A 72,089-nucleotide genomic window follows, 5' to 3' on the forward strand; every position below is an offset into this window, starting at 1 on the left:
AGCCACAAACGGAGGAGCAGCCGCAACAACAACAACAACCACTTCCAGATGAACCATTGGAGCCTCTCGAACAGAGCATTCTAGACATTTTGGACGAAGAATAGCAAGGGTCGGTTGTGGATTCGACGTACAAGGTACTGTCCCACGGGCGTGCCATGTGTTACCGGCCGGGAAAGGAGTCCGGAGTGGGAAACGGAGAGCTAATTAAGTAGTAGGAATGGGGTTGTAATTAAGCTATGAGTGTGGACGGACGGACCGGAAACGGTATGCCGTTCCGGATCCGGACCGATCCCGAACAGGTGCGGAGGGCACCGTTTTGTAATACAGACCGGAAACCTATTTAAAGGCCCGGATACAATGTAATAGTTAGCGGTTAATTAATGAAAGCTTAAGCGTTGTTATATCTCTGTGTTAATTGCCGTTCTGTCTTAATTGTTATATCTTACGCGTGTTATGAAGACGATCCTAATAAGTAACTTGATAAAGTCGGATTAAGCGTTGAAGTCTAATCCGGTTGCCGTAACACCCTTTGGTGAAGTGTCTCCCATAGACACCCTGTGTTAGGCCATTGTTTGGCCCGAAGAGTTAATACTTTCGGATAGAGATACACCTCGATTCTCTCTGTATTGAATGCGTGCTGCCTAGGATTTCACCTCAGCCGACTTGTACCTACCTACTTACCATACACCGAAAAGTGTGCTTGCGTGTAAGGGCCGGTTTCCGCCTAGGGACGGTTTTCTTCACGACACCGTATAGGCTCTTCTTCAATCGACACACTAGGTGCTCCTTCCCTTTCTTCTCAAATCCTTCCGGTTGATGCATATAAATCTCTTCTTCGAGGTCACCATGGAGGAATGCCATTTGCACATCCAGTTGCTCTACCTCGAGGTTCATGCTTGCCGCTATGCCCAATACCGTATGGATGGATGTCATCTTTACTACCGGGGCAAAGATCTCATCGAAGTCCACTCCTTTCTTCTATTGCAAGCCCTTCACCACGATTCGGGCCTTATACCTTGGTGGATTTCCGACATCTCCCAGTTTCAGGTTGTACACCCACTTGTTCCGGAGTTCTCTCTTCATTTTCAGCAACTCCGTCAGTTCATATGTGTGGTTCTCATACATGGAATCCATCTCGTTCTGCATGGCACTCAACCACTTGCGATTGTGGGTGTCTCTCTTTGCTTATTCGAAGCTTTCTAGCTCCCCCTCATCAGTTAGCAACACATGCTCTGCATCTGGAAATCTCTGGGGGGCTCTTCTCTCTCAGAGAGGTTATCTCTGTCCTTGGTTTCTAACTACCGGTTCCTCCGTTTGTTCCGAATCCGAATCCAATTCGGGATCTTGTCCGGTTCCGGTGTCTTCTTCTTCTTCTTTGGTCGGTTTGGTTTCCTGTCCGTATCCGGCCGGTTCGTCGAGTCTCATCCGGTTATCGGCCAACATCCGGTTTCCAATCGATTAGGTTCTTGTGTCCTTAAACCGTTTTTCATTGGATGATCCGGAGTTTATCATCTTCTTCTCTGACTCCCAGTCGGCAATGGTCCTGTCTTCCATGAAGACTATGTCCCGACTCTGGAACACCTTCTTGTCGACCAAATCCCACACCCGGTAACCAAACTCATCATTGTCGTATCCAAGGAATATGCATGGCCTGGACTTTGGATCCAGCTTTGCTCTCTTGTCCTTTGCAATATGCACATATGTGAGACACCCAAACACCTTCAGATGCCGGTAAGATACATCTTTACCGGTCCACACTTTCTGAGGTGAGTCTCCTTCCAAGGGTGCTGAGGGTAATCTATTTATCACATAGGTTGTCGTCGTCCGCGCCTCAGCCCAAAACGTCTTGGGTAACTTTGCATGTGCCAGCATGCTCCGGACTCTCTCCATTATGGTCTGGTTCATCCTTTCGGCCAGCCCATTTAGTTCCGGCGTCTTCGGCACAATAAACTCAAGCCTGATTCCCTTCGACCAGCAGTATTCCTTGAACTGCCCCCGGTATTCTCCTCCATTATTTGCTCAAACCGCCTTCAGCTTTCGGCCAGTTTCTTTTTCCACTCTCGTGTGGAGCTCCTTGAAGACAGATAGCACTTGATCCTTCGTCTTCAATGGTGAGACCCACAGCTTCCGGTTGTGGTCGTCTATGAACGTCACGAATTAATGCGATCCGGCATGTGACTTCATGTTCACTTGACACACATCGGTATGCACCAACTCCAATGGTGCATTCCGTCTCATCGGTGGTATTGACCGAAAGGAGGTTCCGTTTTGCTTGTTGGCCAAGCAATTGGTGCACTTCTCAAGTTGCACTTCCTTCACCGGAATGAGGTTGTCTTAGGCAAGCGTGTTCATCCCTTTCTCACTCATGTGACACGGTCTTTTGTGCCACAGCTCACCGATAGTGTCGGATGCTACGTTCACTTCTTCTCGGCATATCTGGGCATTCATCAAGTACAGTGTGTTGACCTTCTAGGCTCGAGCCACTATTAGGCTCCCTTTGCAGAACTTCATAACATTGTTCCAGATGCTACCCGTGTAGCCTTCATCATCTAGCCGATCAGCTGATATCAAGTTCAATCGAACCTCCGGAACGTGTCGGACATCCTTCAGTAGCAATTTTCATCTTGTTGATGTTGTCAACAACACATCTCCTATGCCGATAATTCGTCATGTACCTTCATTCCCCATCCGACACAACCATGATCACCGGTTGTGTAGGATGAGAAGCAATTCCGATCCAGTGTTAGGTGGAACAACGCTCCGGAATTGACAACCCACGTTGTCTCGTCACCAACAAGGTTTAACTCATTCTCTTCGGTAATGAGAATCAGTTCTTCTTTACTTGTCGTGATTGCCGACGTTCCCTTCCGATCCAAGCCTCTCCAGTCCGAACTCTTCTTTGAATCGGTAGTGCCGGTTTCTTTCTCCTTCCGGAAATGCCGGTAGTTCTTCTGGAAGTGTCCCGACTTCCCGCAATAGAAGCATTGGGCCCTCCCCTTGACTTCGACCTCGGCCCCGACTTGTCCCGGTTTTGGGGACTCCGATACCAGCCTCTTCCCCGGTTGTGGTCATCTTTCGTGACCAAGGCCTTCGGGTCGGTTCTGGACTCCCGGTCCTTCCGGCGAGCTTCTTCATCTAGCAAGCTTGATTTTACCCTTGCTAGGGACAACTATTTTCCTTCCAGCCCAGCGTTGCCCAACGTGACAACTAGCGTCTCCCAACTATCCAGGAGGGAACCGAGCAGGATTAATGCAAGTACCTCATTGGCAACAGGTACTTCCAACAAGGTTGCTTGATGTATTAGCCCTTGGAAGGCATTCATGTGCTCCGCCATAATGGAGTCGTCCTGGTACCGGAACCTCACTAGCTTCCGGAATACCGAAACCTGATTAACGCCATTCTTGTTCTGGAACATGATGTCGATCTTCTCCTGGAGTTCATGATCCTTTCTCTCTTCATTGAAGTTGTTCTATAGGCTCATGTCGATGAAGCACCATATGTATGTCGTCGTCTTCATGTGCATCACCTCCCACATCGTGGCATCGATCTTATCCAGTCTCTTGTCCCCGAACTGGACCGGCAACCAAAGATCTTTAACCACCAGCATGTCCCTCATCTTCGACTTCCACACTGAGTAGTTCGAGCCAGTGAGCTTGAACATGCCCCCGAACGATTCTTCCATTTCTAGTGTTGTTCACTCTGATACCAATTTGAGAAAAATAGCACGGAATATCGCTCGTCCACAACCAAGTCTTGAATCACAGAAATGGGGATGAAGAGAGAGTAGATAGAAATGACACAGGATGTTTACGTGGAAAACCCTAATAGGGAAAAACCATGGGAGCCCATGGACTCCAACTATCACTATATGAGAGGAAATACAAAGTGGAGGCATAGAGCCAATGATCTCGTGCTCGCGATCTTCGCTAGACGGCGGTTACAACAGATAGTGATCGTAGCTACTCTCTCCCTCTCTCTCTCTCTATACAACAATATGACAAAAATAACAACATACCAAAGTGATTGCCCTAAGTCATATTTATACTTATATGAACTTAGGGCTATTTACAAATATAGCTTCAATAGGCTTACTCAAAACATATCTACAAATATGTCTTCTCTTCCGATTCTCATCGGGTCTCCTCCGGTTTCCGGATCTCTTCCAGTTCTCACCGGGTCCTCTTCATTCATCATCGGATCCCATCCGAAGGGACCGATTTCCCAAAATTCTCCCCCTTCACTCCGGCATGGGATGTCTCATCAGCCTGATCTGCTTTCGGCACGTGTTCAGCTTGTCGGTTGTCAACACCTTGGTCAGCATATCTGACCTACTCTCCTCCGTGTGGATCTTTGTCACCACGAACTCTTAATCTTCTACTCTCTCTTGGATCCTGTGGTACCTCCGCTGGATATGTTTCGTCCGGGAATGGTAGGCCGTGTTCTTTGCAAGGTGGATGACGCTTTGACTATCGCAATAGAGCCAGTATTCCTCTTGTTGGATTCCTACCTCTCCGATGAAGTCCTTTATCCAGATTATCTGTTTGCCGGCATCTACAGTTTCCATGTACCCCACCTCCGTTGTTGACAATGCAACCATCTTCTATAGCCTCCACTGCCACGAAACAGCTCCCCCTGCATAAGTCATGACATATCCGAATGTAGACCGGTTGGTATCCGCATCAGCCGACATATCTGAATCCGTCAATCCGTCAAGTTCGGGATTACCGGAGCCGAACCGGAGGCACATACTCGAGGTACCTTTCAAATACCTGAGTATCCACTAGACCGCGTTCCAATGCTCTCTTCCGAGATTGCTCATGAACCATCTCACCACTCCGACTGCATATCCGATATCCAGTCGGGTACATACCATCACGTACATCAAGCTTCTGACGGCAAAGGCATATGGTATATTCATCATATCCGTCTTCTCCACCTTTGTCCTCGGGCTCTGCTTCCCGGATAGCTTGCAGTTTGCCGGAAGTGTCGATCCGACCAGTTTTGCCTCCGACATATTGAACCGTTGAAGCACCTTTGTCACGTACTTCTCCTTTGACAACCACAACAACTTCTTTGACCGATCCCGGATGATGTGCATTCACAATATCTGTATATATAAAGGGTGAGAGACCATTGTAATAGCGAGCGTATTTTGAGAGTGCCGTTTTAATATAGTTTATCTTCTATGATCTTGGTGTCCTGTCCATTGGCCTATTGGTGTCTTGTTTTCGTGTCTCGTTCTCTGTACAAGACTGTGTTTCAATTAATACAAGGTAAGTACACGTTGGGTACTATGCCCTAAGGAGACTAGGTTGTAGCCGTCTCCACCTTACGCCCTACTGATCACGCACTACGCATCTCTATTCCCTTGTAAGCTACCTCGAAGGACTGAGGTTAGCTTCTGTTCCTAACCGGTAACACCACCGGGGTCTCAGACAGGGGAGAGGTGGTTGACAGAAGGTCGATTTCTCTGGGGCCAGTTACACCGATTGAGGCACCAATCGCGACGATTTTGGATGCAAGCCGGAAGAAACTGAACTAGACAAATGTGGTTGTGACTGTATGGGTCCGAATGCGTTCCAAAAGCAGCCGCATTAAAGAGAGGAAGAGCACACGCATGCACGCCGGCTCTTCTCACCCTCTTATATGCAAGACGACAAGTCTCCGAACCGAAAGAGGTGACACGCCGCTATCATGTGGTTTTTCACACACGATATGAAAACTAGTAAAATAAATATTTACGATTAGCTTAATATATAGATATGGAAAGATAGATGTGTTCAAGAGCTTTATAGCGTATTTTACTATGCATAAAACGGATAAACAAGTATCAAGTTATGTGAGTGTGAAGTTTGAAGAAAACAAAAGAAAAGACAAAACTGTGAGATATCCCACATATATGGGACAACATTGGAACCCAGAATATATAAGGGAAACCAAAACATATTCGTTCCATCAATGTGTGGAGCATAGAATGTTCAAGGTGACTTGGGCTACATTATGTGGTGTGCACGCTTCGGGCGTACGCGCGTGTGCATGGCTGCGTGGACGTTTACGGATGTACGCGCGCATGGACGTCTTTGGATGTACGCGCGCATGGACGTCTTCGGATGTACGCGCGTGTGCAAGTTTCGGGCGCACGCATATGTGCAGATGAGCGCGCCGATGCGTGTGTGCGCACGCACACATGCATGGATGTGTTACACTACGGTGTGGTCGAACCTTTTGTGCGCAGATGCGTACACGGTGCGGGTTGGACGCGCATGCACGTGGATGCGTACACTACTACGCGGTTGGGACTTTTGCGCGCGGACGTGTCTACGGTTTGGTTACGACACACGTACGGATTGCGCACGGGCTAAACTTTATGGATGATTGTGTCATTTGGCCGAATTATACGGACAATCGCATGCAACCAAAAGCCAAGGCCATGCAACTAAAAGTAAAAGGCATGCATCTAAAAATGGAAGCATGCAACTAAAAGCAGAGGCCATGCAACTAAAAATAGAGGCCATCCAACTAAAAGTGGGCATGCAAAGTAACATTGGGGAGGAGGATCAATGAGGAGCTCGATATATGTCCCATTTTTCCCCTCCTAGTTTTATTTTTTCCCCTTCTTTCTTCTTCCCTCTCGGATTCGAGAAACAAATTATCTCACATATTGATATCAAACTCCTAGCTTTGTTTACTCGACATTTCTGGTAAAAAATTATCTCTCGTATTCATATCGGACCACTCCTTGCATGGTTGTTGGCTCCTTTCTTTGGAAAATTAATCTCTCATTTCCATACCCAACCAACCTATTGTAACACGATTCTAAAATTATAAAGAATTGATTTTCTTTTGCAATAAACTAATGATTTGTCTCTCCCACTTGTCTTATGCTTAAAACTTGCTTTTGTTGTACATGTTTCTCTAAATCCTTCTAGTCTAGAACCCCGGTGGTTCCGTCTCACGATCCGCACATAGTGACGGATTTTCACGACATAATTAATTGGGGAACCCGACGTGAAAGAGGCGGTAGGAAGGATATCAAGTGAACAATGGCTTCAACAAGCGGAACTCAAGGAGAGGAATTAACGAAAGGTATGGTGTCCGTAGTGGAATACATGTTGAAAGTGAGAGATCGAGAAGCTTTAATCGAGAAAGCTGTTGATCGTACGGTCGAGATAGCTGGACGATTTGGTGGCAAGAACATCACGGATTTTCCTGCTACCTATCGGAACGAGATGCAACAAAGGGATGTCAACGATCTCAAACAAATTTCTAGCTTCAAACGTGTGGTGGAACCACGGATCCGCGAGCGCATTATGGAGATCCAAAGCGAGCATGCAACTTGGGCGGAGTTCGAAAAGGCGCTTCTCGCTAAATACATGCTTGAAGACGCATCTTGGATGACTCGACATACGCTAATGTCTTGGATCGAGAAGAAAGGGAAGAATATGTGTGCGTATGGAGTATATGCCGAATTTGACTAGAAGTATAACCGACTTCCGAGTGTTAATCAACGAGTTCTCGATGGAGATAAAGTCCTACTATTCCTGAAGGCAGTGGATGCAAAAGATCGGCGTGAATTGGGTAACTTTTTGGAGGATGAAACACAACCAAATGGCTTGGTAGCGGACTGGGCGGCGGTGAAGAAGGCTTGTAGCCGTCTTGATAAGCGTCGACAATGGCAAGACGAAACTGATATGGAGAATCCACAATCGTGGAGGAGGAAGGCACCTATGATGATTGAGTCTAACAAGCCGATCAACAATTTCACCAAGAAAGCGATGGAGGAATGTATAATCGAAGAGCTCTCCAAGAAGTTTGAAGCGGTATCCCTGGCCAACTTAGTTCGACGCGGGCCGAAGGGAAAAGAAGCGTATAGATGTGTGTGGTGCGACAATTTCGAACACTCGCGAAGGGAGTGCACTGACTTGCAAGACGCGATTTGCAAGAATGTCGTCTATTTGGACGGCAACATGATCCACTCGAGTGAGACCCGAAAGCCACTACGAGTGAACTTCGGAAGAGGCGGGCTGAAAAAGATCATGGAAGAGGAAGATGAAAGGCACGTGGAAGCCATGCACTACGCCGCATCGGCGGGAATACGAGTCGGAAGAGAGAATCTAAAGACGACCAAGCCGGGAGTTGGGTTTTGGCCAACGGTATTCGAGTGTGAAAAGAAAGGAAAAGTAGATTTGGAGGATCTCAAACATGTTGGTCGGAATGTGCGACGAGTAACTGGATGGTTGGATCCAGTCGACGATAACACAAGCTTTGCGGAGGTCGTGTGTGACAACTATGAGGCTCTTGTCAAAGAGAAGAGGAAAAGAACCAGTGAAGAAGATGGCACCTCAAAGCGTCACAATAGAAGGAATGCAAGGAAAGAAGGACAAGCCCAACCTAAGCCACGAAAAGAGATAGGAGAAACAAGCATGAAGCCCGGTGGATCGAGCCAACCTTCTCGGATGGAAGTCGATGAATCTGTGAAGAAAGGAAAGGAATGAGTGGCGCCGACTTACAAGCTAAGGTCGGACATAGAACAAACAACAAACTTGCGGAAGGTCCTTGAGGAGAAGGTTTTAGACAGTCATGTCGACCTTACTTTGAGAGAGCTACTTGGGATCACTAAGAAGGAGTTCCACGATACTATCGTGGACTTGATTAAGCAGAAGCGGCAACAATCGGATCAAGAAGAGGTGAAAACAAGTGCCATAACCATGGCAAGATCCGAAGAGGAGGAGGAAGAATAAGTGATGGCGGACAACCATTACTCTCGGCCTCATTGGGCAAGAGAGACAACGGAGACGCCGGTGAAGATCGGAGAGAAGAAGGAGACCGTGGTAGCCTTGATTGACCATGGTTCGAAGATCAACCTCATGTCGACCGAATTCTACAAGAAAGGAAGATGGCCGATAAACACAAACCACGGATGGAAGATACGATCGGCAACGAAGGCCACAGAAGACTTGTACGGATCTTGCCCCAATGTTAAAGTCACAATCGGAGATGTGGAGATGGATCAACACTTCTTTGTGCAAGACTCGGCTTCACATCCCGTCATCCTAGGACAACCATATATCAGGTCGTCCTGGATGGAGACTAAGGTGATCGATAATGGAGCAGCCTTCACACGAGTCAAGAGCCTTGACAATCAAAGATCTGTTCAATTCCTTACGGTGCGGGCTAATCACGAAAGGAACCAAGATAGCCTTGGAGGCGAATCCTCAGATTTGTAGAGCGGACTATTGAAGCGTGGGGCACAAATAGTCCGAGCAATCATAAGTCCCCACAAGGAAGCGAAATAAGTGGATCGCAAGGAGAAGCAACATGTGTGACACCTAGTGGCGCATGTAAACTAACACTACTCAACAAGAAGGACAAGCGTCAGATACAAGACTTCGAGAAGATGTTGAAAGAAGAAAGCATAATCGAAGAAGAAGAATTTGTGTCTCATATTCTAGAGGAAGCCTCATTTAACGACACCATCGGTGAAATCGAGGAAGTTGTGGAATTGAGCTACCCTCACGATCAAAATGTGATTTCGGTTAACTCCGTCAACATGTACGCTATCATCGATGAATATCATCGAGGCATCTTGATGGAGGAAGCTGAAGTCAACACAAAATATAAAACGGTGGATAAGAAGATCAAGCCAGTTGCGGTTCCGCTACCGGAAGATAGCTGGCAGAAGATGAAAGAAGTTGCCAATGATCCGAGCTTAAGGGATCCAAAGGCAATAGGTCATGTCTTCACCAAAGAGACGAAAGGAAAGCTACAAGTTGGAAGGGAAGATTTCCTTCTCCCTAAAGAGGAGGGAATGTTCCGCGGAATGCTTGAGAGACATGGGAAAGCCTTTGCCTTCTCTCCACAAGAGATCGGATGTGCCGACCCGAAGATGATAGAGCCGATGGTGATTTTTACGGTGCCGCATGTACCTTGGAACCTCAAGCCGATATCGGTTCCAAGAGCTCACATTCCAAAGTTGATTGAGCTTCCAAAGGAAAAGGTTAGGATGGGAATTCTTGAGCCATCCAATGCTCCCTACTCTAATAGATGGCTTACGGTGCCGAAGAAGAACGGGTCCTTATGCTTTATACAAGATCTCCAACCCGTCAACAAGGTGACGATCAGAAATGCTGGAATTGGTCCAAGCGTGGATGAATTTGCCGAACCCTTCGCAGGAAGATCGATCTATTCCATTGGTGATCTCTACTCAGGTTATGATCAGTTTCAATTGGCCATCGATAGTAGAGATATAATGACAATGAGGACGCCGATCGGGTTGGTAAGGATGTGCACCTTACCCCAAGTTGCGACAAATTCCGTAGCCCACATGGTGAATGCCATGAACAAAGTGTTGAGGGATTGTATCCCTGATATCACAATGCCCTTCTTAGACGACATTCCAATCAAAGGATGCTTGGTGGAAGAAAAAGATGAATCGAAAGATGATGATGGTTGCCGAAGATTCGTCATCGATCATATAAAGGATAGTGAGAAGATGTTGCAAAAGCTTGAGGATGCGAATCTCACGTTTTCGGGAGAGAAGTCTGCATTCGGTCAACCAGAAATATTGGTAGTAGGACACTTATGTGGGTCTTATGGACGGAAGCCATCTCCATCCAAGGTGAACGATATTCCAGAGATGAAAGAAGAATGTGTGTCTCAAACGGAGGTGCGAAGATTCTTGGGAGCATGTGCATTCTATCACATATGGATTCCACATTATGCCCATGTCGCTGAACCATTGTATGGACTATTAAAGAAAAGGAAGAAGTTCGAATGGAAAGATTAGCATACCTACGTGATTCAAAAGCTAAAGAAACTATTATTGGAAGCTCCAACACTGCACAAAGCTGACTACACCGATGGTACCCCGATATATGTGACGGTGGATACGAGCCCAACCGGAATTGGATGGGTGATAAACCAAGAAGACAAAGAAAAGAATCGGTATGCAATCCGATTCGGTGCGAAGGTGTTAACCGAAAGACAAAGGAAGTATGCTCAAGTAAAGAGAGAGCTATGGGGAATAGTATCTGCGGTTAAAACCGACCGTGACTACCTTATAGGAACAGAGGTCATAATCGAAACCGACTGTCTACCTATTCTCGGAATGATATCCGGTTGTGCTACACTGGATATTGCTATGCTGCGATGGATTGCCTATATCAAGTCCCTCAACCTCGAGATTCGGCATATAAATGGGAAGCATAATGTGGTGGCCGATATGTTGTCAAGGGCGAGGTATCAGGGTGAAGAAGATTTGCACTCCGACGAAGAGGATGTTGGCCTAAACTTCTTTACGGTTTCTTGTGCTCGGGTGCAAGTAGTGTTCAAAGTAGAAGATTATGAGGGTGAATTCACCGAAATTGGCAAATACTTAAGCTCTCTTACAAAAGATGAATCATGGTCAAAGGAAGACTTCTACCGAATTAGGAAGAAGGCCTACAAGTTCTTCCTCAAAGAAGGACATCTATGGAAGTTTCCGAAGAAGAAGAATGAAACTCCACTTCAAGTGGTGTGCAAGAAACAGGATCAACAAACACTAATTGTTGAATTTCATGATAGTGTGTGGGCAAGTCATTGTGGTGACAGGAACTACACGCTCTGATGAACAATGCTCAGCCACAACCGAGCTTAGAATCAAACACAGAAAACGAGAAATCAAAAACACGACACAAAGGAGAGAAGAGTACACAAGATGTTTAACGTGGAAAACCCTAAGAGGGAAAAACCACGGGAGTCCACAGACTCCAAACTATCACTATATCACAATGATTACAACAGTGAGCTCACGGAGGCAACGACCTCATGCTCACGATCTTCGCCACAGGCGGCTGTTACAACAGAGGCAACGACCTCTTCCTCTCTCTCTCTCACTGTACACTGTTACGCGCTCTCTAGTCTTGCACTAACAAGAATGACAACAACAACATCTAAGTTTGTCCTAAGTCATATTTATACTAATATGACTTTTCGGCTATTTACAAATATAGCCCCCATGGACTCTCAGAAAACATATTTACGAATATGTCCCTTCATCCGGTGAGCACTTCTCACCGAGCCTTCATCATCCGGCTCTTGTCGGGTACTCCTCATCCGGTTCTCACAGGGTCTTCCGTAGTTGGGTACTCCTCATCCGGTTCACACCGGGTCTTCCGTAGCCAGGTACTTGTCATCCGGTTCTCACCGGGTCTTCCGTTGTCGGGTACTTGTCATCCGGTTCTCACCGGGTCTTCCGTAGCCGGGTACTCCTCATCTGGTTCACACCGGTTCTTCCGTAGCTGGGTACTTGTCATCCGGTTCTCACCGGGTCTTCCGTAGCCGGGTAGGCCACATTTGGGTAGCCGAGTTTACTCATCAGTACAGTTCTTCTCACTTCCCATCCGGAGGGACCTGTTTCCTAACAAACTCCCCCTTCACTCCGGCATGGGATGTCTTACTAGTAAGATCTGCTTCCGGCATGCATCCAGCTTGTCGGGTATCAGTACTTTGGTCAGCATATCTAACCCATTCTCGGCCGTGTGGATCTTCGTCAGCGCAAACTCCTAGTCATCTACTCTTTCCCGGATCCAGTGATACCTTCGCTGGATATGCTTCGTTCGGGAATGGTAGGCCGCATTCTTAGCAAGGTGGATGGCACTTTGACTGTTGCAATAGAGCCGGTATTCATCTTGCCGGATACCGAGCTCTCCGATGAAATCCTTCATCCATAATATTTCCTTGCCGGCTTCCACAACCGCCATGTACTCCGCTTCCGTGGTTGACAACGCAACTATCTTCTGCAGCCTCGACTGCCACGAAATAGCTCCCCCTGCATATGTCATTACATACCCGGATGTAGACCGGCTGGTATCCACATCAGCCGACATGTCCAAATCGGTAAAACCGTCAAGTTGAGGTTTGCCGGAACCGAATCGGAGACACATATCCGAAGTGCCCTTCAAGTACTAGAGTATCCATTTGACCGCGTTCTAGTGCTCCTTGTCGGGATTGCTCATAATCCGGCTCACCACTCCGACTGCGTAGCCTATATCCGGTCGGGTACACACCATTGCGTACATCAAGCTCCTGACGGTAGAGGCATATGGAACCTTCATCATATCAGCCTTCTCTACTTTCGTCTTCGGGCTTTGCTTACCGGATAACCTGCAGTTTGCCGGAAGTGTCGATCCGACAGGTTTTGCTTCTAACATGTTGAACCGCTGAAGCACCTTTGTCATGTATTTCTCCTGACAACCATAGTTGCTTCGTTGGCCGGTTCCGGATGATATGCATCCCCAACATCTGTCTTGCCGAACCCAAGTCTTCTTCAGCAGCATCCGTATCCTCCCTTGGTTCCATCCGATGATCAACATGTCGTCCACGTACAGAAGGAGTATCAGGAAGTCGCCTCCTTCGAACCTCTTCACAAACACACAGTGATCAGCCTATGTCTTGTGGTACCCTTGATCGGTCATGAAGGAGTCGAACTTCCGGTACCATTGTCGGGGAGCCTGCTTCAGTCTGTACAGGCTCTTCTTCAACCGGCAAACCAGGCGCTCCTTCCCTTTCTCCAAGAATCCTTCTTATTGCTACATGTAGATCTCCTCTTCGAGGTCACCGTGAAGGAATGTCGTCTTCACGTCCAACTGCTCTACCTTGAGGTCCATGCTTGCCGCTATACTCAGCACTGTCCGGATGGAGGTCATCTTTACTACCGGGGAAAATATCTCGTCAAAGTCCACGCCCTTCTTTTGCTGGAACCCCTTCACCACGATCCTGGCTTTGTATCTCGGGGGTTTCCCGGCATCTCCCGGTTTCAACTTGTACATCCACTTGTTTCGGAGTGCTTGTTTTCGTTTCGGCAACTCCACCAATTCGTATGTATGGTTCTCATGCAGGGAATCCATCTCATCCTGCATGGCACTTAACCATTTGCGGCTGTGGGTGTCATCCTCCGCTTCTTCGAAGCTTTCTGGCTCCCCCTCATCGGTTAGCAGCACATGCTCTGCATCAGGAAATCTTCGGGGGGGCCTTCTCTCTCTAAGAGGATATCTCCGTCTTTGGGCTTCGGTAACCGGCCCCTCCATTCGCTCTTCATCCGAATCCGATTCGGGGTCTTGGCCGGTTCCAGTTTCAGCTTCCTCTACTTCTTCTTCTGCCAGTTCGGTATCTTCACTGTAACCGACTGGTTCCTCGAGTGCTAACTGGTCTCTTGCCGGTTGGGTCTGCTCATCGTAGAATCGATCCTTACCGGTCGATTCGGAGTTCATTATCTTCTTCTCCGACTCCCAGTCGGCGAGCTTCTTGTCCTCCATGAAGATAATATCTCGACTCCGGAATACCTTCTTGTCGGCCAAGTCCCACACTCTGTAGCCGAACTCATCGTTGCCGTAACCAAGGAATATGCATGGCCGGGTCTTTGGATCCAACTTTCCTCTCCGGTCCTTAGCAAAATGCACATACGCAAGCCACCCAAATACTTTCAGATGTCGGTAGGACACTTCCTTACCGGTCCAGACTCTCTGTGGTGTGTCTCCGTCCAAGGGTACTAAGGGTGATCTGTTTATCACATATGTCACCGTCGACAGTGCCTCAGCCCAAAACTTCTTGGGTAGTTTTGCATGCGCCAGCATACTCCGGACCCTCTCCATTATGGTCCGGTTCATCCTCTCGGCCAGCCCGTTCGGTTCCGGCGTCTTCGGCACGGTAAATTCGAGCCGGATTCCCTTCCAGCAATAGTACTCCTCGAACTGCCCCCGGTATTCACCTCCATTATCTGCTCGAACCGCCTTCAGCTTCCGGCCGGTTTCTCTTTCCACTCTTGCGGGGAGCTCTTTGAAGATGGATAGCACCTAATCCTTCGTCTTCAACGGTGTGGCCCACAGCTTCCGGCTGTGGTCATCTATGAACGTCACGAAGTACTGCGATCCTGCATGTGACTTCGTGTCCACTTGACACACATCAGTATGCACCAACTCCAGTGGTGCATTACGTCTCATCGGTGGCCTTGGTCGGAAGGAGGTCCGGTTTTGCTTACCGGCCAGACAATCAATGCACTTCTCCAAGTGCACGTTCTTCACTGGAATGAGGTTGTCTTCTGCAAGCCTCTTCATCCCCTTCTCACTCATGTGACACAGCTCACCGGTAGTGTCGGATGCCACGTTCACTTCTTCCGGGCATAACCGGGCATTCATCAGGTACAGCGTGTTGACCTTCCGGCCCCGAGCCAGAATCAAGCTTCCTTTGCTGAACTTCATAACACCGTTCCAGATGCTACCCGTGTAGCCTTCATCATCTAGCCGACCGGCTGATATCAGGTTCAGACAAACCTCCGGAACGTGTCGAACATCCTTCAACAGCAACTTGCATCCGGTTGGTGTTGTCAACCACACGTCTCCTATGCCGAAAATTCGGCATGTACCTTCATTCCCCATTCACACACAGTCGTGATCACCGGTTGAGTAGGATGAGAAGCATTTCCGGTCTGGGGTAACGTGGAACGACGCTTCGGAGTCGACCACCCAGGTCATCTCGTCGCCGGCAAGGTTTAGCTCACCCTCCTCGGTGATGAGCATCAACTCTTCTTCACTTGCCGCGATTGTCGCCGTTCCCTTCTAGTCTTTACCATTCCGGTCCGGTGTCCGCTTCGAATCGGTACCGTCGGTTTCCTTGTCTTTCCGGAAATGCCCACAGTTCTTCTGGAAGTGTCCCGGCTTGCCGCAATAGAAGCAAGTAGGCCTCCCCCTTGACTTTGACCGTGTCCCCGACTTTTCCCGGTTCTAGGGACTATGGTTTCTTTGTCTTCCGCGTTCCGATTCGGTAAGGAGCGCTTTGGAGTCGGAGCTCGTATCCTTATCTTTCCGACGCGCCTCCTCATCTAGCAACCTCGACTTCACTCTTGCTAGGGATAACCGTTTCCCTTCCGGCCCGGCATTGCCCACAGTGAAAACCAATGTCTCCCAGCTATCCGGGAGGGAACCGAGCAGGAGTAGCGCTAGTACCTCATCGGCGAGAGGTACTTCCAATGATGTTGCCTGGTGTATCATCCCTTGGAAGGCATTCATGTGCTCCACCATGCTGGATCCATCTTGGTACCGGAGTCTTACTAGCTTCCGGAATACCGAAACCTGGTTAACAACATTTTTGTTCTGAAACATAATGCCGATCTTCTCCTAGAGCTCATGAGTCTTGCTCTCTTCATTGAAGCTGTTGTATAGACTCATGTCGATGAAGCACCGTATGTACGCCATTGTCTTCATGCGCATCACCTCCCATATCGTGGCGTCGATTTTGTCCGATCTCTTGTCCCCGAACTGAACCGGCAACCAAAGGTCTTTAACCATGAGCATGTCCCTCATCTTCGACTTCCACACCGAATAGTTGGAGCCGGTGAGCTTGAACATGCCTCCCAACGATTCGTCCATTTTCTGTGTCATTTTGCTCTGATACCACTTTGACAGGAACTACACGCTCCGATGAACAATGTTCGGCCACAACCGAGCTTAGAATCAAAAACAGAAAACGAGAAATAAAAAACACGACACAAAGGAGAGAAGAGTACACAGGATGTTTAACGTGGAAAACCCTGAGAGGGAAAAACCATGGGAGTCCACAGACTCCAAACTATCACTATATCACAATGATTACAACAGTGAGCTCACGGAGGCAACGACCTCGTGCTCACGATCTTCGCCACAAGCGGCGGTTACAACAGAGGCAACGACCTCTTCCTCTCTCTCTCTCATTGTACACTGTTCAGTTAGGGTTTTCTTCTTGGGTTTTCCTTTAGGGTTTTCTTATAGTCGCTCGGTGCGGCCATGGCGGCCACCATTGTAAAGCGTTTATGTTTTCTTAATAGAACTTCTTGTTGAGTATCTTGACTCCATCTTCTTCATCTTCTTCTATCATAATGTCATATTCGTTCTCTTCTCCTCTTGAGCTATGAGCTAATCTTCCATTCGTTGTCTTAACCTTTCCCCTCTTCTCCCTAGTCCAAGACCCCTGTGGTCCCGCCCCTTCCACACGCACGCGCGTAACAACGCGACATCTTTGGTGAACCCGACGTGAAGGGCGGCAAGGGAGCATGGAGATTGAAGAATACTTCGACTTCGAGGAGATGATGGCAAAGATCATGATGGATGCGTGACGGAAAAAGGCGAGGCGAGATGCGGCTCAACAAGCCGTCGAGAGGGTGGTCGATCGAGTTGGCCGATTCAACGGGGACGATGTCCCGGGGTTCTTGGATGTGTACGATGCCGAGATGGCGAAAGGGGGCGTAGACGAGGCGATGCGGCTAGAGTATTTTCCTCGAGTGGCGGCCGTATCGGTGCACAAGGAGGTCAAGGAGCTACGAGAAGCTCATGAGTCGAGGGTGTCCTTTGAGGGAGCCCTATTGGAGGCGTACGGGTACACGGAACCGGAAGGAAGAGGTTGACATGAGTTCGATCGGTGGGTAAGCCGGCAACATGATGCGAGGCGGTCGGCCACAACACAATGCGCGAGCGGCGGAGAATAGAGAGCGGTGAGTGGGTACGCACTACCACCGGAAGAGAGCTCAACGCAAAACGGTTCGGAGGAGCTCGACCTAGAGGTGCTAATACGGGAGGCATGCGAGCTTGTGAAGGCGAAAATTGAGGAAAATAATAAGCAAAATAAAATAAAATAAAATAAAATATATTAATATGTAGTTCTTATGAAATCGGTTTCCTTCATGAGAAGGAAACCGTAAGCCTATTGGTGGTGGTCTTATAAAGCCACCACCAACGTTGTATTCATTAAAGGGGCATTATAATAATAATAAAATGCTTTCTCTGTTTCCCTCATCTCTCTCTCTCTCTCTCTCTCTCTCTCTCTCTCTCTCTCTCTCTCTCTCTCTCTATTTCTTTCTATCTCTCTTTCTCTTCTTTCCCAACATGGTATCAGAGCCAAACGACCTAATAGCCTTATAGCCAATGCCTTTCTAAAAACTACAAAACACGTGCCCTATAAATTATATTCATAGTGTTCAAGATCGTCAAATAACGAACGACAATTTTGTGTTTGCCGTGCGCTGATCCGGACAGCCCTCTGCAATAATGGCGCAATCTATGTCGTCGTCGTAACTCAACATGCGAAAATTCACGATCGAGAAATTATCGGACACAAATTATCGAATTTGGAAGGCAAGATTAGAATTACTTTTTAAATATAATAAAGTATGGGACATAATTTCAGGATCGTCAACAAAACCTGAAAAAGGCGAAGAACTTGAAGAATATGAAGAAAAAGATTTGTGTGCAAGAATGGAAATTCTAATGCACGTAAGTGATGGCACCGGAGAAACATTGCAAAAAATGGAGACGGCTCATGAAATGTGGAAGCACTTACAAACTATCTACGAGCCGAAAAATGATGCCCAGCAAGCGCATACACTTCAAGCACTTGTTAATTACAAAATGAATGACGAACAACCGGTTGGTGAATTTCTATTAATATGGCAAAAGAAATTAGATGATATGTTAACTTCAGGATTAGAAATCCATGATAAATTACAAAAGATTCTCCTCCTTGGTGCTCTTCCTCACTCGTGGTCCACTTTTAGAACCACCCAAAACTCTATAAATTGTCCAACGCTAATCGATCTTCTTGCAAACATTAGACAGGAGGAAACAATGCGTTCACAAAGGTCTTCAAATTCAACTCCAAGTATGGCAATGGTAGCATACAAGAACAAAAGGTTCACCCAAAGAGGAGAAAGCTCGAAGCCGTGGATAAAGAAAGATCAAAACACTAAACAAGGAGAAATGCGGTTCAACAATACCTATTGTAAAATATGCAAACGTACAAATCATGCAACCAAAGATTGTCGCGCAAAGTCAAATGTCAAGAGTTATCAACCATGGAAGCGTGTACAAGCCCATCTTGTTGAAGAAGAGATGGATGATGAAAAAGTCATAGGAGATGGATATCAAAATGGCGACAAGTATGACGACGTCCTTCAAGCATTCATTGCTGAATCACTTTCCGCGACGATTCCAAACCCAAGTAATGTAAATGACATATGGTATCTCGACACTGGTGCTACTAACCACTTAACTAATAGAAAAGATTGGTTATGTAACTATAAGGATGTTGAACCTCCTATCATTGTAAGATTTGGAAATAATGGGACTAAAGAAGCTATTGGCAAGGGTGATATTACGTTTGAAGTCACAGGAGGAAGACATTTCACAATCAATGAAGTTCTCTATGTCCCGGGCATTACCAAACACTTGCTATCGGTTAGTCAAGCAACGACAAATGGTACTATCATTGAATTTCATCCTAACCATGCTATTATTAAACATAAAGCCTCAAATGGAGAACTTATTAGAACATGTTGTAAACGAGAAGGAGGCTTATATCCCATAAAATGTATTCCTACATCTCTTATTTTAGAAGCACATCATACTACCCCAATACAATCCTCCATATCTTTAACCAATCTTCATTCTCCTTCTTCTCTTTGGCATTTTCGTCTAGGTCATATGCATTTCAATGCTCTTAAAACACTACAATGTAATAATCTTGTCCATGGTTTGCCAAAAGAACCTTTCAAGCCCATCTCTTTGTGTGAAAGTTGTATCCTTGGGAAAATGCCCCAACAGCCATTCCCAAAGCATAGATCTAGAGCCACTACCCCTCTTGCATTAGTACATAGTGATCTATGTGGACCTTTTCCAACCCCTTCTCTTAGTGGAGCCAAATATTTCATTAGCTTTATAGATGACTTTAGTCGATTTACAATCTTGCATTTTCTCTAGTACAAAAGTCAAGCTTATCAAGCATTCAAAGAATACAAGGCTCGAGTCGAAGTGCAAACATCATCAAAGATTAAAAGTCTTCAAACCGATGGTGGTGGTGAGTATATGTCTCATGAATTTCAAAGTTTATATCTAAATGAAGGCATACATCATAGAATATCAACACCACACACACCACAACAAAATGGTGTATACGAAAGGAAGAATAGATCACTTCTCAATATGGCTCGAAGTATGTTACAATTTGCTCACTTATCACCTCAATTTTGGGAGGAAGCGGTTGGCACCGCGTGCTATATTCAAAATCGAGGATTTCATAGATCCTTGGGGCTCCAAACCCCTTATGAACTATGGCATGGTCACAAACCTAACTTAAGTAACCTTCGTTTTTTGGTTGTGATGCTTATGCTTTTGTGCCAAATGTTCAAAGAAATAAGCTAGATCCAAGGGCTACAAAATCAACTTTCATCGGATATGGAGAAGCTTCAGGATACAAGGCGTACAAGCTCTACGATCCACAAAAACGAAGAATATTCTTTAGTCGTAATGTGATATTCCAAGAAAATGGGCCTTCTACAAAGGTTTCTTCTTCACCCTCTTCTAATCTACCTCCCTTATTACCTACCCCTAACTACTTACAACCATCTTCCTCAACCATCTCTAATATTAATAGCTCTCATATTGAAGGAGCCAACATTGGCTCATCCTCTACTTCCACAATTTGTGTTGCTCTTCCATCTATTCATAAGGCAAAGATCAATCCTACTCAACCAACTAATTCTTCTTCTCATCTTCCCTCATTCCAATCTCTAGATGATTCTCTTCCTCATACTCCTTTAAATATACATTGTTTAACTCCCTCTAATAATACAAATAATGTTATCTTCTCCACTCCCTCTCCTAATCCTTCATTCCAAGTGTCATCACCAACTTCTCCACCAAACTCTCCACCTCCAAAGTATAGATCTCTAAGTAATATTTATGAACAACTTGATCAAATGGAAGCACATTTCGTGGACTTGGACCATGAAGCTTATATTCAAGAAGAAGATATTCCAACCCTTAGTGATGACACAAATCTATCGGCCAAAGATGCACTTTCCGGATCGGATTCTATCAAATGGAGAAAAGCTATGGAAGAAGAAATGAAGGCTTTACTTAAAAATGGTACGTGGACCCTCGTTGAGCCTCCAAAAGATTGACAAATAATTGGTTCTAAATGGGTCTTACGCATAAAGCGAGATAGTAATGGCAATCCAATTCGCTTCAAGGCTCGTGTAGTTGCTCGAGGATTTGCGCAAGTACCAGGTATTGATTTTCAAGATACATTTAGTCCAACGCTAAAAATATGTGGTTTTCGAATGCTCATTGCTCTTGCCGCACAACATGATCTAGAATTGCATCACTTGGATGTACAAACGGCTTTTCTTCATGGAGATTTAGATGAAGAACTTTATCTACAACAACCACAATTTTTTGAAGATCCAAGTCATCCGACACATGTTTGTCGACTTCATAAATCTATTTACGGCCTTAAGCAATCTCCACGCATATGGTATCACAAACTACACTCTTTTCTTATAAAAGTTGGATATCATCGTCTAAACAATGAGCCAAATATCTATGTTAGAAAAGCCAAATCCAATTTTGTTATCATAGGTGTCTATGTTGATGATTTGCCTTTGATCTCTAACTCTAAATCTTATTTAGCTATTGCAAAGAAGGAACTTGCATATGTTTTTCCTATTACCGATTTAGGCCCTATGACCCATTTTCTAAGCATCAAAATATCTCAAAGTAGAACAAATCATACTATCTCATTATCACAATCAAATTATATTAATTCTATCCTCCAAAAATTTGATATGCTCCATAGTAAGCCTATTAAAACTCCTCTTACCTCTCCATGTAAACTATCAAATGATGATTCTCCCAAAAATGAACGAGAAATTTCCGAAATGAAGGATGTACCCTATAAGCAAATCCTTGGGTGTATAAGATATCTAGTAAGTTGTACACGTCTCGATATTTTCTTTGCCGCCGGTTTTCTTTCTCGTTTCATGTCTAATCCAGGACCAAAGCATTGGATCGCGCTCAAAAGATTACTACGATACTTGAAGCACACTCAACATTATGCGTTGACTTACTCCGCCACACAATCCGAGTCAACCACACTTGTGCAAGGATGGACAAATCCCTCTAGCCAACTAATTGGTTGGTCAGACTCGGACTGGGGGGAGATGTAGACGATCGCAAGTCAACAGGTGGATATGTTTACACACTAGCTGGTGGTGCAATTTCGTGGAAGTCAAAGAAACAAACTACCGTAGCATTGTCATCCACCGAAGCTGAATATGTTGCCGCGGCTTTAGCGGCTAAAGAAGGCATATGGATTAAAGCTATGCTCGATGAATTTAAGTTATTTGCTATTCCACCAGTGACTTTGTTTTGTGATAATCAATCTTGCATCAAGTTAGCCAACAATCCAAAGATGAGCGACAATATTCGTCATGTGGATTTGAAGCATCACTTTCTTCGTGATCTCATTGAAACGAAGAAGATAGAGTTAAAGTTTGCTCCCACTCATCAAATGTGGGCTGATTTTCTAACGAAGCCTCTTCAACATTCTAAGAACATTATTTGTTGCAAGCAAGTTGGATTAATTGATGTAATCGAAGATAAAGATGAAAACCTACACTTCTAGAAAAAATTTCTTAGGGGGGAGTGAGGAAAATAATAAGCAAAATAAAATAAAATATATTAATATGTAGTTCTTATGAAATCGGTTTCCTTCATGAGAAGGAAACCGTAAGCCTATTGGTGGTGGTCTTATAAAGCCACCACCAACGTTGTATTCATTAAAGGGGCATTATAATAATAATAAAACGCTTTCTCTGTTTTCCTCATCTCTCTCTCTCTCTCTCTCTCTCTCTCTCTCTCTCTCTCTCTCTCTATTTCTTTCTATCTCTCTTTCTCTTCTTTCCCAACAAAAATCGGAGCCGAAGAAGGGCTTGTTATGGAGACGGGCCGGAGGCGATCGGAGGATGCGGAGGAAGAAGCCTCCCTAGACGTAGAAGACGGGGCCTATACAGAGGCCGGGAGAGCGTACGACGGCGACATAGGAGAGGGTGCGGAGCAAGCGACCCTCTTGTCTTGCGGCGAATGGACGGCCATGGAGGCCGGTAACTACAAATTCGGGACATGGCGGCCCGAAACATCGAGGGAGGAGGAGACAAGCGGCGGTGCCGCGACCTTACACACACTGGCCCTAGAGGCACCGGCGGTCGGCCCGATTGCCGGCGTGAGACCTAGAGCGACGGGCGGTGGCGGCAGCAAGGCGGGCAACCGAGACAACAGTATGGAGACTGTGGAAGAGGAGGCGGCAAGCATAATTGATGCTTGCATATACGGAGGCGGGGTAGCCACGGACGACCATGTCCGAATGGAGGTGGCTACGGGCATAGCATCGACGAGCGGCAGCGTTGCTACCTTACACGCACCAGTTCAAGAGACCCCGGCGGCCGGCCCGAGTGCCCGCGTGAGACTTAGGGTAATGAACGGTGGCGGCGAAGCGGACGACCACGGCGACGATGTGGGAGAGGGTGCGGAGCGAGCGATCCTCTCGACTTGTGGAAAGAGGACGGCCAAGGATGAGGCCGATATCTACGGAGCAATGGACGCCACTTCGAGAGTGGGCGAAAGTTTCGGGACGCGGTTGCCCAAAACGTTCTACGAGGATTTCGCGAGCATACTCGAGGCTTGCGAAATCGAGGAAGAAGAGGAGACGAGTGGCGGTGCCGCGACCTTCCACACACCGGTCCTAGAGACTCCAGCAACCGGCCCGAGAGCCGGTGTGAGACCTAGAGAGACGGACGGTGGCGGCGGCAAGGCGGGCAACCGAAATGACGAAGAGGAGGTTTGTAGCGGACGGAGGCGAGATCCCTCGACACCGGGGCCGGAGACTTCGGCGGTTGCGCCCGAGCGCGGACATAAGACCGGGGAGATGGGCGGTGGCCATGAGGATGAGAGGCCCGGAGTGGGCACGTGCGAAAAGACCGAAGGAGAGGTCCGGAGCGGCATCAAAGAGCGAGTCGGGAACCGACCCGACCGAAAGATGAGCCGGTCGGTAATCCGACCTGACCGGGAGGCGGAGCGGAAGAAGAGTGAAGCGGGGGCCGGTCAACCAAGCACGAACCAAAGGAAGCCAGCAAGACCGGGATTGTTTGATCAATTCGTAGCCGGTCGGATACGGTTACGGTGGGAGCCGGTGAGAGCGAGAAGGAGGCCTAGTGGGCACGGTGATCACGGCTTGCTAGAAGACCGAGAGTGAGAGGGACCTTCCACACCGATTCTAGAGACTTCGGCGGTTGCGGATCAACGTGAGACCGGAGAGACGGCAAGTGGCGGCGAGGAGTCGGAGGCCGAAGCGGACAAAGTTATTGGAGCGGGTATCCGGTATGAGATGATGGACGAGCGGGTCCAAGATGGCGAGCTCGGGTCGGCACGGGCTACGGTGACAAAGGAAGAAGTGGCCGACGCGGAGGTCGGGTCTACGGCGTATGAAGGGCGTAACACGAAGCATGCACTACGGTCGGTGAAGGGCCCAAGAACAAGCATGCATCCGAGAGAGCGTCAACGAGTGACCGGAAACGGTGGACCAATTGAACCTTTGAGAGGCGAGGACTCGGTGGTGAACCAAGAGTGGGAGGAACCCTCCACACCTACCCGTGAGGCATCGGCGGTCGCGGATCGAAAGGAGAAAGAAGAAGCGGTGGGTGGCGGCGAGGAGTTGGAGACCGACGCGGCGGTCGGGTCTACGGCGGAAGCACAACACGAGATGCATGCAATACGGCCGGTGGAGGGCCAAGACACAAGCATGCATACGGCGGATGGGCGACAACGATTGACCGACGATGACGATCGGATCAAGCCTTCGAGAGGCAAACGCGGGACGAAGGACAGCGTGGCGAAACACCAAGATCGATGACATGGGCCGAGCGCGATCGGCATGAGCGGAGAGCCGTATCTAGGAAAACGGAGGAGATGCGCGGAGAACAACGGGGTACACACCGGAAAGAGAAAGCGCGACGGCTTCCCGGAGGGCATACAAGGCCAAGCGGGCCAAGAGGGCGCAAGTCGAGGCGAGGCGATAACGAGAGCCTTGAGGGACACCGACACGGAGGTCGGGATGACGATACGCTCTACTACGAGAGAGCACGGCGAAAAAGGGGAAAGCGAAAAATGCGTGATGGGGTCATCGAAGGACCGAAGCACGAGCACGCATTCGTAGGGCAACATCGACATACGGGGAAAGCCTACGGAAGGCAAGCGCGGAGCGGAGAGAGTCGGCACGCCGAGGTGTGCGGCATGCAAAGGGCGGAATCCGGCATGCGACCGGGAGCGCATCCGGACGATATACGAGGCAGACAAAGGAAGAGCAACCGGGTCGGCGACGGCATTCGGGAGGACCGAACGGGGAGGAAAGCACGGGCATCGGATACGACGGGTCGGATGTAGTCGGTGGTTCAAGGACCCACGGTGGACGTGGCGGATCGGGTGGAGGCAACGACTCGGCGAACATCGTCGAGTGTGGCGGATCGGATGGCGCCGACGGTTCGAGACCATTCGGCGAGGATGGTGGGCCGGAAGGCGGCGGTGGTTCGTGTGGACGGGGTGGTCTTGCTCGAAGTGGAAGACAAAGCCGGGCGGGCCCACGAGGACGCTAAGGACTCGGTCGGTCGTCGTGGCCGAAAATCTCGTGTTCTCTCCCCTATGTTTTGGCACATACCGGAGGATGTGCGGTTAGGTGGGGGCGGATGTCGTGAAGATTTTCGTCCACAAGCGGAAACCCGAGCAACGAGAGCCAAAGAGCGATGTGCAACGTTGCACACGTACATAATGTATTTGTAATAGTAATAAAGGTATAAAGGTGATGTGGCTGTACGCACATCCACGCGAGAGAGAGAGAGAGAGGTACTATGCGGTACATAGGTACCTAGTTGTTTGTGAGGAGGTGGGAGTTAAGGGGCCATCAATCTCACCATTCCCCAAATCAAGGCAAATATCCCCTTTGAATGAAAGGGGATATTTTAGTCTCACTTTTGTAAACGGTCTTCCCTCCTTGTGCTATAAAAGGAGAGAGAAGGCACCATTGTGGGGGTTGCCTATTTTGAGTGTGCGAGGTATACCACATAGGTCGAGCGTTAGGGTTCGGTTAGGTTTTTCTTCTTGGGTTTTCCTTTAGGGTTTTCTTATAGTCGTTCGGTGCGGCCATGGCGGCCACCATTGTAAAGCGTTTATGTTTTCTTAATAGAACTTCTTGTTGAGTATCTTGACTCCATCTTCTTCATCTTCTTCTATCATAATGTCATATTCGTTCTCTTCTCCTCTTGAGCTATGAGCTAATCTTCCATTTGTTGTCTTAACCTTTCCCCTCTTCTGCCTAGTCCAAGACCCCCGTGGTCCCGCCCCTTCCACACGCACGCGCGTAACAACGCGACAATGCGCTCTCTAGTCTTGCACTAACAAGAATGACAACAACAACATCTAAGTTTTCCCTAAGTCATATTTATACTAATATGACTTTTCGGCTATTTACAAATATAGCCCCGATGGACTCTCAGAAAACATATTTACGAATATGTCCCTTCATCCGGTGAGCACTTCTCACCGTGCCTTCATCATCCGGCTCTTCTCGGGTACTCCTCATCCGGTTCTCACCGGGTCTTCCGTAGCGGGATACTCCTCATCCGGTTCACACCGGGTCTTCCGTAGCCAGGTACTTGTCATCCGGTTCTCACCGGGTCTTCCGTTGTCGGGTACTTGTCATCCGGTTCTCACCGGGTCTTCCGTAGCCGGGTACTCCTCATCCGGTTCACACCGGGTCTTCCGTAGTCGGGTACTTGTCATCCGGTTCTCACCGGGTCTTTCGTAGCCGGGTAGGCCACATTCAGGTAGCCGAGTTTACTCATCAGTATTGTTCTTCTCACTTCCCATCTGGAGGGACCTATTTCCTAACACGTGGTATATGGGCAACATTTGCAAAGCTCAAGGAGAAGTATTGGTGGCCGGGTGTTTACAAAGATGTAGCAAGCTATGTTGAAACATGTGAGCAATGCCAATTATACTTGAATATTCAACATAGGGATGAACTTCATCCAACATATCCATTATCAATGCACTATAAGTGGTTGGTAGACATAGTGGTTATGCCAATGGGATTGGGGAAAATGAAATATCTCATGCTAGCAAGAGAGGATCTCACCAACCAAGTAGAAGGACGGGCGTTAGGGAATAAAACAACTTCGGCGGTTTGTAGGTTTCTCCTTGAAGATGTTATTTGTCGATACGGATGTGTCGGCAAAATAGTGGCCGATAGAGGAGAATTAGATACGAATGAAGCTAAAGAGTTCTTTTCAAGAATAGGCGTCACATTATCGCTCACCATGGCATACAACCTGGACGCAAATGGGAAGGTAGAACGAGGACGTAGTCCAATTGTAAAAGCTCTAGCAAAGGCTTGCGACGGCAAAATGGGAAATTGGCCACGATTACTACCTTATGCATTTTGGGCAGATAGAACTACACATAGCACGATTATGGGATATATGCCCGCCGAACTCATATTAGGACAAAAACCAATAATGCCTATTGAGCAAAGTGTTGCTTTGTGGACGTCTTTGCCATGGCAAGAGGAAATGAGTCGGGAAGACTTGCTAGCCACGAGGATTCAGCAATTAGAACAAAGGCCCGAAGATGTCGAGTTGGCAATAGAACAGTTGCGCCAAGCTCGATTGAAGAACAAGGAGAATTTTGATAGAAAGCATCGTCTTTGACAAAGAAAAATTGAAGAAGGAGATTGGGTTCTTGTCTATGATAGTAGTCTCAATAATCAATATAGCACTACTCGAAAGTTCGCAAAACGATGGTTTGGCCCGTATATGGTCAAGAAAATAGAAAGCAATGCAACCTATTTTTTAGCAGAGTTAGATGGAACTCGACTTGCTTTGCCAATAGCAAGGAAGAGGATCAAGATCTTTAAGAGAAGAGAAGCCTCAAATCTTGAGATCGAAGATCTAGATGATGTATCCTCGAACATCGAGGTTGAAGAAGAGTAATTAAAAAAGAGGAACCTCACCACAATTGGCACATACCGGTGGATGTGCAGGTTTGGTGGGGGTAAATGTCGTATGGTTTTTCACACACGATATGAAAACTAGTAAAATAAATATTTACGATTAGCTTAATATATGGATATGGAAAGATAGATGTGTTCAAGAGCTTCATAGCGTATTTTACTACGCATAAAACGGATAAAAAAGTATCAAGTTATGCGAGTGTGAAGTTTGAAGAAAAGAAAAGAAAAGACAAAATTGTAAGATATCCCACATAGATAGGACAACATTGGAACCCAGAATATATAAGGGAAACCAAAACATATTTATTCTATCAATATGTGGAGAATAGAATGTTCAAGGTGACTTGGGCTACACTATGTGGTGTGCACGCTTTGGGCGTACGCGCGTGTGCATGGTCGCGTGAATGTTTTCAGATGTACGCGCGCATGGATGTCTTCGGATGTACGCGCGTGTGCAAGTTTTGGGCGCATGTGTGGACGTTTCGGACGGACGCGTGTGTGCGCACGGGCGCATGCGTGGATGCGTACACTACGGCACGGTCGAGCCTTTGGGCGTACGCACGTGTGCATGGCCGTGTGGACGTTTTCGGACGTACGCGCGCATGGACATCTTCAGATTTACGCGCGTGTGCAAGTTTCGGGCGCATGTGTGGACATTTCGGACGGATGCGTGTGTGCGCACGTGCACATGCGTGGATGCGTACACTACGGCACGATCGAGCTTTTTGCGCGCGGATGCGTACACGGTGCAGGTTGGACGTGCACGCGCGTGGATGCGTACACTACTACGCGGTTGGGACTTTTGCGTGCGGACGCGTCTACGGTTTGGTTGCAACACACGTACGGATTGCGCACGGGCTAAACTTTATGGATGATTGTGTCATTTGGCCGAATTATACGGACAATCGCATGCAACCAAAAGCCAAGGCCATGCAACTAAAAATAGAGGCCATCCAACTAAAAGTGGGCATGCAAAGTAACATTGGGGAGGAGGATCAACGAGGAGCTCGATATATGTCCCATTTTTTTCCTCCTAGTTTTTTTTTTCCCCCCTTCTTTCTTCTTCCCTCTCGGATTCGAGAAACAAATTATCTCACATATTGATATCAAACTCCTAGCTTTGTTTACTCGACTTTTCTGGTCAAAAATTATCTCTCATATTCATATCGGACCACTCCTTGCATGGTTGTTGGCTCCTTTCTTTGGAAAATTAATCTCTCATTTGCATACCTAACCCATTGTAACACGATTCTAAAATTATAAAGAATCAATTTTCTTTTGCAATAAACTAATGATTTGTCTCTCCCACTTGTCTTATGCTTAAAACTTGCTTTTGTTGTACCTGTTGCTCTAAATCCTTCTAGTCCAGAACCCCCGCGGTTCCGTCTCACGATCCGCACATAGTGACGGATTTTCACGACACCACGACAAAAAATGACTCAACACATACACATCACAAGCGCATCCGGACATGTCGAAATCTAAAGACAACAACATAAAAATATGCACACCGAATTTTTCTCATATATATTTACAAGGGACACATGTTACAATGCCAATTTCAAGCCAGTCTAATACCGAACGGATACAACAGCCGTTTACAAGCAAGCGCCAGTCGGGGAGCACTCCGGCTCGCCTACGCGAGTGTAACCCTTGCACTGAAGACAGGCGTTCCTACTGAAGCACAACAACTGCTTACCACCAAGCTGCCAGTCGGGGAGCACTCGGGCTCGCCTACGTGAGTGGGGTCTTGCACAGGAGACAGAGCTCCGAACGGGAACCCTTAGAGTACAAGAACTCACAACAATGCAACCCTAACAGAAAGGAAACACCGAACCCTAGTATACAAACTAACAAGACTCCACTCAAAAGAGAAAACCAACCCACATGACGACGACGAAGAAGACCTAAAGTGAAATAAGCAAATAAAAAGACGAGAAAACTACCAAACCCTAGATGTAAGTGGTATACCCTCCTAACTCAAAATGGGCAACCCCTCATAACAGCCCCTTCCTCTCCTTTTATAGTCCAAGGAGGGAAGGACGTTACAATGTGGGATAAATATCTCCTTTTTTATTTTATACACCTTTTCGAATGTACATGTGCACACGGTGCACATTGCCGACTTTGCCCATTCCACCTGGTTTTCTCACCGTAGTCAGAAATCTTCACGACAACGTGTCTCCAAAGCGCCTAGTAAATTTGATGATTATGTAATGCTATCAGATGCCGGTTAGCCTTCAAGTTATAATGAAACCATATCTATCCACGATGATGCTAAGTGGAAACAAGCAGTATGGAAAATGAGTTGGATAGTATCCATAAGAATGGAACTTGGGATTTAGTACCTTTGCCAAAAGGTAGGAAAGCACTACCATGTAAATGGGCGTATGAATAGAAATACACATCTGATAGTGTTTGTCCCAAGTATAAAGCTCGCATTGTCGCAAAAGTTTTTAAACAAGAACAAGGAGTTGATTTCGATGAAATCTTCTCTCCAGTAGTCAAGATGACAGGGCGACAGAACCGGTCGAAAATGCCCGACAAGGTGATTTCTGCACTCAATGCAGAAAAGCAGGTCACAACTTTTCTGACTTCTAGTCTATCAAGAGAAAAGAGAGTGGTTGGTGATATGAGTGGAACCTAGGACGATCCGACTCGAACCGTTCTCCCGTCGACCAAATCAATGTTGCCGACTTTTGATTAGGAGAAATCCTCTCTCAAGAGGATTCGATGATCGGATAAGTCCTCTACAGTGTGCAAGATGCACACACATGGTTACTAGACTCTAGTGCCACATTTCACATGACCCCTAATATCAAATTGTTTTCGAACTATTCAGTCGATGCTAATGACACAATCCGACTACACAATGGGCCGGAGTGCAGAATTGCAATAATTGGCGAAGTACCAATCCGATTGTCAAATGCAAATATGATCACCCTACACCAAGTTTGGTATGTACCCGATCTAAAAAGGAGTATGGTCTCCATCGACATGTTAGTTGAAGACAAGTACCAAATGACTCTCAATGGGTCGACATAGATGATCAGCCGAGGAAACCTGAAGATCAGAAGTGGATACAAGTACAACAACTTCTATCAATAATGGCAATCAATCTAGAAGGGGCCGTGAACGTAGCCGAATTGACCTATCCGAACTTATGCCATGGCCGACTTGGTCATATGTCGCAAGCCGGATTGGACCGACTAGTGGCAATCAACTACATTCTAAAACTCCTAGCGAAGACGAACTTCTATGAGCATTGTCGATACGGCAAACAGACCCAAAGTCCACACTCTTTCCATTATGAGATGGTAAGACAACCCCTAGAGCTGATCCATACAGACATATGTGGGCTAATGCCCGAAAAATCACTAGGTGGCTGTTGGTACTTCATCACGTTTGTAGATGACTATACACGGAAGGTCTAGGCTTACTCCATTAGGTCCAAAGACGAAGCACTCCAAGCCTTCACTCGACAATTAGTCGAAGTGGAGAACCGATCAGAATATCGAGTGAAGACACTTTGATCCAACAACGGAGGTGAGTACACCTCTCAAGCCTTCAAACAATACCCATCCAACAAAGGGATCTAACACCAAAAGATTGTTCCATACATACCCATGCAAAATGGAGTGGCAGAACAGATCAATCGAACAATCCTAGAGAAGGTGACGGAAATGCTCCAGCAAGCCGAACTAAAAGCTTAGCTCTTTTGCACAATGGAGACATTTTTTAGAGGGATCTTCTCATCAAATCACCGTATTCAGTGATCACAAAAATATTGCCTACTTCGAGGATGCTCATGTATTAAATCGATGACAAGCTCAGTGGGCCCAATTCTCCACTCATTTTGACTTCAAAATTACATATCGTCCTGGGAAGTAGCAAGGGAAGGCAGATGTATTATCGCGATGCTCATATCTAGCACCTCGTCCCGGTGATCCAACATTCGATAATCAAAAGCACGTAATCTTGGGACCAGCACGACTACAAGCAACATGGATTTTTGACACTCCATTGGATTCCCACCTTATCGATACCATACGTGAAGAATTGAAGACAGATGCTTTCGCTCAAGCCATTCTAGCACAAATTGATCCCTCTCGGCATCCTGTTTACAGTCGCAACGACTAGGTATGGATTATCGACAATTCGAATATCATGATGGATAACTATTCTTTAAGAAACTCTTGTATGTTCCCAATGGTTCTTGCCGCCTTCGAGTAGTCCAAAATTGTCATGACACATATACAGCTAGACATATTGGTAGTACTAAAACGTTGGATTTAGTACAACAATCATTTTGGTGGCCTCATATGCGACGATTTATCGAAGACTATGTTTGGACATGTGATACATGTTATAGAGGAAGGATGCCAAGAAATCATCCATATGGTTTATTGGCACCATTACCAATTCCAAGCAAGCCGTGGCGGTCCATTTCTCTAGATTTTATCACAGATCTTCCGATTTCAAAGGGATTCGATGCGATCTTCACAGTAGGAGATTGATAAACTAAGATGGCACATTTCCTACCTTGTACTAATGAAATCATTAGTGAAGAAACCGCAGAAATTGTTATGTGTGAGGTATTTCGGCACCATGGCCTCCCAACTAGTATCATCAACGACCGTGGACCTCAATTCGTCTCGAACTGCTGGAAGCATCTTTTCAAAATGCTCAAGTTCACTTGTAACCTCTCCTCCGGCTATCACCCTCAAATAGATGGACAAGCGGAACGAACAAATCAAACACTGGAACAATATCTTCGGTGTTTTCTAAGCTATCAACAAGATGATTGGGCGGATATTATCCACTTTGCGGAATTTGCTTATAATAACTCTATCCACTCATCGACTAGGGTTACATCATTTTATGCTTATACGGACTATCATCATTGATGTTGTGTATTAGAAACTCTAGAGTTACCCCCAAATCCTCATGCAGAGGTTCATTTGGAGCGTCTACACAAGAAAGAGGCAGACCTATCTACCCATTTATATTAATCTCAACAAACACAGAAGGATTATTCGGATCTTCATTGGCTTCCATCCTATTTTAACATTGGAGATCGGGTATGGCTATTACGACGACACATCAAGCCTGCTCGACCATGCGATTAATTGGATTATCGACGATTAGGTCCTTTCCGTATTATCGGGAAAAATTAATGATGTCACTTTTCGTCTTGATCTACCTCCACAGCTATGGATACATCCGGCTTTTCATAGTTCTCTCCTTGAACCCTATCAAGACAACACTATTCGGAATTGTATTACACCACCTCCACCCCCAATCCAGCTTGAAGCAAGACCAGAGTAGGAAGTTGTTGCCATCATCAATTCCAAGATTGTTCCCAACAAGCTCTACAACTTGGAACTAGTCGAGAATGTAGCAAATGTTCGAGCTCTTATTCAGGACTTCCATCAACAATATCCCTTCAAACCAAGTCCTCAATCTAAGACGACTTATTCCACTCGTTGTCTTAAAGGGGGAGCGGGGGTAGTGTCATGATATAGCATGGTATGGCTTCAAAAGGATTTGAAACTGTAACTTTGTGTCACATGCGTCGAAGCCCTACCATTAAGCTATACATTGTAATACGAAAAGTATTGTTTTCATTTATTGTTTCACTTAGGAAATCCATGTATATTCTAGATTTCTGTGGAACATTCTAGAAATGTCAAGAACTCCTAAGCACACTATAAAAAGAGGCACATGGCATTATTGAGAACCAATTCAGTTCAATGTCAGTCTTAAGCCTCCTAATTGTTCTTGTATCTTTCTCTTTATAATATATATCTTCTATTGCCATCATCCCTCTCTCTCTCTCTCCAACATAGGAAATCAATGAACCACACAGGATTGAGAGCCGAGCACATCATATATGCTCGACAGTGCCTAGCCCCCTTTCTCACTCTAATCTTCAACCACGCCCTCGCTGAGGGTTTTCCACCACAATGGACCATGAACACAGTGGGCCCTATACATAAAAGAGGGGACCCAATGGACCCAAATACATATAGAACCATTATGATAGGTCATACGCTCGCTAAACTATATGGTGTGGTAATGGAATCGGAGCTCAACGATTATATGGAAACATTAAGTCTTCGAGCACCTGAGCAGGCTGGCTTTAGACAAGCCTTCTCCACTATTGACCATATTTTCACACTTAGGTGCTTAATTGACCGACGAAGGCTCATAAGAAGAAACTATAGTGTTGCTTTGTGGACTTCCGCGAAGCCTTTGACACAGTTCCTAGGGAGAAGTTGTTTGATAGACTTAAGAGTTTGGAGATACCAAATGACATTATTTGGGCCATTTATGCCCTATATGAGCAAGTCTCTGGGTGCATAAGATGCCCATGTGGCCTATCCGATTGTTTCACTAGCACCATTGGTGTAAAACAAGGTTGCCCCCTATCACCGACTATTTTTGGGATCTACATTGATGAGATCATTGATTTTATTGCTCGTAACGGAGGCAAGGGAGTAGCTATTGGGGATATGAAAGTTAGTCTCTTACTCTACGCACACAACATTGTCTTGCTCTCGGAGTCGGAACATGACCTACGAAAGCATCTTAATGCCCTAGATGACTTTTGTACACAACGAGGATTGGTAGTGAATCTAGCGAAAACTAAAGTCCTTATCTTTCATACAACATCCCGAGTTAAGAGTAAATGTCACCTAATCCTCTCTCATAAACTGGTTGAGGTAGTTGGATCATATGTATACTTGGGAGTCACTTTTAGTGCTCGCTCAGGTAAATTCTCACCCAGGCAACCAAAGATAGGCTAACGAGAGGGTATGCATCCCTCTCACTCTTAGAGAGCCAATGCCACCAGGCATACTTTCAAGAGCCACGGACTAAGGGATGACTCTTCGACTCATTAGTGACCCCTTACCTCATGTATGCATCAGTAGTATGGGCTACAGGTCTACCATCTTTCATGTGGACGTAATTAGAGAGACCTTTGGTGACGATGTTATCACGTCAATTCCGAAGCAAATCGATTGTACCACATGACATTATTAGAGAAAAGTTCAGTCTGCCCCCGATGTTAGTAGAAACATTGTTTCAAGTGGTAGTTTTTATTCATCGGATACATAACCAACCACAAGATAGGATATCCCGTCGAGCCTTTGATGCATCCTGATCCCTACATGCGTCTGGAGACACTAGCTCTTGGTATAGCACTGTGGTGAGTTGGTTACTTGCAAACGGCATAGACATTAATAACCTACACCCCCTTAAGTACAACAATGGGACTGATCAAACTCTAATATCTCATGAAGACTATAATAAAGTGATACGCCAAGAAATATGGCAAATTTACACTCGATATAAATGGATCACCCCACGAGAGCCACTCCCATCTAAAATGTTGTACTATAAGGAACACTTCTTGCACTTCTCTCAGTTAGGTTTTATTACACGACCAAGATATCTAGGTACATTCTTATCAAATGCACTAAGGGTGGCCATTGGACAACTTAGGATATCATCTCACCAACTTGAGATTGAGAATGGTCGGGCTAATAGAGTCCCTAGAGAGGAAAGGCTATGTAGGTTGTGCAACATAGAGATAGAGGATGAGTATCACTTCACATGCAAGTGCCCAACTTATGCCGAGATATGAGTGGAATATCAAGACATATTAGGACCCTCTCCCACCATCTCCAAACTATTAGATACCCCGGATGTAAAGAGACTAGGTAGGTATATCTTAGAGCTAAAACAACATAGGGAGAATAAATTACAAAGTGTTAACCATAACCCTTTTACTATTCATCAACTTGTAACTAGTGTAATTTTTCAGGAACAAGGGGAGACGATGAATGTGGATACACTTACGCCGCTCGGCCTCTCTCTTGAGGAAGACGAAATGCAAAGAACATCAAACGCCCTCAGATGTTGGGCTTCAAAACAAGTCGACACGGAATAGAAAGGATTAAGAAGATAAGGGAACGTGAGCTACGTCGACTAGAAGCTATGGTTGGGGTACCTTTTACATTGGGGCCACGGGCCACATCCACATCACAACCATTTGACCTCCCGCTTCTCCTCGAGAGATTTGGATGGAAATGAAATTAGGCCTAGTATAACATCATTTTCATTGTAGAACATGTTTGTTATTTTACTAGAACTATTTAACTTAAAACTCTATTTTTATTTTTATTTTTATTTTTTACTTTCGATGAATGGGTAAATATCCCATTTTTTGTTGTAAACCATTTGTCTCATGGGCCAATTTTGGCCTTAGAAGATGTTAATATATCTTTCTTTCTTCTCTCTCTCTCTCATTCCACACCGTCTTTTCCTCTTTAGTACTCATCCTCCTCTACTTCTAGTACCAATTCCGTCTCCGTGTTTAGTACTATTCCTGACAAGTACATTCAATGAACTTAGCCCAGTAAGACCCGAATTTGCCGAGTTCGATTTCAAGTGTCGATTTTAAGATGGCGATCACATTCTGTGCCGATTATTTAGGTTGATCCTGATTTGGGTGATTGCAATGATGAGAGGGACGGGGCTGACTAGTCCTCCCGATTGTCGTTCAATCAAATAAAGCACGGATTGGGGTAGTTCCTTCGAGTACAAACTACTACAAGTGATTCCGACGAATGAGTGAATAGTGTCGATTGACCTATTCGATTGTCATCTTATGTGATGTAGTATGGTTGAGGCAGAGCCTTCAAAATAAAATCTCAGTCCAAATGTCTACAATCACAGGGGTAAAGTACGCCCAACTGGCTTACTTTAATGGTGATTTAGAGCAATGGAGTGTAGGTTTTGCGGGTGTTTCTCTTCACACAAAAAATGATCTTGTAGAGAGTTGCCAACTGAGATCTTCACGATGTACAGAGGGAGAGTTGCTAATGGAGACTAACTAGAAGGCGGCAATAGAATCGAAAGAAACGCCAAGCTCTAATACTAGATGTTGAGAACGCGACCGTTTAGGTGCGGAACAATCTCTACTTCGTCTAGTGAAAGATCATTAACAGGTACATGTAAAGTAGATTGATGATAACAAGCAACTGAATCACGCAACAAGATTAACACAAATGCAAGCAAAAGAAAAGAAACTAGAAACTATAGGCACAAGATGAACTACCACTTCAAAGTAGGTTACAAAGCCCATTATATACTAATTGGGCTAGGGCAACTACCCTTTGACATATTTACAGAGATGTCCTAAATCTAGTTTGTCTTGGATACAATGTGAATACAGCCATTATAGACCAATATTCAATAGTGAGTATTGGTTGTACCTTTGCTTTATAATAGGTAGTAATGGTTGATTCATCAAAAATTACACTTCTACTGCAGATGAACTTATTTGAAGTTGGATCGTAAAGTTGATAGGCTTTATATCCATGAGCATCACCATATCTTACGAAGATTGTTTTGTATGCCTGAGCATCTAGTTTGTTTCTCTTATTCTTAAATACACATGTGTAGGCCACACAACCAAATCTTCTAAGATCTTTAACATGTGGTTTATGTCCATACCATAATTCACATGTTGTCATTATCCTATTGAACGAAGATAGACTCGATTTTGTAGATAGCATGTTGTACCAACAACTTCTTCCCAAAATTTTGAAGGTAGGTGGCGACTTGGAGCATGCTTCCAACGGTGTTTAGAAGACTTGTATATTTTGATTTTGCTATTCCATTTTGCTATGAAGTATGAGGTGTTGAAATGCAATGGAGAAATCCATGGGCTTGGTATAATTCCTAAATGCACTAGAGCAATATTCATGCCAACCATCGGTTTGTAATTGTTTAATGGATCTTCGTGTTATATTCTCTACTAATTGGATGTAATTTTTGAATGCTTGAATTGCTTGATCTTTGGTTTTTAGAAAGGTTATAAGTGTAAAACGACTATAATAATCAATGAAGGTAATAAAATAATGAGATCTAGTTAAATTGATTTTGTAGGGAAGGCTCCATAAATGTCCCTATGTAGAAGTTTTGTCTAACAAACAAAAGATTCTTTGTGATTCCTGGAACGAAATAGACATTACCAATTTTAAATTGTTTTTCCTTTTTCCGAGCGCTTATTTCATTCTTATTGTTCCCAAAACAGACATTAGTGGGAATTGCTAGTAGAGTGTAATCGGAAAGCCAATATTTTTTTGTTAAATGGTGTGTAGCTCCCATATCAAAATATCATGTATTATTTTATTGAGTTGACATTTGTATTCTTACAAGGAATGCTTCCACAAAGAAGGATCAAATAAGATCATAATATCCCTCTTCTTTATCATCATATACTTCATGATAATTAATAGAGCAATCTTTGTTTCCTTCACTTTCTTGGTAATATTTTAACTCTGTGCTTGAACTTTAGGTTTGTACCGATATTGTAATAGTTTGTTTCTAAAATTTTTGTTGTTGTTGCATTCGCCTCTTGTGCCACTTGGTTTATGAAATTGATGACAAATTATATTTGAGAATCTCATACCTCCTTGCTTTGGTTGTGTACGTTTGAGGGACCTTGAGTTATAGATGGTCATGGACAATAAAATGTTTGCCTCATTGTGTATGCTATCATGGCTGATGTGTTTTTAGAGGCATTAGGTTGACGTACTTGTCTCCTTGCATCTTCTTGTCAGATGTAATTTATGAAGTCGTTGAGGCTTAGATTGTGATTTTCATTTTTAGTAGTGACAATGTGACTCCAAGAATTTGGCAAGGCACCAAGAAGTAACAACCTTTTACGAATCATCACTTATTAACTACTCCATTCGAGATAGTTTGTGTTCGAAAGTTTGTTGATGTTTGCTTGTCTATTGCTAAAATTTAGGGTTGTTGCGGACACTGAGGATAATGCATGGGCCAACGATGGTTGTAATTGGTTGTTGAGATGAACATTAAACAAGGATGATGCAAGACTTTTAAATGGTGATTGTTTATTTATACTCCTTAATTTGGTTAGCATGTAGGAGTATGAGAATAGTATACATAAGAGATTTGTATAGACTTAATAATATGAATATGGCAACGATAAACAGTAAATTCAGATGTGAACCACAAACACTAAAAACCAGATACACACGATTTACGTGGAAACCCTCTCTTGGGGCTCAAGGCCAACAAAATTGTTCACTATAAGGTGAGAGTATATAGCGACCAGATTACAAAGCTCCCTAGCTTGTCCAGGGAGAGTCTCAAGAAACAGAGTGATGTCAGAAACCTAGAGAAGACAAGACTTACAATAGAGCAAGAGAGTATGTATCAGAACGAGAATACCCAGTTTAGAAGCACAGGCACCACAGGTCGTTGTCTAAAACCACTTCTAGGGTTCTCTGTTCTTCTATTTGTGTCTCAGCTTCACACTCTCTCTATCTCTATCTCAGTCAGCAATAGTCTCAACTATCTGCTCTCTCTATATATTCTTCTCTAACGCGCGCAGGTAATGATATACACATAAAACCTAACTACTATATATATATATATATATATGTATGTATATCTATCTATCCATCTATCTATCTATCTATCTATCTATCTATCTATCTATATATATATACCATTCGGCCGGCTCTCATTCGGCTTCTCGGCCGATTTTCGACTAGCCAACCCTTGCTCAGCTTCTCGGCCGATTTTCGGCTTTTCGGCTGTCTCCCCATCAGGAGGAACAAACTTCCATAACACTTACTTAGTGTATTGATTCCATTCAAATGAAACAAAATGCACAATGATGCAACGAGTAGTTGGCAACGTGTTTCTTGTTGTCTTTCCAATGAGACACAATGCCTCTTCATGTTGTCTCTCTTAGATAGAGAGACCATTTACATTATTATCCATTATTGTTCATTTGTCTTTTTTTTTGGGGGGGGGGGGGGTGTTTATTATTTTATTATTCTCAATTTGAAAATGTAATGTCAGCTTCTCTTGGTGTTCTGGCCAGACAAAAGAAAGACAACGGCATGAGTAGACTGGGGGGCAATCACTAGGCTGTTTTGTATGACACAGTCACTTCTAGTGAGCTCTAGTTATCGGGAGCCCGGACGATATCAAATCCATCTTCGGCAAATGACCACCCCGAACTGTCGGCGAAACCTTGGAAGCATTGGAGCATGGGTGCGATGATGCGTCCATCCGCAATGGCATCCACCACCTTCTGGAGATCTCCATCCAGAGAACAACGTCCTTCCTCAATCCCCCCGAGCATCGCAGTGCGCAAATCTGCCCGCACGAAGCGATACAAAGGGAACGTCCTGGACCCTTCGATCATCTCCCCCGACGATCCATCATCGTGGCATTGCATTTGCGGTGCCGGGTCTGTATACCGACCGTGTTGCAAGTCCAAGAACGTCCTTCGTTGATCTCGGAGCTTTTGTCCCAACTCGTCCAACCCCAGCTTCGTTCGGAAGTCTTTGATTTGATTAACGCAGACATTCACCTCAGAATCGCCACTTGTATTCTGGACAGCAAGAACATATTGCAGGAGTATAGTGTCGAGGGTGGCCATGAGAGGGAGGGATGGGTTCGCGACGTCGTGCGCGTAGCTTAACGTGTCGAGCTTCTCCACACTCCGTACGAGCTCCTCCATCAGGGATGCTTCCAGCCCACACTCTTCCGCGGACCTCTTCAATGTGGTAATGACGGTTGCATTGAAGGTGTACTCGAGATGCCGGAGGTCGACAGCTTGGCAAAGCGCGACGATGAAGGAGGCGAGCATCATCTTGAGGATGTGAGTGGCCTCCGACGTTCGCCTCGCCGAGATGAGCCCGAGAGAGTTCACATCTTGATTGTGTTGCTCTGCGCTCTGGCAATGGATGGTGACGGGATTCGCAAGATGGAGGATCTCACTGAGGTACGCGGCCATCCCGATGTCTAGACCCTTCAGCCCAAAGTCGAGCGAGAAATCGGGGCCGAGGGCTAGGTTTCCAGGGAGGCCATTATTGGTCATCTCCAGCATGAGCTCGGTGAAATGGGCGAACAGGAGTTTGGCTATGGCAGCAACAGCGATCCGGACGGAATCCATTGGGAAGCCGATGTACGTGCCTTGGAAATTGGCGCCATGCAGTGCACGATCGTTGCGCGCGTCCACCAGGGGGTTGTCATTGGCACTGTTGAGCTCATTCTGGATATGGATGTGGGCATTCTGGATGGATTCGAGCTGCGGGCCAAGCCAGTGTGGGATGGAGCGAACTGCGTAACGATCCTGCCGGGCACGCGTCAATCCTTGATCGGCAATGATCTGCTGGCCTCGACGGATAAGGGGGCTACCTCGAAGGAACCAGTGGAGAGCGGCAGCTACTTCGATCTGCCCGCGGTGGTGCTTCGCTTCATGGAGCACGGATTCCGTGAAGTCGGGCCGGACATACATCACCTCGCAGAAGAGCGCAGTGCAAAGCTCGGAGAGGAGGAACAGAATGTGGAGGTCCAGCACGACGAGGGAGGCTTCGGCTGTGGCGAAAGCGGTGCCGTTCACCAGAGCCAGCCCTTCCTTGGCGCCAAGCTTGATGGGCTCCCGGATGCCAGCCATGGCAAGAGCTTCTGAGGAGCATACCAAGCGTGTGGCTGTGGAGGAGGAGGAGGTTGCGGTAGGCACGTGCGCCTGGACGGTAGGCCAGCCCACAAGGAGGCCGGCAACGTACACGAGGGGGAGCAAATCGCCGGAGGCAGTAACAGTGCCCCGCAGTGGGCACCGCGGTATTACATTGGCATTCAGCAGCATGGCAAGAGCCTCCAAGACCTGCCATCGTACACCCGACAGCCCACGAATGAGACTGTTGAGGCGTGCGGCCATGGCCGCACGTGTGGTCGCGATGGGCTGCTCGCCGTTGCCTCCGTCCGGAGCCGGCACAAACATGCCGACAATGAGGAACCGCAGAAGCTCGTCCTAGGCGATTGAATGAATTGAATGCACGCGGGCACGAGATGATGGATCGAAATAAACGCAGGGAAAGAATATCAATCAATCGAGAGGCAGCGAGATGATGGCGGATTGTAATTAATTCACACGATATAATACTAAACTTACCTGCAAAATCTCGACTTGAAGGGTTCGCTTGTCGCTACACGCCCCGAACCCCGTGGTTATGCCGTAGATGTCGTCTGCCCGCTGTACGGCCGCCTCCACCCATGCCCTCGCATTGTCCACCCCGACCTTGCAGCTGCTTGCGTCTAATTCTACCTTCACATTGTTGTTCCTTGCTCGGCCGATCCGCGCAACCTTTGCGACCGTGAGATGGGCTCCGTCCAGCACAACCTTCTCACATCTCTCGTACTCTTCGATCATGGCTACAATGAGAGTTACATGGTGATGATGATAATGCTTCACCATCTTCTTCTAATTAGTGAGAAACAGAGATAGGTAGACAGGTAGAGGGAAGACCACTCTTGTGTCCTATGTACTCTCACTCAAGTCTCTCACATTGTACATGGAGTGGCTTATATATATATATTTGTTTATTGGTGCGTGTTCACATTCACAAGATCTAGAGGCCATAAATATAAATATTGAAAACCCTCCTTTTCGATGCATAACGTTTTGGAAATTAGTGCAAGGTAATAATTGTCATATGGAAGACTCAAGCTTTGCCCTTTCAAACTCATATCAACCACTCACTTCCAAAGATAGTTCCCGAATCTTGATCATCCTTGGTGAAATGCGGAAATGCAATATATCAATAGACTTCTACATAACATAACAAATTATTTGGGATCCATATTCCATGGCAAAGACTACTTCATACTGAAACATGTAAAGGCACGTCTCTCTCAAAACTAGTAAAAAATGAAATTAGATACAACGTTATGTGTATCTTTTCAAATCAAGTGCTTTTGTTCCATTATGAGGGTAGGGTATATTAATCATGAAATATGTTGGCATGTAAAGACAAAAGAGAAACAAAATACTAATATATGTTTGAATGAAGATTGTCTTTATGGAAATTACTACGTGGACAAATTGAAATTGGATAACAATTCTGTGTCAACCACCCACCACAATAGAAAAATATAAAACGATAATTCTACTATACATGTTTCTATTGTGGTGGGTGGTTGACACCACAATCGTTATCCAATTTCAATTTGTCCACGTAGTAATTTCCATAAAGACAATGTTGATGGTTTGACAGAAGCACTAAATCAAACCAACTTTCTCATGTCACAACAAATATTAGCATATAACCTATGTATTGGCCTATTGTCAAGACCAATGTTGGGCAAAGTCTCTAACCCCTACCGGAAATTTTCCTGCTTCTTATGAACCTAACCGATAATGTCAACCGGAACATGTTGAATTATTTTTTTGCGCATACCAAGTCAAATAATTTTTTTAGCACAATACCAAATCAAATATATCACAAAAAAATAGCGTTTTCCTTTGCCTTTCCTATTTTTTTTGTGGGTCGTAATGTAGAGTACGTTAGACTAGCATAATCTAGTGATTCCATTTACAACCTATTTGGGGGCACTAATTTGAGTTCTCTATCCCCCGAGTTGATAGAAGACTCACATAACACCAAAAACATAAACTAATTTGGGGGGGGGGGGGGGGGGGAAGGGTGGGTGACACAAGGAAGAAGACGACACAACACAAAAGCCATCACTCTTGTCTCATTGGACAATTACAATATTGTCAAAATCTGTATACATATAATGTAGGATGAATCTTATCGAAGACAACAAAAATGCTATCTTTGCATGCACAAAACATCATTTACAACAATTGCAAATATAATACATACTCTTAGATCGCATTTAGAAACTCATCATTTGTGCTTTGATTGTCATTTCAACTCTTACATGAAATTCTGAACAAGGGTAATGACAAAATCACCAATTACATAATCCAATGGTTATCAAAGCTTTTTGTGATAGCCCTAACATGAATTTCCAGATTTTTTACTGAGAGGTGCACTTTAAGATGCATAAATCTTTGCCCAATACATGTATTTGATCGTTCTAAGAGAGCAAACATGCTTATCCCAACGACTATAGCTCCATGTACAAGAGCAGTGTATGCTATCGATCCCCAATTTTGTTGGCTTTGTATGTTTATTCCCGTTCTTCCATGTTGGAACTCGGTATCACTCTAGGATTCTCGAGGAATACTTTTCTTGGCCACTCCTTGACAGTAGTTTAAATGAAGCATTAGAACCTGAATAGAATTGTGTTCTAATACACTATCCAATGACTTTCTAAATAAAATAAACTTTGATTATTGCCAAAACTTGAGTTATACCACGAAATATATCTGAATGGGGAGCTATCTTGACTTCCAAGCAATTATATATTTTTCTTAGAACTAACCTATCATGATTAAAACCTCAAACCATTAAAATAATCAGCCTCCCTAATTTTAAGATAATTTAGGAAACAAATTGTCAATTTTGGAATCTTCTAGTTTAAAAGCGAAGGATGTTTCTAAACCTAATGTTGGATATTCCAAGTGATCAAGTATGATTCTTTCAACATAGGACTTTGTTACAGAATATCATTGTTTGGAGATGGCCATGTAAAAATAAGTCAATCATATGAATAATATTCATCAACTGTTTAACCTTGAGAAAAACTTAGACCTATGACTGTCATCCTCATCTCCAAAGGTTCCAATGCAATGGTTGAATCCCAAAACCTCCATACCACTATGCTTGACAGATGAGTATTCCCCTCAGCATTGACAACCTACATCATCAGTAACACACAAGAAGTTCTCTTAGTGAGAATACATCTCATGCATTCTTAAGAGTGGGGAGAGCTAGAACTGATTCCGGTTAGAACTTCCCAAAAACCGGAATCTAGCCGGTTCATAATTTTTGAACCAACTATTTATATAGTTTTGGGAAAATATAAAAAATTGAACTCTTTTGATATTTTCCCCCTCTTTCCCTCCTCTTTTCTCTCTTTTCCCTCTTCTGTAACCTATTGCCTGTGTCTCGACTCTCGACTCTCAACATTTCCCTCTTCTGCTCATTCCTCTTTACTCATCGATTGCCTCTATGTTAACTCTAAACCCAACGATTGTGTGTGGAGGCTTCGTACTCTACTCCCTGTTGCGTGTGGCGCTTCAAATTCAGAGTCCAAAGTTCATACTTGATTGTTGAACCGGGCAGAATCAAGAAGTAAGTCATTGATTGAACCTTAAGTCCTCGTCTATAGCATATCAAATGTAGATTCTATCAACAATATTGTTTAGAACATCATTGAAGAGTGAATCTGTTGGCACAAAACTGATAATAATATGTTTCCCCTTTTGATCTTCTCAAGTGGACTCCTAAAAGTTATAGGTTTTTCTAAATGCGAATCTTGCCACCTCTCTGAGTAGCAAAAACAATAGTAGTAAGTTGTTGCGAGAACTATAGGTCAGCTCAGTAATCATCCCAAGTAATAGTAATACACCTCAAGGAAACCTCATGTTAATTTCTACTTTTTATTCCACAAGGTTCGATCCAAAAAGTGTATGCATAATTTGTAGCTTGAATTTGTGGACATATCTACCTTGAAATTTGAATAATAGGGTATGGTCTTAAGTTAAAAGATGTTTTAATGCAAGCGATTGTGCACAACCTTCCACTAGAGTCCACAATTGTTGAGAAGGTATACTTTTATTGGCATTTTCCTTTAAAATATTTGTCTCCAATTATGTATGAAGAGTCTTGACAATGCTCTTGTTCTAGGTTATGACTCCAAATCTAGAGTGTACCACAATTGATATGAGCATTGTAAATTCTTTGCATGTCATGCATGATAAAATTCCTTCATTTAGTTGTCATAGATCGAGGTAAAAAGACCAAATGATTTACGAGTTATGATCACGCTAAAGAAACCAAATCATTCTTGTCTTCGTTGTGTGTTTTGGAGTTTCTCTTGTGGATTGTGGCTGAGGGTTGCATTGTGGCTTGTCTGGATGCCCATGCCATTGTTCCTATGGTATAAAAGATTTGTCATGTTTTAAACTTCATTTTACATCTACCCACCCTTAAGAATACATGAGATGTATTTTGACTAAGAGAACTTCTTGTGTATTACTGATGATTTAGGTTGTCAATGCTGAGGGGAATATTGATCTGTCAAGCATAATGATACAAAGGTTTTAAGATTCAACCATTGCATCGGAACCGTTGGAAGATGAGGATGACAGTCATAGGTCTGAGTTTTTCTCAAGTTTAAACATGTGATGAATGTCTATGCTCTCTCTCTCTCTCTCTCTCTCTCTCTCTCTCTCTCTCTCTCTCTCTCTCTCTCTCTCTTAGTATTTAGCCTCGTCTACTTGTCTGTGGCCTCGTCTACTGATCCGTGATAGTTATCTTGACTGACAAGCAAGTATATATTTCTTTCAGAACTAACCTAACATGATTAAAACCTCAAACCCTTAAAATAATCAGCCTCCCTAATTTTAAGATAATTTAGGAAACATATTGTCAAGCCAAAGGGCATGATAAATAACTTAACCAGCAATGAGCATAATACCTTGGCTCCTGAAAATCTTGCATAAGTTATGGCATTCGTAAGATCATCATCAATAGCGAGGATTACACGGTCACCTTCATCATCTTCATACTGTATGCCAAGATCAATGTGACATAATAAATCACTTAAAACTAATTAACAACCTACATTTTGAAGCAAAACAAATTACCATTATATGTGGTGATTTATTGACATCATTGTAGAAATTATTTTGTCATGCTCTCAATTCTGAAACATTCAACATTCGTGTAACTTCAATTCCAAGTCAAGGGTTGCATTGTGGTTTGTCTAGATGCCCATGCCATTGTTCCTACGATATAAAAGATTTGTCATGTTTTAAACTTCATTTTACATCTACCCACTCTTAAGAACACATGATATGTATTCTCGCTAAGATAACTTCTTGTGTATTATTGATGATGTAGGTTGTCAATGTTGAGGGGAATACTGATCTGTCAAGCATAATGATATAGAGGTTTCGGGATTCAACCATTGCATCGGAACCTTTGGAAGATGAGGATGACAGTCATAGGTCTAAGTTTTTCTCAAGTTTAAACAGCTGATGCATGTCGGTCTGAGTTTTTCTCAAGTTTAAACAGTTGATGCATGTCATTCATATGATTGACTTATTTTTACATGGCCATCTCCAAACGATGATATTCTGTAAAAAAGTCCTATATTGAAAGCATCATACTTGATCACTTGAAATATCCAACATTAGGTTTCGAAACATCTTTCGCCTTTAAACTAGAGGATTCCAAAGGCAACGTTCATCGTTTCAATTGTGGTACTTTCAATTTATAGTTTACATGCTAAATACTAAGAGAGATAGATAGATGAGGCTAAATACTAAGAGAAATAGATAGATTCTATTATCATTTTCGGAGGTCAAATATGACCTACGAGACCAGAAATATTACATTTCATGTGATACGTGTGAAAGTGAGTAGTGACTCTCGATGTTCAAGAACTTTACCAATGAATTTTGCAATCGAGAGTGCACATTGTGGTTGTGAGAGGAGTTCATGCAAGGATTGGGCTCGGCCAAAGAGATGTGGAATGCATGTTCGAATATGATCAAAGGCAGAGCATTGTATCAAAGTGTGATACTCAGACTCGCGAACTTATTTAGAGCAAAGTGTGCATAGCCGACCACTCTCATCACTTGTGCCCCAACACCCTGTCTCACATCGCAATGCATGTGAGCTAAGTCGCATGGAAGCAATGGTTCGAATGGCAGATAATCGTATGGGCTCTAACATGTATCGATGTGTACGATTTCCCCATTCCGCAAAGAATATGATTTTGTAGTTAGGTGCAACATCTGTAGTATAATGTGTGAAACGTTAGCCTCCACATTTGTCCCATGTCATGATACATTGGCATTGCATAAAGGCCTCATTTATAGAGGAATCTAATGATGCATCATGAAGCAAGTGTCTCGTATCCCATCTACCAAACCATTTTTCTATATCTTTCATCCAACCAGAACACAAAATTTTGCTTTTATCCGTCTTTTGGATCTTTTTGCTTGCTCCCACGCAATTCTAGGAAGTCGATGTGAGGGACTTTTTTGAACCTTAAGCATGTATTCAACCACCCTTTCCATGGCCACGATCTCAATGGGAAGCGATCCTGTCTCCAGGAGGAGGAGGGTGTAGGGCGTTTGTTTCTTAACTTGTAGAAACTTTGTAAGAAAATGTTTTTGGACATTTTCAAACTCTTTCCACATAGATTTAGGGATGCCACCACCCCATAGAGAAGAACCGGTGTCACCTAAGTCTCGAAAAGATATTTCTTGAGGACCCAACACTTAATATCTCCAAGATTGCATGTGTTCTCAAATGCATAGTATGCTCGCTTACTCGCCACTAAGCGGCGTGTAGCACAGTCATTCCATCTATGATTTGAAGGAACTTCAAGGCCAGGATATTTGAAGCTTTCCACACAATCAAGTGGCTCATTGTTGTACATAATGCATGGTTTATCTCTTTTTTGGCTCTTCACAACCATAATCTTTGTTTTGGAGCTATTGACACTTAATTTAGTATGCATGCAAAATTTTTCCAATGCCTTCATAAGCTTTTGTGCATCTCCTAAATTATTTGCAAAAAACACTACATCATCTGCATATAGCAAAAGCATAATCACAACACTCCCAATGGCAACTTCTTCAACACAGTCTTCCTTTGCAAACTTGGTAGAGAGAGAGAGAGAGAGAGAGAGAAAATAGACAAGACGGAGACAAGACGAAAGATCAAGTGCCTACGATCAGATGGCGGAAAAGAGTACTTTTCCGGTCAATTCAACGGCTATCTACAACGGATGGGAATTCGGCGCGAATTCAGTTTTAGATACACGCCGGAGCAAAACGGCGTGCCGAGAGGAAGAATCGGTCGATTGTGGAAGCAGTGCGGGCAATGCTAGAAGAAAAGAGCTTGCCCAAGTTCTATTGGGCCGAGGCAGCACGAACCGCGATATACATCCAGAATCGGATCAGAGACAAAGTGTCGGCGCATGAGCTATATTTCAGAAGGAAGTGGAATTTACGACACTTGAGAGTCTTCAGTAGCATTGTGTATATGCATGTGCCGAAGGAGAAACGGAGGAAGTTGGACGCGAAAGCCGAGAAGTGTATCTTGGTCGGCTATTCGGACGAGCAGAAGGGTTATAAGTGTTATAACCCACGCACCAAACAAGCGCGCGTGAGCTGCAACGTTGTGTTTGACGACTCCGCATCCTAGTACTTGCCTCCGACTCCGGACCTCACCTCCAATCCAAGTTTTGACGATGAGGTTAGCGAGGCCGAGATGCCTCCAGATGAGCCTGAAATTGGGACCCACGGAGAGAGTCTGATTTCATTTCGGTTCAGCGGACCAAATGGACGACTGAGTCGGTTCGACCAGTCTAATGAGGAGCCGGCGAGTAGTGGAGACTCGACCGTGCATTCCCCACGCATGAAGCCAAGGAGACGGCTTACGCGCAAGGAAAAAGGGAAGAAAAAGGTGTCGGATTATAGCACGGATAGGAATGAGTCAGATCGACGCGAGTCCGACACCAAGGGAAGCAATGACGGGTCTTCGAGAGCGAAGTTCGCGTCGGCTAAGAAAGCCTCAACATCGGCTAATAAGCAATTACGCAGATCAACCCGCCAGAAGAACCCTGTTGTGCGGTTCGGTTACAATGAGTACATGGCGCATCACTATGTGTTCATGACGCGTGTAGCGGAAGTGCGTGAGCCAAAGAGCTACGCAAAAGCGGCAAAGGACGCGAATTGGCGTGCCGCAATGGAGGAAGAGATGCGCGCATTGGCGGAAAATGAAACCTGTGACCTGGTTGACGCACTGAAAGGTGTGAAGCCGATTGGATGTAGGTGGGTGTACAAGGTCAAGTACAACACCAACGGCTCAGTCAACCAATACAAGGCCCAGTTAGTAGCGAAAGGCTACGCGCCAAAACACGACATCGACTATGATGAGACATTTGCACCGGTCGCAAAGATGACGACCGTCCGTGTTGTGTTCGCGGTAGCTGCGGCAAAGGGGTGGCACCTACATAAGATGGATGTAAAGAATGCGTTCCTGCAAGGTGAGCTTGAGGAATAGGTGTACATGGTACAACCCCCCGGATTTCACTCCGGAACGAACACTTCGGCGGTGTGCCGATTGAAGAAGTCCCTTTACAGATTAAAGCAAGCCCCGTGTGCCAGGAACATGAAGATCACACAATGATTGCGTCCGATGGGCTTTGCGACGTCAAAATCAAACTCCTCACTGTTCATCCGGAAAGGTCGACTCGGGCTGGTCAGTATTTTACTCTATGTTGATGACATGGTCATCACCGGCGTCGACCTAGGTGAAATCAACCGCGTGAAGCTCCAGCTTGCGACATCGTTCGACATGAAGGATCTGGGGGACCTTCATTACTTCCTCGAGATCGAAGTGATCCGTACCCCCGAAGGCATACTGATCAGCCAACGGCATTACGTGCTGAGTATGATCTTCAAATTCGGGATGGCCGACTGTAAGTCCGTCTCGACTCCTCTGGATAGAACCGTCAAGCTTCGCCCCGATTCTGGCAAGGTTTGCGATCCAACGAGGTTCCGACAGAAAGTCGGAAGCCTTATATACTTGACCATGACTCGACCAGATCTCAGCTACCCGATCGGGGTGATTAATCAATTTATGGCGCAACGCGTACTACGGTACGTAAGCGACACTAAGGACCGGGGGCTACTATATCGGACCGATTTTACCACGTAGTTGGTCGGTTACACCAGTGCTCATTGGGCCGGAAACGCTGGCGATTGCCGATCCACGTCCGGTTTCGCGTTCTCTCTTGGGAGTGCCGCGATCACGTGGAGTACTATCGAGCACCGAAGCCGAGTATAGAGGAGCGGCTGTCGTGACATGCGAAGCCATATGGTTGAAGTGGCTACTTAAGGATCTGCAGGTAAAGGTATCTGATCCAACTGCAATCTACTACGACAACCTCAGCAACATCCAACTCGCAAAGAACCCCGTTTTCCACGCCCGGTGTCACGTTGTTACGCGCGTGCATGGAGAACGAGGTAGGACCACGGGGGCCTTGGACCGAGAAATAACCGAATGAGAAGTGGAGAAGGAAACTACCAATGTACTCCACACGCGCACAGACACACAGATTTACAGGAGTTGCAACTAATTCCGAACAATGGAGACAGAATGAATATACGTGTATATATTAATCAAGGAGTTACAACCGGCAAGCCGGCGAGTGATAGGCTCCGACGCCAGCACACACACACACAGAACGCGAGATGGAGACTCTACCGGAAGCACTCGGGCGTTCCGCGGAGCAGAGTCAGTCTCCCGAAAACCTGCACAGAACGACTATGGAGAAGAGCTCGGTTCCAGTCCGGCAACACTTCGTCCTCTACAAAATGTGATCCCCTTTTTACAATAACTCTCCCTCTCTTTTATAACCCAAGGAGGGAGGCCGTTACTACCTGTTACATCATGTTTATTCCCTGTCCTTTCGGATATGGATACGCCTCGATTTTCTCCCTGAATGCGTGCTACCTAGGATTTCACCATAGCCGACTTGTACCTATCTGCGTACTACACAACAAAACATGTGCCCACTTGTAAGGGCCGGTTTATGCACGTTATACCCGGTTTCCGCCTAGGGACGGTTTTCTCCATGACATTCGCCCCCACCTAACCGCACATCCACTGGTATGCGCCAAAATTAGACTCTTTGCCGGAGAAGGCCAGCCCACACTTATCCTTCGTCCACCGGATCATCATCCATTCCGAGCCGGTCGTTGTCGCCATCGAGGTCGTCCGGGTCCAGTTCAACCTCCTACCGCTTTTTGAATGCTTTGATCCTTTTCCCCGCCACCGGTACCGCCATCCTTGTCTCGTCGAGCTCCACGAGATGGTAGGTCACATTGTCGTTGGCACTTGTCACCACATAAGGCCCGAACCACCTTCTTGCAAACTTCCGCATTGTCTGGTGCTGGTTGTCGAGGTTGCTGTCATAACTAGAACCCAGTCGCCTTCCTCGATCTTCTTCAGTCTCAGCCGGTGAGTCCGGTCGAACCGGCCTTTGTTCTTTTCTCGTGTCGTACGCAGCCTTTCCTTCGCCCGCTGGTTGTCGGATCCTTGCTGCCAACAACTCTTCCCGACTCATCTCGTCCTTCCAGTCCATCACGGCCCACGAAGTGATCGTTTTCTCCGCCAGCATGATTGGCTTCTGCCCGTACATCAGCTCCGCTGGCATGAACCTCGTCACCAAACTGTGCGTAGTTCGATCCGCCCATAGCGCGTAAGTAAGGAGTCGCGGCCAATTCCCGACTTGGCCTCCACACGCCCGTACTAAAGCTTTGACGATCGGCCCATGTCCGCGTTCCACCTTCCCGTTAGCCTCCAGATTGTACGTTGTGGTGAGCGAGAGTTTAATCCCTAGCCGGTCAAACAACTCTTCCGCCTCTTGCGCGTCCAATTCTCCGCGGTCGGCCACGATCTTACCTACGCACCCGTACCGGTATACCACTTCTTCAATCAGAAATCGGCACACGACCACGGTCGTTTTGTTCTGCAACGCTCGGCCTTCCACCTGGTTCGTCAGGTCCTCCCGAGCCAACACCAAATACCGCATCTGTCGTACCCCCATCGGCATCGTCACCAGATCCACCATCCACTTGAAGTGGACGGTCGGAGGGTAGGTCGGGTGAAACTCGTCCTAATGTCGGACTATAGAGTGCATCTGGCAATTCTTAGAGGTTGTCACAAAATGATGCACGTCCCGGTACAGCCCCGGCCACCAATACTTACCCTTGAGCTTCTCGAATGTGGCCCACGTCCCGCGGTGTCCGGTCCAGGGACTCTCGTGATATGCCGTAAGCAACGCTTTCTGCTCATCTTCCCTCGCCACTACACCGAGTGGGGTGCCGCTACGCTTCTTCGAATGCCTCCATATGCGTCCTCCTTGTAGGAAGAATCGGTACGCCTTCTTTCGCACCCGATTGGCCTCATCTCTAGTCCACGCCATGTCCGACGTCATCGTCCGCAGGAACCTTCCTATTTGGAGTCACTCCCTGTCTTATTTGCCCTCGTTAAGCGCCGGAGTGCTCCCAATCCTAGTTGCCACGTTAGCTGACCCGAAGAAGTCCTCACCGACTTCTTCATTATCCGAAACCATGCCGTCCTCGTCACTGAACCACGCCCTCGAAAGAAAATCGGCCATGGCATTATCCTTTCCGAAGATGTGCCGTATCTCCGGGTTCAGGGACTTGATCTACGCGATCCACCTAAGCATCGCCAGGTCTAGAGTTGCGCATCCGGAAACCATGCCCAGAATCGGTAGGCAGTCCGTCTCGATGATCACTTATGTCCCGATCAGATAGTCCTTGTCGGCCTTGACTGCCGAAATGATACCCCATAGCTCGCGCTTAATTTGGGCGTATCCTCATTGCCTCTCGCTCAATACCTTTGCCCCGAACCGGATCGGGAACCGTACGTTCTCCTCATCTTCCTGATTGATCACCCACCCGATCCCGGTCGGGCTCGTGTCCACCATCACGTAAATGGGGACTTCCTTGCCGTAAACCGCTTTCCGGAGAGCCGGTGCCACGGCCAACGCCTCCTTCAGTATCCTGACCGACTCTGTGTGCTCCGTCCTCCATTCGAACCAGCGCCCTTTCTTTAATAACCCATAAAGAGGTTCCGCGACATGCGCGTAGTGCGGAATCCAGATGTGATAGAATGCACATGCCCCCAGGATCCTTCGGTCCTCCGTAACCGACCCACAATCATCCTTCATCGCGGAGATGGCTTCTACCTTCGCCGAGGACAGCTTCCGGCCGTAAGGCCCGCACAGGTGTCCGACTACCAGGATCTTCGTCTGTCCGAAGGCTGATTTTTCTTCGGAGAAGGTGAGTCGCGCACTCTCGAGTCTTTGTAACACCTTCTCGCAGTCGCGGATATGATCTGTCACGAACCTCCGGCAACCGTCGGGCCCGACCGACTCGTCCTTGTCCTCCACCGGACATCCTTTAATCGGGATGTTGTCTAGAAACGGCATGGTGATGTCCGGGATGCAGTCCCTCAATACCTTGTTTATCGCATTCACCATATGCACGACCGAGTTCGTTCCTCCCTACGGTAGGGTACACATCCGAACTAGGCCGAGAGGAGTTCGCATCGTCGTGACATCCTTGCTCTCTACGGCTAGTTGGAACTGATCGTACCCTGAGTGCAGATCCCCGACCGAGTAGATCGACCTCCCTGCGAAGGTCTCCGCGAACTCATCGATGGTCGGTCCGATACCTGCATTTCGAATGGTCACCTTGTTGACCGGCTGTAGGTCCTATATGAAGTGCAGTGCACCGTTCTTCTTCGGCACGGTAAACCACCAATTCGAATATGGGGTACTCGACGGTTTGAGGATGCCCATCTCCACCTTCTGTTTCAGCAGCTCCATCAGCTTCGGGATGTGAGCTCTGGGTACCGGAATCGGTTTGAGATTCACGGTACATGCGGTACCGTGAAGATCACCATCGGTTCCACAACCGTCGGGTCTACGCACCCAATCTCCTCTGGTGAGAATGCAAAAGGCTTCCCGTGCCTCCCGAGCATTCTCCGAAACTGGTCCTCTTCCACCGGCAGTAGAAAGCCACCCCCACCGATCTTGAGCTCCCGTAGGGTTATGTCGGTGAATGTGGCTCCAATGCTGGCCGGATCTCGTAAACTTGGGTCCGATGCGACCCCCTTTATCCGTAACTCGCTGCCCTCCGGCAAGGGTGCCGCGACTGGCCTCACCTTCCGGTCCACAGTCTTGTACTTCGTATCCACTCAGGCCGTCCGATCCGACTTGAGTCCACTACCGAAGTTGGCGATGACTTCGTACATCTTTTCCGAACATACCGGAATCATCCGGTCCTCATTAAAGCCTTCATCGAACACCTCTCGTAACTTCCCCAAGGTGTCGTCGAAAGAGACCGCCTCCACGGCCCCGTTGATTTCCTCTTCAGGGCCGAGGACTCCGCATGCCCGAAGTCGCTCCTCCGCCCGCTTCTTTTCCCGGCCAACTACGCTGGCTATCGTACAACCTCTGCTATCGGAGAACCAAAATTTCCTACCTATGGTACAAGTCTTTTCACCTATAGTACATCTATGGGGTTTTTCCGGGGTGTCCGGGCTATCGCGGCCCCACGCCTTGATAGCCCTCTCTAAAAATCCGCTCGTTTTTCGCCACTGAGGGTCTCGCAGTTACGCTCATGGTTCGGTCGCACCGTCAGGAACTAGACTGAGTGACGCTCGTCCTTGCTCTTGACCCGTGCATATGCCGAACCATTGTCCAGCACCTTTGTCTCCATCTGTGCCACTGTGATGTATGATTCCCCGAGTATAACCGGATGCGAGGACGTCTCCTGCACGAAGAAGTGTTGATCGATCCCGACATCGCCAAAATTTCACTCGTAGATTCGGGCAGGCTCCATGCAGCTCTTCAGTGGCGCACGTTGCTGCCCGTATTTTCCACCCGTGCTTGGTGTTGATCGGCCACTTCCCCTTCTTGTAGAAGGCCATGGACATCAAGTTGATTTCTAAACCGTGGTCCACCAACGCCACCACCGGCTCCTGAACATTTCTGATCCTAACGGGGGTCTGCGTGGTTGCTCCGGCCCAATGCGGCCTTGAATAGTGGCTCTCCGCCAACTCTTCTTCTAGAGCCATGTCTTCTAGGTGCGTCGTTCGTACCCCTGCCGGCTTCTCCGGCTTCGGCTCTATCAAAAGCCTTTTCTGCTTCACCAAGTCAATGATGGAGTCGTGGAACTCCTTGTTGGCGATTCCGAGCACTTCCCTCAGTGACAGCTCCACTTTGTTGTCGAGGATACATTCCTCGAGGACCTTTCGTAGGTCCGTAGTCCTCTCGATCTCCATGCTCAATCGGTACCCAGCCCTCTTGGCTTTATCCGGTGCGTCGGTCGCACTGGCATCATTCTAGTTTTGCGTGAACCGGGTCTATACCGTTGTGAGGGTCCAGCCCCTCCGGTCTTACCCGCACGCTTGTCCTCCACCAGAGCCTTGTAGTTTTGGCAAGCGGCTTCAACAAAGCCCGTCTTCTCTTCGACCCGGGTCCCTCCACCCGGTTGCCTCCCAGACCCGTCTTTCCGCATGGTCCGCTTCCTCTTTCCTCAGTCGTACGCCGACGACGCCTTCTAGCATCAATGGGCAGAATCCGGCTTCCTTCGTCTTCCGGACTTCATCACTTTTGACCCGGATTCCAGCCGACGTCGAGTAGTGGACGGTCTCCGCGTGGCAAGCCGCCGCTTCTTCCATCAGTCATTTCATACCCCCTCGTCCGACATTCACATCCAAGGCCCTTCGGGTCTCGCTAGCGTGCACCCGACCGTTCCATAGGTACACCACATTAGCTCTTACCGCTTCGGCGAAGTCCCTGCAGTCCTTACGGGCGTGGCCGACCGCGTCACACCACAAGCACCGGTTCCCAGCCGGAGGCCTCCGGTCACTAACTTGTTCACCGCCGTCCCTCCGTGCTTGTGCAATCTGGAGGTCCCTCACCATCTGAGTTAGCTCCTCCAGAGCCGCTCCTCCGGACGATCCTTTGACCATGCTGGTCGAAGTTGAGCTGGTCTCAAGCCAGTCTCGGGTCTCTTCCCTTCGCGCCGGTGGGGGTACCTCTACCTACTCACGCCGTTTGTCAAAACAGCCATAGACTCTCTTTACCACGGCCCAGTCGATTGTTAGGCCATCATCGGTCTCCAGCAGGAAGCCCACTTGCTCCCGGTCCCTTACGTCCACCGATTTAACGAACAATAGGACATGACTTGTGTCCAGTATGGTCTGGTCCAGCGCCGAAAGACGTGTGAAGCGTTCTTCAAACTCCCGAAGGAGCACCGACGCGTTTCTCCCCTTTTGGGGGGTCTCCACCCATTCCATGAAGTCCCACTTCAATAGCCGAAGCGCATCATCAAGCCCGTATTTTTCAAGGAGCCGACCTTCAAACTCTTCCCAGGTCTGACTCTCAGCCCGTACCTCAAGCACCTCCGCGTGCATGCCCAGCATTGCCACCCGAGGGAATCCGGCCAGTCGCCTGTCCTCTAAGATGTCTCTCATCACCATTTCGGCTCGGTAAGCCTCCAAATAGCTCGGGCGTCCTTCCCACCGAACCGGCCTACCGTGCCAACGACTGCTTCAATAGCCCTATCGAGGGCGCCTATGCCTTCGCGCGCACTCATTATCTGATCCACAGCCGAAGCCATGGCTTCTGCAAGATCCGACCCTCTCATCTTTCTATTCCTCTACCGCCTGTTCACGTCGGCTTCACCAAATATGTCGCGTTGTTACGCGCGTGCATGGAGAACGAGGCGGGACCACGGGGGCCTTGGACCGAGAAATAACCGAATGAGAAGAGGGGAAGGAAACTACCAATGTACTCTGCACGTGCACAAACACACAGATTTACAGGAGTTACAACTAATTCCGAACAATGGAGACAGAATGAATATACGTGTATATATTAATCAAGGAGTTACAATTGGCAAGCCGACGAGTGATAGTCTACGACGCCTGCACACACACACACCCAGAACGCGAGATGGAGACTCTGCCGGAAGCACTCGGGCGTTCCTCGGAGTAGAGTCAGCCTCCCGAAAACCTGCACAGAACGACTATGGAGATAACAAAGGAGAAGAGCTTGGTTCCAGTCCAGCAGCACTTCGTCCTCTACAAAACGCGATCCCCTTTTTACAATAACTCTCCCTCTCTTTTATAACCCAAGGAGGGAGGTCGTTACTACCCGTTACATCATGTTTATTCCCTATCCTTTCGGGCAGGGATACGCCTCAATTTTCTCCCTAATGAATGCGTGCTACCTAGGATTTCACCTTAGCCGACTTGTACCTATCTGCGTACTACACAACAAAACTTGTGTCCACGTGTAAGGGCTGGTTTACGCACGTTATACCCGATTTCCGCCTTGGGACAGTTTTCTCCACGACACCGGACTATAAGCACATTGAGGTGCACTATCATTTTGTCCGCGAACGCGTACTCTCCAGTGAAGTCGAACTTCGGTATGTTCCGATGGATCGGCAGAACACCGACATCTTCACCAAACCTCTTGGTCTGGACAAGTTGCGACAATTCTCGGGTGCGCTTGGGTTGCGTCACCTCGACGTGCCGAACTTGAGGGGGAGAGACATTCCGAATGACGACGAAAGAGGGAGAGAAGTTCTGGAAGACGAAGACCGTGACGCCGGGTCGGATGACGAATTCGATTTTGGATCGGCTGAAGAAGCCGAGGGCGGATCCGCGGAAGAGTTCGAAAGCGTACATAAGGGGAGCAGTCGAAAGGAAGAGCCGAAGCCAACCAAGTGTGGGGGAGACAAAGCCATCAAGGGCGAGAAGACCGAAGACGAGTTGGAGACAGCCAACTCGGACGAGAGCGAAAACCGATCGGAGGAAGCCGAGTCGGTTCAGATGTTTGATTCAGATACACTAAATCAACCAAGGGCCAAGCGAAAGAGAAGGCAACAGAAGAGGCGCCAACACCGCAACAGCAAGGAAGTTGAGAAAGGTCGTATGAGCAGACAAGCCAACCGGAAGGGTCGAGGCACGTAGAGTCGAACAGGTTGAGGAGCGCGAGCGAGGCGTGAAGCCAGAAGGAACTGGAGCACAAATCCGGAAGAGCAGATGGAACCTCAAGTTGAGCTTGAGGGGGAGTGTTGAGATACAAGCTCAACATTGGACGGATCGGCTGTGCAATCCAAGAACCGGATCGGTTAGGCCGGACCGGTGCGTAAAACAGATGCGTAAACTGGTGTGTAACGAAAGGCCGTATCGGTGCGTAAACCGAAAGGCCGTTAGAGAGATATTCCTCGTAAAGGAATAATTTTGGGAGTGAGTGTCGAGGCTCACTTATGAGCAGTCAAGTACTGTCAGTACTTGTGTTAGCCCGATTGTCAGGGCTTGTATAAAAGTGCTCACTGAGCACATCCTATGTACAAATTGAGTAGTTTTTTGAATTGAGTTCTGTGTGTTCTCTCTCTATCTCTCCCGCATACTGTGTATATTCAAGCTCTCCATTAAACCTGCGTATTTTCTCAGTGTTTGTTTTTCTATTGCTTCCGCACATAATCGTTTACAATAACCGACCTCCCCTTAAGTACAACCATGGGACTGATCAAACTTTAATTTCTCATGAAAACCACAATAAAGTAATACGCCAAGAAATATGGCAAATTTACACCTGATATAAATGGATCGCCCCACGAGAGGCACTCCCATCTAAAATTTTGTACTATAAGGAACACTTCTTGCAGTTCTCTAAGTAAGGTTTTATTACACGACCAAAATATCTATATACATTCTTATCAAATGCACTAAGGGTAGCCATGGGACAACTTAGGATATCATCTCACCAACTTGAGATTGAGAATGGTCGTGCTAATAGAGTCCCTAGAGAGGAAAGGCTATATAGGTTATGTCACATAAAGATCGAGGATGAGCATCACTTTACATGTAAGTGTCCAACTTATGCCGAGATAAGGGAGAAATACCAAGACATAGTAGGACCCTCTCCCACCCTCTCTAAGCTATTAGATGCCCCGGATATAAAGAGACTAGGTAGGTATATCTTAGAGCTAAAACAACATAGGGAGAATAAATTACAATGTGTTAACGATAACCCTTTTCATATCCACTAATATGAAACTAATGCAATTTTTCGGAACATGGGGAGACAATAAATGTGGACACACTTACGCCACTCGGCCTCTCTCTTGATGAAGCGGAAATGCAAAGAACAACCAAACGCCCTCGGATGTTGGGCTTCAAAGCAACTCGACACGGAGTAGAAATGATTAAGAAGATAAGGGAACGTGAGCTACGCCGCCTAGAAGCTATGGTTGGGGTACCTCTTACATTGGAACCATGGGCCACATCCATATCGAAACCCTTTGACCTCCTGCTTCTTTTCAAGAGACTTGGATGGAAATGAAACTAGGCCTAGTATAAAGCCATTTCCTTATAGAACATGTTTGTTTTTACTCGAACCATTTAGCTTAAGCTCTATTTTATTTTATTTTGTTTTTATTTTTTCTTTCGATGAATGGGTAAATACCCCATTTTTGTTGTAAACCAATTGTATCGTCGGCCAATTTTGGCCTTGGAAGACATTAATATATCTTTCCTAAAACTAGGCATTTAAAAAGGTTTACTTGCTTTCCTTTGCCTTTCGTTTTTTTTATGTGGCCATGCTATACGAATAATGTAGAGTATGTTGGACTAGCATAATCTATGCATTCCATTTACAAGAAGGGGAAACATATATACACAGTCTGTGCATTCCAAATACAATAAGGAGATAAAAATACCTGGGATATATAGAAGATTACAAGGAAATAAAGGATCAAGTTTCCACTATGGATCTTCCAATCTATCAAAAAATAAAGAAGAAAGAGGAAGGCTCACATTAGCCTTGACGCACATGTAGTCACATTTAAATGTAAAAAGAAATTGAAGGAACAAATCTATTGCAAAATATATTGAGGAAAGAGAAATTGTGAATGAATATCATGTTCACATTCAAAAGAGACTTATTTCATCCTTAGTGTCATTGTTACTAGTCTTAGATCACTCTAAGAACCTATAATATCCATGGATATATGGAGAAGAGATTGGAATAGATAGAGGACATTTTGTCAAGCAAATATGCTCTCCTTCTCCTACTTGCTTCGGCCTCTACATAGATGAGGTAGCAACATGGAGATGGTCATATTTTACGTTGACAACATAATCTTGGTGTTTAAATCTCGTGCAAGCATACAATATCATCTCAATAACCTATATAGTATTCCTTCTGCAAAGGGACTCATAGAAAACATTGGAAATACCAAGGCCATTAACTCCCATGCATCCATATTGACTTTTGAATAAGTTGGCTTCAACCTTTGCATTAGAAGTCATATGGTATGATGGCTAAAGCTCTTCTAGTTCTATAGTTTATTTTTACTAGTTTGACAAAAATCTTTAAAGCAAGCAAATGTTATCTTTGTCTATACAAAAGTCCCATTTGAGTAAATATTAGGTTTGTTCAAGATTTAAATAAACACAAAGAAATATTTATATGATTACATCTCATGAATACACATGTATTGAAAGTATTTTAGACCTTTCCCTTCTCCGGGCCCATCAAAACTGGCAAAACAAGCTCTAGTTGGAGGTCATTGGCTTGTCAATGTGTAAGTTTTATTGGTAGCCTAGGCTTAACAACCTAGTTAACATCATGATGGTGCTCACTTGAATTTTTATATTCCATTTGGATATAACATACACACTAGATATTAGGTTTGTCAAAATTGAAATAAACAAAATGGAAACATTAATAGGATTACATCTAGTTAGAGGTCTCTCTTTTTTCCTCACCCTCAAGTTAGAGGCCAGTGGTTAGTAAATGATAAGTTTCATTGACAACGAAGGCTTAAGAAGTTGGCTATTACAATGATGCTCACATGAATTTTCCTCTCACTTGAAAATGGTTTGCACACTGGAGATTATGATTGTTTATGTGCGAAAGAATAAAAAGAAAACATTTGTATAGAATTAGATATCCTAAATCTACATATATTGAAAGTGTTTTGGATGTCTCGTTGTTCCAAAATGCTAGAATTGGTAAGAACAAGAAGCCTATGGCTGGTCAAAGTTTGACCCAGTAGCCAAGGCTTAAAAAGCTAGCTACCATATGGTACTACGTGAATTTGCACTTTCATTTGAGTATGATTTACACACCGGATGTTATGTTGGTTTTAGGTAGAAATAAACAAAATGAAATTATTAATAGGATCACATCTCATGAATATTCAAATAGAGAAAGAAAAATAATGAAGATACATACCTTAGAGCCGTGAGTAGGAGTTTTCGCATGACCAGTGAGCAACGAGCAACATGCATAAGGAAATCAGATGATAAACACACACACAAACAAGGGAAAAAGTGGGGACAAGGGAGTTGAGATTCAAAGAAACATAAGAACTCTTTTTTTTAGGAAACTACATAAATAGTCAGTTCAAAAAATATGAATAGGTTAGATTCTAGTTGGTAGGAAAACCTAGTAGGAATCAATTCCAACTATCCCACGCATTGGCTAGCAAAAGTCAATGTAATCGGAACGTTTACATTGTTCCTTGGACTTTCCCCAACACTGGACATCTCGATGTTTCAATATTACATGTGATATTTCCAAGATGGCATTTGTGTTTCAATATAGTACATATTTGATGTTTCAATGTAAACAATAAAATTTTCTCAATGGTAAACATTTTCTTTTCTAAATGTTACAAATTACAATATAGTATATAACGTGACATTTTAATATAGTATATGATGTTTCAATATTATACGCATAATACATAATATACTTGAATGCATTGGCAAACATTCTTTTTCATACGAATGCAAACAAATGCATATGTTATCAAAACATTCTTTTGTTTTTTTTTATACTTTTTACCTTAACTTTCTTATCAAATTTTTTTACCTTATAATAAATAATGAATACAAAGTATAGTATTTACCAGACTTTGAGGATGTTTACCATACTCAAATTATTGAAACATTCTCAAATATGAATCCACATATGGTACGAATGGTTCATTCTATGATTATACGTGATATTTTCAATATGGTATTTATGCTTCAATGTAAACAAGAAGATTTTATCACTAGTGAAAATTTTACTAATTGTAAAAGTTTCTAAATGTTATGAATATTTTACAAATTAGAAAAAAAAATTCATACTAATGTTCATGCTATACAATTTGGTATGTGGTGGTTTTCCTATATAAATTTGAAGAAGTTCCAGTTGACTTTAACATTCATAGGAAAATGGCCGGTTAAAAATTTTAAAAACTGGTAAGACATTAACACTCATAGGAAAATGGTTAGTTGACATCAATACTCATATGAAAATGGCTTGTTAACATTAACACTCTTAGGAAAATTTCCTATAGGGATTAAAAATTTCTTGACATTAAAAACCTAGGAATAATCAAAGGCCTTTTGGTGAAACATTTTATGCACCATTAGGGTAACACCTTTAATTCATGTTCCGCTTATAATGCTCCGCTTGCTCAACAATACAATGAATGAACTTCCCATAAGCAAGAATGTGAGACAAAGAAATACATGGTGAATGAGGCTAATGTGCACACAAATTTAAAATTTGTAGTATGGTATCCGTACTTGGTGGAGATATTATCTATTATCTAGAATAGGGCAATTACGATATTGTTAGCGAAGATAGCATACAAACAGAAGTGCATAACAAAATGAAAGTCAGAACATGTAAAGTTCATGTGTCTAGGAAAAATGGCCAACACCAATGGAAGGGAGGTCATTAGGTAAACTAAGAGTGTTATAAGTGGAATACAAGAGAAAAAACTCTAAATTCAAGCTTGACCTCACTTCCCCAACACAACCTTCGGTTTTCACTTCCCTTAACAATCTAGCTATTACCTGATCACCTAACAATAACTTTTTGGGTTGTCTTTTTTTTCTTTCATATTAAAGATGGAATGCCTAGCATGTGATGTACATTTGTCTAGCATGCAACACCATGCATTTGTTGAAACCATGATAAAAAAAAGACATTTGGCTTATTTGAAGGAGACAATTTACTAGCATTCTAGTAATTGGTAGGAGATGATGATGTAGTGGCTATTGTAGAGGATATTGAGAAGCGTTGAACGTAGTCTCAATGATAATATCATTAGCATTGCAAGCATACCTACCCATAACCTTCACCACTGCCACAAGGAGAATTGATTGCAAAACTATGTTGTGGTACGATCCATTTAACCTGTTCGGAAGTGGACGGTTGGACAATAATTAAACTCGACTCGTCCTTACTCTCACCATATTTGTTTATAATGAGATGTGTGCAAGAAATAACATATGCTATCGTCCTTTTGCTTAATTTGAGTAGGTACATTGGCTAAAAGGAAGCTCATATATTCATCTACTTGCTAGACATGATACATATAAGGTGGAGGATTAGGTGAAAAGGAGGTGGGAGATTATACCTTAGGACATTTGACAACAACAAATTTCTTGCCCCATTTGAATCAGAGTACAGAGTAGATAATAAGTAGATAATGAGATAAATATGTGTGGTAATGCATTCTTGAGGTTGATTATTCACCAGAGTCACACAACTCGATTGATTGTGTGCCATATAATTCTAAGGTAAATAGATATATGATGAGAATGATGTTAAAGATTCAATATGATGAATACATCTCACAAACAAGTCTGTCTTTGAGGGATTTGTATTTAATATAACTTAACACCAACCTTATCTTTTTTGAGGATTTGGTGGCTAAGTTGAGTTGTTGGGCATTAGGTCAAATAACACAAGATCATTAGGTTATGTGTTGATGAAAACTTACTGAAAAATGAAAATTTAAGACGTTAGCTCTAAATATCTTCTTTATGGATAAAATATGGAAAAAGGAAACTTATAGATGAATGGAAGGTGGGTTCATTCTTTTAAAAATAGTCATTAGATATTTAGAGAAGTCACATTAACCATCCAATAGCAATTAATTATATTGGGAACTAAGATCTCAAGTAAGAGACAAGACAGCCAGAGATTATATGGGGCATGGGCAACCGAATACGAAATCTGCGGCCTTAGTAGTGGTTGCGATCGCAGCAGCAATGTTGTGGTTCCAATGTCATACAAGGCGAGTTTCGGGCGGTGTAGTTGGCCCACATAGGGTAATGCTTCATGAGAACACCACCAACAAGAACAACAAGAAGAAACAAGACAATGCTATGCAACTTGGTCCTAATCCACGCAGAGATGTCGTTACACCACACCACAACCAATGGAACGAGATGGTGGCTCTCCAAGCGTGGAAAGCGAGCATCACGTCGGACCCGAACGGCATCATGGCGACGTGGGTGGGGCCTGACGTGTGCCAATACGCGGGCGTGTTCTGCGCGGCCCCGCCCGACGGCTCGTGCCCGACCGTGGTCGCGGGGATCGACCTCAACCACATGAACATCGGGGGCACGCTCCCCGAGGAGATCGGCCTCCTACGCTACCTCGCGCTCCTCCACCTCAACTCCAACCGCTTCCGGGGCCGCATCCCGCTCTCCATCTCATACACCCTGCCTTTCCTCTATGAGCTGGACCTAAGCAACAACCTCTTCACTGGGCCCTTCCCATCTGTGCTGCTCACGCTGCCCGGCCTCGCGTACCTCGACATCCGGTTCAACGGATTCGTGGGCGAGCTCCCCGCGGCCCTCTTCACCAAGGAGAAGCTCGACGCGATCTTTGTGAACGACAACCTCTTCTCGGGCCCGCTACCTCCCGTGCTCGCATCTTGTGCCGCTTCGGTCATCGTGCTGGCCAACAACCGGTTCGTGGGGAGCATCCCCTCGGGCTTCGCCCCGGCCATGGCACTCTCGCTTAACGAGCTCCTCTTCCACGGGAACTTCCTGGGCGGGCGCATCCCGGACGAATTCGCACGCCTCGCGGCTCTCACCGTGCTCGACCTCAGCGACAACAACCTCACGGGCCCGCTGCCGCCTTCCTTCTCGGCTCTCCGGAACCTTCAGCAGCTCAGCGTGGCCCGGAACTCACTGTGCGGTACGATCCCGGCCTCTCTCTGCCAGCTCCCGAGCCTCCGGAATTTCACCGCGGCCGGCAACTTCTTCACAGGCGAAGACGCGGCTTGCATTGGAAGCGCTTTAATTGACCCGTTCCACCGGTTCTCGTTCGACGACTCTGGGAATTGCATCCTGTCCAGAGGCTTCCAACGGCCTCCTATCGATTGCAATGCTTATTATAACACATACAATAAATTTAGCCCGATTAAGTGCCCTGCTGAAGTTGTGAATCCTCTGAGTAATAGTCTTTTCCGATTGATTGCATCGCCTCCACCTCATGTACATCCATAAATCTTAGCTAGCAATTCCAGAAAATGCAGGGGACAGACTAGTTACACAGATTCAGAGAGACTGGGGATTGATCCCATTAATTTTAACATACATTACACCCATTTGTACATGATTAGCAATTCTAAGAGATTATATTATACATTTCAACTACTTTACTACACACCCAATCCCAAGTCCATAGAAACATAGTTTGTAACGTAGCTGATCTAATTGAAATTGAATTGCTTTCTGGTCACAATATCAACTGATTGGGACTATGAATTATTGGAATGATTCAATGAATAAAAATTTATAAGCTCAAAAATGTTGTCATTTTAATCCTCAATCATCATGTAACAAGAAACCCCTACGGCTTTTACATATTGGAAATTTACAAAGAATTTGTACCTCTGCAGTCACCTAAATCACAGAAAATTAAAGTCTCATTTGACAAAAACACAAAAGGCTACCATCATCTCAAACCCTAATCTCACCAAATGGTTCTCCCAAAACTATAACTACAGTTCTGCGCTCTCAACAAAAGGGCCCCTCTCAAGCGAAATCTTTCCTGATAGGCTCGGCAACTTCTTTACTTGTGGAACTAAATGTTCAACTATTGCAATATAAAAAACTAATTGCCCTTAAGCCAAAGGTTTGCTTTGCCTTCTCAGGATTAGTATACTATCTTCACTTAGTTAAAGAGACTATTAATTATATGTGATGGGCTTGCAACATAAAAGAGACAAGAAGATGAACATTGGGAGACGAGATCAACCATGGATATCAATGATGCAAATAGTTATTGAGAATGCAGGATTGATGTGTGTGGAAAAACTAAGAATCAAGCCATGTGGCCATTGGTCAAATGTAGTATGAGCTCAGTGTCTCTCGAATTACATTTTAATTGTTACATGGTTATTATGTTGTGAGAGCGTCCTCTAACTATACAACCTTCGGAAATTCTATTAGCAGCTAAGGCGTTAGGTAAAGTAGTGAATTGTGATGGGATGGGGGTTTCATGGTATATAGAGTATTGGGATATGATTGGTATTGCTTCTACTTTTGCATACCAACAAATTCTTGACCAAGGTTATATGCCTCAGGAATGGCTAGAAGGCCTAATATATTTGATTCCGAAGGGGGGTTGCCCTTTGCATGATGTTCGAAAATGGAGGCCTATAACACTACTTAATGTTGTGTATAAGATTTTAGCTAAAACAATACCAAGTAGATTACAATCGTTTTTACCTCAACTAATTAATGATTCACATATTGGTTTTGTTCAAGAAAGAAGTATTTTTTATAACATTTTTTTGTTTTGGGAAATGGTGGTTACTGTAGAGCATAGTTCCTAATATTTGCGTACGTCCAATTTACTGGACGTACGCGAACGTTTGCAAACGTACGCGTATGATACGCGATATTCGTTTGGTTTTTTTTTTTTTTTGACTTTTTTTTGGTTTTTTTAATTTTTGATATTCATAATATTTTGTGAATAGAAGTGACATCTGACACACATACACACACACTCTCTCTCTCTCACACGAGAACTGACAGATTTTCTCTCTCTACAAAATCTAGATATCTAATATACATATTACATACTCCCTCACACAGACAAAACCCATAGCTCCTCTCTCTCTCTCTCTCTAGAGTCTAGATATACACTCAATCACTGTCTCCTCACACATGCAAAACAGGGCTTCTCTCTCTAGACCACACACGCTCTCTCTCTCTCTCTCTCTCTCCCCCCCCCTCACACACACACACTATGTACACCATATACACCATATGTATATATAATATATCTATGTACCGCGTATGGATTTCAATCATACTTGGAGCCTTTTCACGTATGAGTATGATACGAATATTGGCGTTTGAGTATGACACGAATGAGACGTATGGCTAGAACTATGCTGTAGAGCAACAACAACAAGATTTAGCTATTTTGTTTTTAGATTTTGAGAAGACTTATGATAAAGTGGATTGGGATTTTATGGAAGCCCGACATTATTGCATATGGGCTTTCCAATGCAATGGATTAGGGCGGTGGCAACATTGTATAGGACCGCTCATAGTTCTCTTTTGTTTGTAGGTGATGTTGGTGGTAGATTTTCACTTTCGTGGTCAGTAAGACAAGGGTGTCCACTTGCTCCTTTTCTGTTTATTTTAGTTTTTAAAGCCTTTTCTGATTTTCTTAGGAGTAGGAATGTCGATATTCGTGGTATAGCCTTACCTATACAAGGATACGCAACCTCCGCTATTGATTCAGAATTTGCTGATGACACCACATTATATGTTTCTACAGATGAGGGGAACTTGTTGAATCTTCAAAAAGTGTTATCCGATTTTTGTGATGCTTTAGGAGCTTTGATCAATTGGGACAAATCCATGGGATTTGGGCTTGCGTCGTCTTCTCCCTCACAAGATGTGCCATCTCCAGGCTTTATTTGGGTACCTTGAGGTATCGCTGTAAGGTATTTGGGTTGTCAACTGGGGATAGATTTGTCACTAGAAGAGATGGTAACACCCCTTTTATTACAGGTTAGAAATAAATTGTTGTATTGGGATACTACTAAGTTGTCTCTACCAGGAAGGGTGGTTGTGGTAAACTCGGTTTTGCTTGCATTAATGTGGTATGTTGCATCAACATGGCTATTTTCACGGTCGATTATATTGAAACTACAATGTTTAGTTCGTAATTTTATTTGGGGTGCCCATTTGGGATCAAGGGTTGTTGCAAAAGTTGCTTGGTCTGTTTTAATCCGACCAATATGTGAAGGTGGACTTGGCTTAATAGATCCTTTGCTCCAGAGTAAAGACCTTCTTGCAAAGCATGTTGTGAGAGTATTTATGCCTGGGAATGAGTTGTGGAAAAGGTTATGGTTGTTATCTCTTCGTAACATTAAACCTACAAGAGGAGGATAGTGGCAAGATAGTTTTCGATGGTTGTTTAACTTTGAATTTCCAATTAAGGGTCATAAAGTTGGTTCTATGAGATTCTTTACAGGTATTTTGAGGGCATGGACGGACATTAGAGAGGCTCTCCTATTTCAACTTCCAGCTACAGAAGCCCAACTTTTATGGCAACCGTTGTTATGGAATCCTTTGTTTATTGATAGCTCTGGCTTTGTTTTAGGAATTAGACCGCGTTTATCGTGGGGAAAAATGGACTCAGGACTAACTACCTCTGTGGCTGCTTGGGAACGATTTCAAATGCTCTTGGAGGAGAACAAAAAACAATTCTTATCTACCTTGCATGGGGATTATTTGATGTTTGAGAAGATTCAACAAGCTTTTCAGAATGGTCAAAGGCAACTTAATTTGGTTAATACTTATACATGGTATGGTCTTTTCTCTTCTTTGGGTGTTTTAATAGGTGCTCGGGCTTATGCTAATGAGGGTCAAAAAAGATTTTATGAGGTTCGCAATGACGGTGTCGTACCTTTCGGCGTCAGATCATTTGTGTGAGTCGGGTGGGAACCGCTGGGGTTTTGGACTAGGATGAGGAAGAATTTAAGACGATTTTAATTATGAATAGATTATTATAAACTTGCGAATCCCACAAGTATAATATATTTTATTAATCAGTATTTAGATAAGAATATGTATTTAGATTGAAAGAAAGATATAAGAAACTTGTGAATCCCACAAGTATAGATTATATTATTTTCGTGAATCCCACAATTATGTTAATTGGTTGGTGTTTTCGGAAATATATCCAATTTCCAAGTATTTCACACCCCTACTTACATTGTCCTCCTCATCCTTATATAGAGATGAGAGAGTCTTAGCAATCCATGCATTTTCTTCTCTAACTATAGACTCCATGCTTTTCCTATAGATAGACTATATGCTTTATCTAAAGTGATCATGCTTTTTCTAACTTGTGCGTTTTTTATTATCAACTATAGCGTTCATGCACGCTAGATGTGCATGCGTAGCTTCTTCTTTTAACATGCGTTTTTCTTTTTAACTAAAGTTTATCCTAGGTGAACTAACCTTTTTATGTGGAACATCTATTTTTAAACACTAATGAAATGCTAGTGTGATGGTAAGACATTACATTATTAACATGGAGGTGCAAGGTTTGAATCTTGCCTTGCCCTATGCATGTATTATTTATTTTAGGATTTTCTTCTATTTCTTCATATTTACTAAAACGTTACTTTATAAGTTTTTCATGTAGTGTACGAAATACACTACGACAACGGTCTTTTATAATTAGTGGATGAAGAAGATGAAGTTATAATTTTATGAGCTTCCAAAAAACCCATAAGGGTTATTGCTAGGTTAAACAAGAAGATTTTCTTAGATCTGAACCCTTTTTTGGCGGATCATGCAATACAAATATGGGTATTCCAAAGTAAGCCAGTGACACATCTTAAGTGGGACCCAACTGATTATGTATGGCAGTTGGTTGGTTGTTCCTTGACAAATGAACAAGTGAGTAGGATTCTCCCCTTTTTCCAATACTTTGTGGTATATGGGAGACATTTTTTGATGCAACGACGTTGCGTAAATCCTGTTGCACAAAAGTATTGGGAGTCAGGTGCTATATCGCATCAATATATGATGGCATTTTGGAAAAGTTTATGGGCTTTACCATGTATGCGGAGAGCAATTTCTTTTAAGTGGTTAATGATTCATTATGCTTTACTTGTAGGTTCTCATTTAAAAGACCAAGTTGATGATCGTTGTTGTGTATGTTGCCAAGTACAGGAGGAAACTTTAAAACATTTATTTTCGACTTGTAGTGTAGCTCGAAAGTATTGGGGAAGAATATTGAGGATGTTTTCTTGTAAATATAAGGGAGCAATTTTTACATGGGGGGCTATTTTCTGGGGGTCTTTGAATGTGTAGGTATCTTTGTACGAGGCGGAGAAATGCGCGGAAGCATTACGTATATCAGAGAGTACAATTGAAGCAGTCCGTCCAAACATTGTTGGTGGTAAATATTTTAGAAATTCTTTTGTTTGGGAACAACTTGGTGCACACAGGTAAGGGAGGGTATGATAGTATTAAAGGAACACCGAAAAAGGTGCATAAGAAAAGGCGAAAACTTCGTAAAATATAGTGGCCAATACCTCTTTGGCTGGATGACTCACATGAAGATCGTTGGAATTATGCTCCACCACGTTTGGTATTCCTTCCTCCTAGTCCTTTGTTATTTCAAAGATAATTGTGAGGTATATAGTTTTTTCTTCTTACTCTTTTTAACTTACAATTTGATAGGAAGGACATAAAAGAGACGGATGTGATAGGGGCAATCGTGTGGAGTGACAAGGGTGAGATGTTGGATGTGGAAAATGAAGCATCTTCAAATTTTGGATAAGGATGAGGGATGAAGGTGTTGAGGGCTGGAACAGATTTAATGACCAGACGAGGAGAGTGGTGTCACTTTGTTTTGTAGGTACACGATTTTGGTGGTAAAGCAATGTGAGTGAGATGGTTGATGTTGATTTATGAAGCACAATTCATTTTTTTATAAAGATGAGTGATTGTGGAATTAATGAAGACTAGACTCATTAATTGTTTGTATGTACAGGATTTTAGCGATAATCGGCAAGATGTTGATGTGGAATTAATGAAGAAGAATGTATGTTTTTGATAAGGATGAGTGATGAGGTTGTTGGGGGCGAAACATATTCTCATTAGGAGATGAGGAAACAAGACTCATTGTATTGTTGTATGTGTAGGATGTTTTGGTGGTATTCGACAAGATGATTGATGTGGACTTAACGAAGCAATTTTCATGGCTTGGATAACAATGAGTGATGATGGTGTGGAGGCCGAAGCATATTCTCATGAGAAGATGAGAAATTTAAACTCATTTTATTGTCTCTATGTAGGAATTTGGTGGTAATCGGCAAGATGGTTGATGTGGACTTCACAAAGCAACTTGTAGGTTTTTGATAAGGATGAGTGATGATGATGTGGGGGCCGAAGCATAAGCTCATGAGGAGAGGAGAAAATTGACTTAATGTGTTGTATGACAGGAAGTTGGTGGTAACCGGCGAGATGGTTGATGTGGAAAGAGGAAGCATATTTGTTGAGTTGACAATATAATGTATTGGATAGCCTTCCAATTTGTGATGTAGGGGAAGTTGGTGGTAACCGATGAGATGGTTGATGTGGAAAGAGGAAGCATATTTGTTGGGTTGACAGTATAATGTATTGGATCGCCTTCAAATCTACAATAGACAGGAGCAGGTTGAATAAGTATTGAAAGGTTCGTAACTAGGACCTGTGAGGGCTTCTTTTACAAATATAAGTACTTTG

The 72,089-nt window shown here is 44.8% G+C and overlaps 3 protein-coding genes and 1 long non-coding RNA gene across 4 annotated transcripts; 2 read left to right on the forward strand and 2 right to left on the reverse strand.

Moving 5' to 3' along the window:
- The first annotated feature begins 26,974 nt into the window (after positions 1-26,974).
- Positions 26,975-27,595, forward strand: LOC147867484 (uncharacterized). The gene has a single exon (XM_087315701.1). The coding sequence runs from the start codon at positions 26,975-26,977 to the stop codon at positions 27,593-27,595; it is 621 nt and encodes a 206-aa protein (XP_087171827.1).
- A 12,303-nt stretch (positions 27,596-39,898) lies between these two features.
- Positions 39,899-42,292, reverse strand: LOC147867485 (phenylalanine aminomutase (L-beta-phenylalanine forming)-like). Its single transcript, XM_087315272.1, has 2 exons — positions 41,915-42,292; positions 39,899-41,773 (listed from the first exon to the last, which is right to left on the reverse strand). The coding sequence occupies exons 1-2, from the start codon at positions 42,215-42,217 to the stop codon at positions 39,914-39,916; spliced, it is 2,163 nt and encodes a 720-aa protein (XP_087171398.1). The 5' UTR covers positions 42,218-42,292; the 3' UTR covers positions 39,899-39,913.
- A 1,588-nt stretch (positions 42,293-43,880) lies between these two features.
- Positions 43,881-46,550, reverse strand: LOC147867486 (uncharacterized). Its single transcript, XR_015532398.1, has 3 exons — positions 46,523-46,550; positions 46,354-46,443; positions 43,881-44,041 (listed from the first exon to the last, which is right to left on the reverse strand). It is a non-coding gene; the product is annotated as an uncharacterized LOC147867486 (long non-coding RNA).
- Positions 46,551-64,473: 17,923 nt separating this feature from the next.
- On the forward strand, positions 64,474-65,875 carry LOC147867487 (uncharacterized protein At4g06744-like). The gene has a single exon (XM_087339611.1). It carries the CDS (start codon positions 64,515-64,517, stop codon positions 65,823-65,825), a length of 1,311 nt encoding a protein of 436 aa, XP_087195737.1. The 5' UTR covers positions 64,474-64,514; the 3' UTR covers positions 65,826-65,875.
- The last annotated feature ends 6,214 nt before the right edge of the window (positions 65,876-72,089 follow it).

This window comes from Azolla caroliniana, unplaced genomic scaffold (genome assembly GCF_043228905.1).
Source record: "Azolla caroliniana isolate FFs.n. ecotype wild unplaced genomic scaffold, voAzoCaro1.0.p SCAF_2, whole genome shotgun sequence".
Classification (NCBI taxonomy): domain Eukaryota; kingdom Viridiplantae; phylum Streptophyta; class Polypodiopsida; order Salviniales; family Salviniaceae; genus Azolla; species Azolla caroliniana.

What these genes read in the sequence shown, in the direction of transcription:
- LOC147867484 (XM_087315701.1), top strand. Translation starts at nt 26,975, where the DNA reads ATGGGATTGGGGAAAATGAAATATCTCATGCTAGCAAGAGAGGATCTC.
- LOC147867487 (XM_087339611.1), top strand. Translation starts at nt 64,515, where the DNA reads ATGGGGCATGGGCAACCGAATACGAAATCTGCGGCCTTAGTAGTGGTT.
- LOC147867485 (XM_087315272.1), bottom strand. Translation starts at nt 42,217, where the DNA reads ATGGTGAAGCATTATCATCATCACCATGTAACTCTCATTGTAGCCATG. An exon ending in TTCAAGTCGAGATTTTGCAG is followed by an intron (nt 41,774 to 41,914) that starts GTAAGTTTAGTA and finishes TCAATCGCCTAG; the next exon opens with GACGAGCTTCTGCGGTTCCT.